This window comes from Pollicipes pollicipes, unplaced genomic scaffold (assembly GCF_011947565.3).
Source record: "Pollicipes pollicipes isolate AB1234 unplaced genomic scaffold, Ppol_2.1 Scaffold_4881;HRSCAF=5763_pilon_pilon_pilon, whole genome shotgun sequence".
Taxonomy (NCBI): domain Eukaryota; kingdom Metazoa; phylum Arthropoda; class Thecostraca; order Pollicipedomorpha; family Pollicipedidae; genus Pollicipes; species Pollicipes pollicipes.
This window is the reverse complement of record NW_023596576.1, coordinates 16924054-16995231: the sequence shown is the minus strand read 5'-3', so window position 1 is coordinate 16995231 and position 71178 is coordinate 16924054. Positions and strand designations below refer to the sequence as shown.

The 71178-nt window shown below is 50.7% G+C and overlaps 7 protein-coding genes across 7 annotated transcripts in view; all 7 read left to right on the top strand.

The window, feature by feature from the left end:
• The first annotated feature begins 6208 nt into the window (after positions 1-6208).
• Positions 6209-8353, top strand: LOC119101665 (acylcarnitine hydrolase-like). The gene has a single exon (XM_037225079.1). The coding sequence runs from the start codon at positions 6260-6262 to the stop codon at positions 8027-8029; it is 1770 nt and encodes a 589-aa protein (XP_037080974.1). The 5' UTR covers positions 6209-6259; the 3' UTR covers positions 8030-8353.
• Positions 8354-16427: 8074 nt separating this feature from the next.
• On the top strand, positions 16428-18491 carry LOC119101124 (cocaine esterase). Its single transcript, XM_037224399.1, has one exon. It carries the CDS (start codon positions 16487-16489, stop codon positions 18254-18256), a length of 1770 nt encoding a protein of 589 aa, XP_037080294.1. The 5' UTR covers positions 16428-16486; the 3' UTR covers positions 18257-18491.
• An 11228-nt stretch (positions 18492-29719) lies between these two features.
• On the top strand, positions 29720-31489 carry LOC119100052 (acylcarnitine hydrolase-like). The gene has a single exon (XM_037223167.1). It carries the CDS (start codon positions 29720-29722, stop codon positions 31487-31489), a length of 1770 nt encoding a protein of 589 aa, XP_037079062.1.
• Positions 31490-44059: 12570 nt separating this feature from the next.
• Positions 44060-45829, top strand: LOC119100051 (cocaine esterase). The gene is made up of 2 exons (XM_037223166.1): positions 44060-44798; positions 45318-45829. The coding sequence occupies exons 1-2, from the start codon at positions 44060-44062 to the stop codon at positions 45827-45829; spliced, it is 1251 nt and encodes a 416-aa protein (XP_037079061.1).
• Positions 45830-47109: 1280 nt separating this feature from the next.
• On the top strand, positions 47110-51108 carry LOC119100050 (venom carboxylesterase-6-like). Its single transcript, XM_037223165.1, has 2 exons — positions 47110-47158; positions 49403-51108. Exons 1-2 carry the CDS (start codon positions 47110-47112, stop codon positions 51106-51108), a joined length of 1755 nt encoding a protein of 584 aa, XP_037079060.1.
• A 7588-nt stretch (positions 51109-58696) lies between these two features.
• LOC119100049 (venom carboxylesterase-6-like) lies at positions 58697-60723 on the top strand. Its single transcript, XM_037223164.1, has one exon. It carries the CDS (start codon positions 58697-58699, stop codon positions 60464-60466), a length of 1770 nt encoding a protein of 589 aa, XP_037079059.1. The 3' UTR covers positions 60467-60723.
• Positions 60724-68893: 8170 nt separating this feature from the next.
• LOC119100048 (venom carboxylesterase-6-like) overlaps positions 68894-71178 on the top strand; it is an 18136-nt gene continuing 15851 nt past the window's right edge. The window contains exon 1 of the mRNA XM_037223163.1: positions 68894-69053. Coding sequence (XP_037079058.1) covers positions 68894-69053 — 160 coding nt within the window. The remainder of the gene's footprint in view (positions 69054-71178) is intronic.

Below are 71178 nucleotides of genomic sequence, written 5' to 3'. Positions count from 1 at the left end.
TGAAGTACGCCCCCGCGCGTTGCTGTCACCACAACCCCGAACGGTATGGTGTGCGTTAAAATCTCCCAAGATAACCAAAGGCGGAGGGAGCTCTGCAATCAACTGTCCGAGCTGCACCAATGGAAAACGGAGCCCCGGTGGCAAATACACTGAGCACAGGGTTACAAGACGATGATTAAAGTGTACACGTGCAGCAACAGCTTGGAGCGAGGTTTGTAGCCTCAGCTGCCGCGCAGGCACATTGTGGTGCACTGCCAACAGCACACCACCGTGCGCCACAGTGTCTGCTAGCACATCTTTTCTAAATACTGGGTAATCTTTGATGATGCAGTGAGAATCCGGCGACAGCTTCGTCTCCTGGAGGCAGACAGCAGCTGGACAACCGTGACTAAGCACAGCGTGTAAATCCTGGGCACTGGTTCGTAAGCCTCTACAATTCCATTGTAGAATGACCTGCACAAAACCTGGCTACAAAAAGAAGCTTAAAACTACGAGGCTTAGAAAAGACATGGGCTGCGTGAAAAGGTGACATAAAACTGTTACAGATTGTAAAAAAGACTAGGCTGACTAGAAGTGTTCCGTTGCACCAGACGAAGGGCCCAACTCCTTGAAGTGTATCCGGAGGTGCACACCTCCACTTCGGCGCAGTCTCCCGTCCGCAGAACTCGAACGACCCTCATTCGAGCTTGACTGAAACTTCAGCTGCGCCCGCGGACTTCCCTCGTCCGTCGGCGAGCCCCTCCACGGCAATGCGCGCTTAGCGGGGCGGCGCGGGGCAGTAGGAGGATCCACCCGCCTCGGCGACGGCGGCGGGGTCGCCGGAGGCGGTAGGGACCGAGCAGGCGTAGCGGAAAGTGGAGGCGGCGGCGGGGCACCCATTCGGGACAGAGCAAACAGCGGCGCGACGCGCCTCCCAAGCGTGGAAGCGCTCCCTCCCGAGAAGGACGGCACCCCATCAGCCGCTTCAGAGGAGAGTGCACCGCCAGCCACCGTCGGCACCGACGCCCCGGCAGGCCCCAAGGGAGCAGACTCCCCGCCTTTCCCCCCCCCCCCCCCCCCCCCCACTGGGGCAGCTGAGTCAGTAGCTCCCGGGGACCGCCTGGCTGCCCTCACCTGCTCGACCAGACGTGCTCGCCTGACCTCGCGTGCCCTCTCCTTCACCTCACCGCGCCGCAACGCCTCCATCACTCTCTCTCTCGCCGGGTGAAGTTAAGCTCGTAGTTGTTGAAGGAGACGCCGTGGTCGGCGCCTCTTTCCCGGAACGTGTCTGGTTTGCCTGGGGGGGGGGGGGGGGGAGGGCGCCCCTCCCGACCTCAACCAACCAGAGCCCACTCCTCGCCCTCCAGCGTCCCTCCAACCGGGAAGGCCGGCGACACGGGGGTCGCCGGCGCAGCAGTTACCGCCGGTGCGGCGGACGCCGCGGACGCAGAAGAAGCATTCGCACCCGCTGCCGGTCTGCAAGTCAACCCAAATGGCTGGAGAAGTGCAATAAACTGCGCCAGGTTCATACGGTCTGAGTTGATCTCATGATGAACCGCGTTTGAGTGGGAACGAGTCACTGCACTTGCGTAAGACACTCTGGGATGTGAGCTTTTGTATATCTCCCGTCGTCTCGAAAAGAGATGCGCAGGGAGCACTTGATGGAGATGATCTATTTCTCTCGAGAGTACGCCGGACAAGCACGGTCAAATGTCGTGTGCGGGATCTGGTTTCTGTCGCAATTCACACATTTCGGTCGCACAAAGCTGCAGTTCTCGCTAATGTGGTCAGTCACAGCACATTTCCCACAAGACGGTTTCCTACAGTAGTCTTATGTATGGCCGAAGCGAAGGTATCGAAAACAGCGAATAGGGTTGGGAATGTACGAGCGAACTTTCACTTTCATGTAACCGACGACTTTTTCTGAAGGAAGGCCCACACGGTTGAAAGTAAGGATAATATCATTTGTTGGTACCAGGTGCTCTCCTCTCCTGACCCTGATCCGACGAGCTTCCACGACACCGAAGCCACACAGGCCTCTCCTCATATATATATATATCCTCATCGCTGACACCCTCCATGCCAAAGCATTTCATAATCCCGCGAGAACAGTTTTTCGTTTTGTGAGCAGTCACCGTGATGGGTAAAGTAACGTCTCGCCTTCCATCTTTATCTCTGAACGTGTATGTGAATGACGTTGCTTTCAATGCCTCTTCCGCTTCCGCTCTATTCAAAAATTCCACCTCGATCGCTCCATTTCTGAGTTTGTCACAGCGCGTCACTTTGCCAAGCCGATCACATCCGTTACGCCGCTGAAAGGACGACAGATTAGGCAAATCTTTTTCGCTGCTGGAAAGCACGATAATCCGAAGGTAAGACTGAGCAGCCTGCCCGGCAGTCCCCGGTACTCCCACTCTCCCATCTCTAGTCCGCTCCAACGGGGTGGAGCGGGAATCAGTCCGTGGCAGTAGCATTTCAGCGACGCCAGAGGGACCGCTTCGTCCCTGCGCTGAAGCAGAGGGAAGGTCGTCCACCGTCGTTAGCTGTGCCGTCTGGGCCAAAGTGTCATTTCCGGTGGGGTTGGATGAATGAGAACCCATGCGAGTTTTTGGAAGCATTCGGCAACAGGGCTCCCCACCCACTACGGAGCCCAACTGGGGGGCGGTCCAACACTCCCTTGAGAGGTGGTCGCCGCCAGGGCTACCCCGGTGCTATACGGGGCGAACGACGCTTCCCACACGGCCAGGTGTAACCAGGGAGACCCCTCCCCGTCCTGACCGTGGTTCAGCGCCACCGCCCCTTGATCCCTTAAGCCGCTGCGCACGGCCTGCAGGCGCTCCAAGCGGAGACCCGCATGAAGCACCCAGCCGCAGCGCGTGCGACAAGCCGCTAGACCCTAATGGGCCCCACCGGCCCCCCGCGCCCCCGGATATCCTGGCCGAAGTGGAGTGTTGGGACGCGCCGCGACTGACCTGCAAAACGCGCCTCTCAGCCACCAGGATTCGATCAACCCGGGAACGCGGGCGAAGGGGCACGGTGACTCCGATAAAACGAAGATTAGGAGTGATGAGTCGGCCGGATGCGGGAAAGCGGGTAATGGGAATGGAGCAGGCACATTTTTTTTCATTTTTTAAGTCACATTTTTAGACTATCGAAGACGCTAGTCTACAAATTCATCTTCAGATTACAATACTCTAAGTGGTGCTGTGTTAATGAAATATCATTGGCGCTAAAAAAATGATAGTCATTTATTGAAGTTGACATCTGAGATCGCTAGGTCGCTTTCAACCTCCAGCCTAGTGTGTTTTTGCATAAATCATAAATCTCATCCTGTTATCATTCGGCATGGACCAGTGACCAAACTATAGTTCACTGAACAGTCGCTAGATAGCGGCACGAGGCCAGAACGTCTCGGGACGATATGTATTCTTGTAAGTACAAAAACGCCACTCCAGAAAAATGCGCTGCGATTCTACTAAATTAGGTGAGTTTTCTTACTATGTTCCAAGAAACCTAGCACTGTAAGCTAAAAAATTGCACGCATCATAAATTCGGAATAAAAGGGTGCCGGACAAAATGAAACATACATGCATGACCAGGGGCGGATCCAGGACTTCGCCAAGGGGTGGGGGGCCACGCAACATTGTGGGGCCCCCTGGAGTTTGGGACCCCCTCCAATTCTGAAAACGGGTATTCAAATCTTAAAAATCAACATTCAAATCTTTAAAAAGTAACATACTAAAACTCACCCATCATATGCTTGCAATACAAAATTTCAGGGTATCCTCAGCTCTACCTAACAACCCTTGCAGAGCACATAGTACAACTGTGAAATGCACACGATTAGGTTAGACGCGATGATTCGACGGCAAGCTTTACCATCAAGCCATTTCAACCTGTTGGAGAGATTTAGTTGCAGAAATCGGGCGATGGAAAACAATTAAAATAGTAAAAGTCGTGTTCTGAACCATGGTCCAAGGGAAATTCAAGCATTACAGGCAAAATAAGCGGCCAAACAGATGAGGAGTCCTCGAAGCACATTTTGGATCACTCGAACTTGCCCCCCAGCCAGAGGTAAACAACGTTCCATTTCATTCGAGGTGGAAGTATAATTTATCTTCGTTAAATCGCTGCCATTTTGAACCTGAACCCATTAATTTGAAGCACAAATAATCAAGCAGTGGCCCGCAAGCTGATCTGCAAGCCATCTTTCAACGCCATGGGTCATTGCTAAAGGTCATCATGCGCTGCGCAGACCGGCGAGCACTCACACCAGCTGGGTAGGTTGGGTTCACAAGCTGGGGGAATTGCGGGCGCGGGCAAACAGCACGTGTACAAGTCCTAAAAACTACAGGTGTCACCACGGGTCCTAGGGCAGCAGATGCTGATTGTATATTTGCCAGTAGTTAGGTTTTCAAAAAAGGTCAGCCAAATACAAAACTCCTGCATAGCACAAACAAAGCGATGTTTTCAGCATTCTCACAAATTAAATAGTAGCACTAGAATACCAACACCAATGTTTACGAATAGTCGACTGGGAACTGAGCGAACGTTGACACCGAACACACAACCCAGGCAAGACTTTCACTGGTGTTAAAATGCCATCGTAGCAACATATACGCTTAAGACATCACATGCAAACACGGCGAGGTATGCAATGCAAAATATAATGGCAAATATCGTGCTAAACAGAGCATTCCAGTCCAATGGCGACCACAAGCGCAACAGGAAAATACATTTACATAAGATACAACAGCTCTAAGTTGTTGTGCGAACAACTGCATTTGCATAATGATAATATACCCTGCATATACTGAAGCTGTGAAACATAGTGGACCTCAGTACACGACATGAATGCTTTACAGCGGTCCACTTAGGGAAGTCAAAGAATTACGTCGTAGATTTGGGCGTTATGTAAAAATGACATCGTCTAACAATCCCGATCCACTTACTGGTCTTGGTTCATAAGCCTGCTGGTTGCCGAACAACATTCAAAACAAGCACATGACCTAGAATAGGTAGCTCTGAAACAGTTTTTAAGCTTGTCAACTTTTCTTAAAATGGCGATACCGGTCCATGCTCCCCAAAATATCCAACGGATGCCTAAGGAGTCAGAAGACCACTCAGTGCAGCAATAAAGAAACGTTCAGTAAATAAAATGTGTCCGTTAGATCTTTTCCACTTTTAAACATCATTAACATTAATGGCGTTGCTGGTGAGAATCGCATTTCCTTTCGATACCGTATCATCCTAGTCTGCATGATTCAAATTCAAACGGCTCGCAAAACAGGGATGACATAAATCATGAAGATGAATTATTGAACAGAAGAAAAGATTTTGTCTGTCAGGCAAGCAGAGTATTCATTTTTACTTGAATCGCGTTTAGCTATCGCATCTTTTGACACGCTGATATCTGGGTTGTCTAAGCTAGAAGCTCTAAGCATATTTCACCATCTGACCATCCTGAAAAAGTCGGCACTGTGAAACGCACCACATAATCTTAAGATTGCTCTTTCAGCTGAAAACCCATAGAAATCTGGAAAAGCCTTGTAAGCATAAGTTGCAACGCTAAGACCGTTATCAAAGTATAAGTGATGCTCTTGCTCGCGTGCCCCTGTAGCCGATGAAATTAATAGGATCGCGTGCTCAGAAATGAAAACCGTAAAGCATGTGATGTTCTAAACACACTGCCCCTAATTAAGTTGTCAAGGTAGATACATGTGTGTGATGCAACTGTGGGCGTATACCGTTATCTCCTTAACACTTCGGCTTGTCTCGTAATTGAAGGTGGTCGTGCTTCTCTCTGATTGTGATTTTCCACTCTCTCGTACGCCTTTGGCAGTGCCAGACGCGTACATGTGCTAGACTGGCACATGTCCAGAAAAAATTGGTTCTCATGGTGACGGCGGCATATACAAGCAGAGGCGGATTAGGCATGGCGCATAGAAACCAACGTTGAGAGGTGGACTGCAGCGCACGCTCCAAAATGTTCTGCATTAACACCGAGCTCCTCCCACGAGAACAAATATAATATCGCGAGCGCATGCTCCATCCAGCTTGCAACTGAGCCACCAACATACACAGATGAGATCGTGGGATTTGTACGGCCCTGCGGCTCATGACGGACCTCAGTCCAGAGCTCGCGTGTTTATTGGTGTAGTTGTAGTTTATGCGCGGGCAGAGCTAGCTTAGGCCGGCCCTTGTCAGTGCTACGGCTCCGCTGAGAGTGAGCACACCCGTCGCTCTCCCGCTCGGCCCTGTCGTCCCCCACACAGCGACGATGGCCGTCCTGCTCCGGAGCGCGCCGGCGGTGCTGCTGAGTCTGACGCTGCTGCTGACCGCAGCGGCCGGCTACCCCGACGTGCAGTCCCGCCCGCTGGTCGCCACGCGAGAGGGCATCGTCAGGGGCGTGGCGCGGCGCAGCGCCGCCGGCGGCCTCTTCTTCGGCTTCAAGGGGATCCCGTACGCGCGCGCGCCGCTCGGGCCACTCCGCTTTCAGCCGCCGCAACGCCACCCGGGCTGGGCGGACGTGCTGGACGGCCTCAAGCACGGCCGCACGTGTCTGCAGTACAACGCCTTTAAGAACAACAGTCTGGAGGGCGACGAGGACTGCTTGTTCGCCAACGTGTACACGCCGCAGCTGCCGGCGCTGGAGAGAGCCGTTGGAGGTTTGCCAGTCATGGTCTTCATCCACGGCGGTGGCTTCACGATGGGCAGCGGAGACGAGGAGGTATACGGACCGAACTATTTCATGGACGAGACTGTGGTGCTGGTGACCTTCAACTACCGACTGGGACCGCTCGGCTTCTTCACGGCACACGATAAGAGCGCTCCCGGCAACTACGGTCTGCTGGACCAGGTGATGCTGCTGCAGTGGGTCCGGGACAATATCGCCAGATTCGGCGGAGACCCCGCTGCGGTGACCGTTTTCGGCGAGTCAGCGGGAGGGGCCAGTGTCTCGCTTTTGGTGCTGAGCCCCCTGGCGAAAGGCCTGTTTCACCACGCCATCAGCCAGTCAGGTACGGCATTGGCAATCTTTGCGGCAGGTGGAAAGGCGAAGGATTTCACTCAGAAGTTTGCAGAGCAGCTCAGTTGCTCTGTCGACGATGTTTCCATAATGGTGGAGTGCATAAGGAATGCCCCCTCCGAGGATCTCATGGAGGCTAAAAAGAAATTAGGCCTGCAAGAAATCCTTTTTCATCCACGGGTGGACAACGAATCGGAATCGCCGCTGCTGCCAAAGGATCCGCGTGATCTCATCAAGAATGGGGAATTCAACCTGGTTCCATGGATGAACGGCATTGCGGAAGAGGAAGGAGCACTGTTTGCTCCGTTTTTTCTCCAAAACAAATCAGTGGCGGAAGGTGTGTTTTCAGGAAATCCCATCACATGGGGCATCCTAACTGGCTTGATTAGCGAGTCCGGGGCCATTCCACTGGACTGTGGATCGGACTCAAACGTGGAGATCGCCAAAGTGATTGACTTCTACATCGGCAATGACACACTCAGCCATACCAACCCTCTGCCGTTCGTTCAAGCTGTAGGAGACCGACTGTTTGTTGCTCCCATGTCGGAGGAGGTGCGCCTCGCGTCACTCCACGCGCCGGTCTACAAATATGTGCTGGATTACAGAGGACCTGGTCGCCTCTCCGCTGCCGAGCTGCTTGGAATTGATGCACCGTACATGGGTCCCTCGCACGGTGATGACTTGGTGTACCTGTTCAGCAACGCAAAGCAGGCAGCGTACCCGGCCGACTCGCCGACCTACACCATGATCCGCTTCATGGTGAGCCTGTGGACGAGCTTCGCCCGCACCGGTCGGCCCAGCTCAACCGTCCTGCCGACGCCCGACTGGCCTGCCTTCACCGAGCAGAGCCAGCGCCACATGCGGCTCAATGCGGAACCCTCAGTCGGGGAGCGGCTGTTCGAGGAGCGCGTGCGCATCTGGCAGGGAGTCCGTATGAACGAGGCCTGGCGGCACGAGGTGCAGACCAGCTGCCTGCCGGCCGGGGCTGAGTACGGAGCACGCAGGCGGCGCTCGGCCCCTTGAGCCTTTGAGGGTTCAGTGGCTGGTGTACGACGCTGAGAGCCGAGCCGGGCTGCCGGCAGGTGTTTCAGAGCCTCTTCCAGTCGCGAGCGCTGACGTGACGGAGACCGGGAGCCCGGCACGCGCTGGTTTTGCCGCAATCTTTTAAGTGGGATGCGTGTGATTGCTTAGAAAGTACGTCTGCCACATATATGTGGAGCACACGTCGAACTGTCGATTGTGACACCACTGGAACAATGACTCGAAATAAAAGCTATGAATGGGTACGTTAGCATCTTACCTCGATTAGTTATTCTTAACGTAGATCGATCGCTGGCCCTGCCACAGCACGCTGAGGTGTGCCATCATCGGGATGTGCGACGTCCGTGACACCATGGGGTGGCTGCTACCACAGCACGCTGAGATGTGCCGTCATCGGGATGTGCGACGTCCGTGACACCATGGGGTGGCTGCTGCCACAGCACGCTGAGATGTGCCGTCATCGGGATGTGCGACGTCCGTGACACCATGGGGTGGCTGCTGCCACAGCACGCTGAGATGTGCCGTCACTGGGATGTGCGACGTCCGTGACACCATGGGATGGCTGCTGCCACAGCACGCTGAGATGTGCCGTCACTGGGATGTGCGACGTCCGTGACACCACGGGATGGCTGCTGCCACAGCACGCTGAGATGTGCCGTCACCGGGATGTGCGACGTCCGTGACACCATGGGATGGCTGCTGCCACAGCACGCTGAGATGTGCCGTCACCGGGATGTGCGACGTCCGTGACACCACGGGATGGCTGCTGCCACAGCACGCTGAGATGTGCCGTCACCGGGATGTGCGACGTCCGTGACACCATGGGATGGCTGCTGCCACAGCACGCTGAGATGTGCCGTCACCGGGATGTGCGACGTCCGTGACACCACGGGATGGCTGCTGCCACAGCACGCTGAGATGTGCCGTCACCGGGATGTGCGACGTCCGTGACACCATGGGGTGGCTGCTGCCACAGCACGCTGAGATGTGCCGTCACCGTGATGTGAGACTTACGTGGCATCATGGGATGACTGCATGTTTTTTTCGCGTGACCATTTCAGAGTTTCCAAAAGGTTCGTGGATTTATCTGGCGTGGCCCTGGAGATCCGATGAAGCAGGCTTTCTGCTGGTTTCTTGTTTTTGTCAAATTTTTGCCTCTATCAACAAAAACATTTTGGTAAGAGGATCGATTCTACCGTTGCTGACAATATTAATCTCAGAAGTACCCCGCCCGAGTGGGAGCACGGACTGAGAGAGGAGAGACAGACCTGATAACAAAGCGTTTGGTGGCGTGGCCGTACTAGTGAGAGAGTTACTGGAGGCGACTGTGGTGGACGGACCAGATCAGGTCACAGCAGGCCCCAAACTGGAGTCACTGTGGGTCCGGATCCGCGCTGTGTCTCGAAAAGTGATGGTGTGCTCACTGTACCGGCCCCCGACACAGACGCAGGCCCGAGTCACTGCGGACCTTGGTGAGCTGGAGCAGCAACACCAGAACATCCTCACCTGTCACAGTGGACCTGTCATCATATCTGCTGACGTCAACGTCAACACCTGCAGCAGCAACGAGAACACCGCGGCCAGCAGGTTCAGAGAGTTCCTCACAGCATACTCTCTGCAACAGCATATCAGCGGGCCCACGTTCCGGTCATCTAACTCCACCATCGATCGTATTTGTACAAACGGTGGTGTTGAGCGCGCCGGCACGCTGCACTGTGACTATAGTCTCCGACTGGTCACGTGCTCTGTTGCCGCTGCCGGACTACCGACCTGCGCAGTGCGCACTGACGGCCAGATGCTGGCGCGAAATGGACTTGACGGAGGCGAATCGACGTCTCCAAAATGTGGACTGGGGCCCAGTGAACGGCAGCGTCCATCCCGGAGATCAGTGAGACTAGTTCCTTGCAGTGACTCGTCCTATCGTTGATGCTTTAGCACCGACGAGACGTTTAAAAGTGCGCAATCCTACAGAACCACCTGGCACGAAAGCTACTAAAGACCTGATGGCCCGGCGGCGTGCTGCACTCCGTGATTATGACCGCGAGACGTATAAGTACCAAAACCGACAAGTCAGGTCGGCAGTGCGTCGTGACACACGGGAGGAGATTGACAGACGTGTACGAGAGGGCGGACCGAGCCCGATGTGGCGCAGTGTGCAGCTTGTCGTCTCATCTAAGCAGCCGACCAGGTCCAAACCTGATGCGGACGCGGACGACATTAACCGGTACTTCGTCAGCATTGGTACCGCGACCGCCCGCCAGGTGGACTCCTCGGGGCCGGAGCTGGCGGCACGCCTGCCGCGCGTGGCCACCGACCGGTTCCTGGTATCGCCCGTTACACTGGAGCAACTGCGACGCGTCATAGCCCGCATGCACAACAGTACATCGTACGGCGCAGACGGATTGTGTATCCGGTCTTTCAAACTGTGCATAGACGGTATCTGTCCCGTGATCGCCCATATTGTCAACTCCAGCCTGACAGCCCATGTAGTTCCCGATTCGTGGGAGCTGACAATAGTACATCCTATCCAAAAGACGCCAAAATCTACTGGTGTTTCTAATTACAGGCCCATCTCAATTTTACGGACTATCGCTCTGGTCACCGAACGTGTAGTTTACGAGCAGCTGTTTGCATATTTTACCTCTCATCACCTGTTCTCGTATAGTCAACATGGTTTTAGATCATATCACTCTACTGACACGGAGCTTCTCACGGTAACCGCAAAGTTTTTGAGGCCATGGATAAGAGGGAAATCACCTTGTTATGCCTACTGGACTCATCCAAATGCTTTGATGCTATCCCACATGATGGACTCCTTAGAAAGCTCCAGCCGTACAATGTTGATGTACGTTGGTTCGCGAACTACCTCCAAAACCACTTTCAGCAGGTTCTCGTCCAGAACCCAGGTGGCGCTTCCTCTCTGTCCGTGGCTTTGCACAACCCGATCGGAACCTACCAGGGCTCAGCGCTCGGCCTGCTGCTGTACAGCATTTATGCCAATCATGTGCCGCTGTATGCTCATGACGCATGTATTGTGCAGTACGCAGACGACACGCAGGTTTTAGTGAGTGGGAGGCCCGGTGACATTGGTACGCCGATCACATCCATGGAGCAACATCTTTCACACCTGTCCAAATGGTGTGGCAAAAACGGAATGCAAATTAACGCAAAAAACACAGCTCATAGTCCTCGGCACGCGTCAAAATATTCGGAACCTGCTGCCGGCTAGCATCAAATTTATGGGCGCTACTGTAGACAGCCCTACTTCCGTCCGAAACCTGGGTGTTGTCTTTGACCAGTGCATGACGTTCACTGCGCACACTGATGACGTCGTGCGGCGATGCACTGGGGTTCTTATCGGCCTCAGCCACAGCCGGCACAGTCTGCCTCAGGCCACATTCATTACTCTGGCCCAGGGTCTAGTCATCTCACCCACCCGTTACTGCATCTGTGTGTACGAAACATGTAATAGTACTCAAACATCACGACTGCAGAAGCTGCTGAACTTCGCCGCACTAGTCATCTCTGGGCGTCGGAAATATGATCATGTGAGCGAAGTTTTACGAGACCTCGAGTGGAGGTCTGCTGACAACATGTTCTTGTATCACACACTGACTTTTCGAAAACGTATCCTGCAAAGATCCCAGCCGGAGTCGCTATCTGATCACCTTATCCATAGACGCCATGTTCACCATCGTACAGCGAGGCAGGATGATGTGTTACATGTGCCGGTGATCAGATCCGAATCGGGAAGGCGGCATTTTGTTTACTCCACCGTGACCGCCTACAATGCACTACCGCAGAAAATTCGCGACCTGAGCCTTCCACAATTCAAACGCGAGTCGCTTAGTTATATCATGCAGCAGCGGATCAATAACGGATAGCGACGCCTACTTCAAATGACTTTAGCGAATGTGAGAGAGTGCGTTCTGCGTATGTATGCCTGTGTGTGTACGTGTTTGCGCGAGCCTCCCTGACCTACAGTGTTTTATTTCTATGGCACGGGCTCTGTAATATCCACATTCTGAGTGGAGTGAGCTTATGACGTGTAATAAATAAATAAATAGACTGTACTTTTGGCTGTCAGCTGTTTTTGGTAACGAATCAACTAAAACTTTGCCGTCACAATACAAACTGTAGCTGCCGCTTGAGCCTCCGATAGCATGCCCTGCCCATTAACCCAAATTCGACATTTCAGCCTTCCCTGCTACACCACAAAATTATATCGAAAAGCTTGCTTAGGCCCGTGGTTAGCACTCTTGCACTGTATGCACAAAACTGATAGATGAGACATTAATATTTTCCAATGCGACGGCGCTTTGAGCAGACTTGCGCGACGTATTGAAAACTAAAAGCCGCATAACGCTGTCAAAGACCCCCTTTGCACAATTTTGAGGGTGCTCTTACGCTATGCCAACTCTATGTCCGAAAAATGCGTCTTAAGTCCCTCAGTGTACTTCTAATGGACATCATTTGCCTTCCATTTTTCCGGCGGATGGATTCTTAAAATCTTGTTTCTAAAATGTTTGGTTCCTGAGTGCCGACAGGTTTCAGGAACACTGCACGGCGATCCACATGTGGCGGGAGGACGGAAGGCAAACGACGAATCCACCGAACGCTCGCAGCGGGCCGACACTGTTACATTAACGGAGGCCTACATCACACATATATGCTCAGAACACACAAACTACATAACCATGCGCTTATAATTAAAGAAGCAACACATGTGTGTGTGTGTGTGTGTGTGTGTGTGTGTGTGTGTGTGTGTGTGTGTGTGTGTGTGTGTGTGTGTGTGTGTGTGTGTGTGTGTGTGTGTGTGTGTGTATGTGTGTGTGTGTGTGTATGTGTGTGTGTATGTGCATGTGTGTGTTTCATGATAGGCACGTGACATGGGTCATAAATATTGCCATGCAAAACGGAAAATAGAGGGATATTTAGGAATAAGGGCTCTTTCCCTGGAACATCGTGGTGAATTAACATATACATGGCAACGTATATGCCATCTCCAATGGCGTTTTTGTTGCGTGATCTCGTTAAGACCATACTACTGGCTTTTTCGCGAAGAGCTAGAAACAGCCTGGAGTACAGATTGTTTGTAAGGCAGTTAGTAAAACTCAGGTCATAAAACATAGTTTGAAAACTTTGCTTTGAAATAACAAGGGAATGGTCGCGTAAGTCCCCCCACCCCCATACTTTCGGTCGGCGTTATGAAATAGGGCGAGTCAGTTTGTTGAGGAGTAAAGTACTTCCGCAATGGAACGATTTTTTTTCGTCTATTCTTACTGCTCAAACTTATGGCTTCTGATCACAGCAATGAGATGTACCCCGGACGAGACGAGCGCGAGTGCGATATGAGCCAGCTGCACCGGTGTTCACACGACGCCACGGATGTCACACTGGGAGACGAGCGCGAGTGCGATATGAGCCAGCTGCGCCGGTGTTCACACGACGCCCCGGATGTCACACTGGAGACGAGCGCGAGTGCGATATGAGCCAGCTGCACCGGTGGTCATACGACGCCACGGATGTCGCACTGCAGACGACATTTATCCGATCGGCATGCTTCGAAAAGATTCAAACATTTTCGTGTCTTGCAAAGCCCCGAATCCTGAAAACGGGGATTGAGATCTTGAAAATTAGGATTCGGATCTTAAAAAAAACCATAGGATGGATACTGAAGCCCGCCCATCGTAAGCTTGTAATCACAGATTTCAGAGTATTCTCAGCTGTAGCTTACAACCCTTGCATAGCACAAAGTAGAACTGTGAAATGCACACGATGAGATTAGACGCGACGGCAAGCGTTACAATTAAGCTATTTTAACCTTTTGAAGAGATGTAGTTGCATACATCGTGTGATGTCTTTGTCCAGCGGTACGGCTCAGCTCGGTCAGAAAGAGACGTGTAGTGACGCGGCGATCTGTAATGGACCGAGTCCAGTGGCGTACTGCCCCTGCTATACCAGGCAGGCACGACATGACATTTAGTTCAGGTGAGCTACCACTTATAAGTCAGCTTACACACACGCACCTATCATGCGTCCCGTACGGTCCGCCTCGGGACGGTGGTAAGCGCCCGCGGCGATATGTCGCATTCCACCGCGCGGCCGAGGCCGCGGCGCGACACGGCAGGGGCGGCATGCTGTGCCTTTGTGAAGGCTGGGCGTGCTCACAACACATCGGGCGATGGAAAACGATTAAAATATTAAAACTCCTGTTCTGAGCCACGGCTCAGAGGCAATTCAAGCATTACCGGCAAAATAAGCGGCCAAACAGATGAGTGTTCGAAGCACGTTTTGCATTACGCGAACTTGCCTCCCAGCCAGAGGTAAACAACGTTCCATTTCATTCGACGTGGTAGTATAATTTATATTCGTTAAAGCGCTGCCATTTTTTATGTTCATCCATTAACACTAGGCACAAATAATCGAGCAGTGGCCCGCAAGCTGATCTGCAAGCCGCCTTTCAACACCATGGGTCATTGCTAAAGGTCATCATGGGCTGCGCAGACCGGCGAGTACTCACACCAGCTGGGAAGGTTGGGTTCACAAGCTGGGAAAATTGCGGGCGCGGGCAAACGGCACGCATACAAGTCCTAAAATCTACGGGTGTCAACACGGAAAGCGATGTTTTCAGCATTCTCACATATAAATTAGTAGCACAAGAATACTAACACAAATTTTTACGAATAGTTGACTGGTAACTGAGCGAACGTTGACACCGGGCACACAACCCAGGCAAAACTTTCACTGATGTTAAAATGCCACCGCAGCAACATATACGCCAAAGACATCACATGTAAAAAAGGCGAGGTATGCAATATAAAATATAATGACAAATATCATGCCAGATAAAGCATTTCAGTCCAATCGCGACCACAATCGTAACAGCAAAATACGTTTACATAAGATACAGAAGCTCCAAGTTATTGTGCGAACAACTTCGTTTGCATAATGATAATATACCCTACATATCCTGAAACAGTAAAACATATTGGACTTCAGTACACCACATGAATGCTTTACCGCAGCCCACTTAGGGAAGTCAAAGAATCACGTCATAGATTTAGGCGTTATGTAAAAATGACATCGTCTAACAATCCCGATCCACACACTGGTCTTGGTTCATAAACCTGCTGGTTGCCGAACAACATTCAAAACAAGCACATGACCTAGAATAGGTAGTTTTGAAACAGTTTTTAAAGCTCGTTAACTCTTCTTAAAATAACGATACCGGTCCATGCTATCCAAATTATCCAACAGATAGTTAAGGAGTTAGAAGACAACTCAGTGCACCTTTCGGTAAATAAAATGTGTCCGTGAGATCTTTCCCACTTTTGAACATCATTAACATTAATGGCGTTGCTGGTGAGAATCGCATTTCCTTTTGATACCGTATCATTCTAGTCTGAACGATACAAACTCTAATGGCTCGCAAAACAGGGATGACATAAATCATGAACACGAATTCTTGAACAGAGGAAACGATTTTGTCTGTCAGGCAAGCAGAGTATTCATTTTTACTTGAATGGCATATAACTATGTCTTTTTACACCTTGGTATCTAGGTTGTCTAATCTAGAAGCATGTTATATCAGCATCTGACCATCCTGAAAAAGTCGGCACTGTGAAACGCACCACATAATCTTAAGATTGCTCTTTCAGCTGAAAACCCATACAAATCTGGAAAAAGCATTGTAAGCATAAGTTGCAACGCTAAGACCGTTATCAAAGTATAAGTGATGCTCTTGCTCGCGTGCCCCTGTAGCTGATGACGAAATTAATAGGATCGCGTGCTCAGAAATGAAAACCGTAAAGCATGTGATGTCCAAACATACTGCACCTAATTAAGGTGTCAAGGTATATAAATGTGTGTGATGCAACTGCAACTGTAGGCGTATACCGCTATATCCTGAACACTTCGGCTTGTCTCGTAATTGAAGGTGATCGTGCTTCTCTCTGATTGTGGTTTTCCACTCTCTCGTAAGCCTTTGGCAGTGCTAGACGCGTACATCTGCTAGACTGGCACATGCCCAAAAAAGGTCACTTGTCATGTCGGCGGCGGCGAATGCAAGCAGAGGCGGATGAAGCATGGCGCACGGAAACCATCGTTGGGAGGTGGACTGCAGCGCACGCTCCGAAATGTCCTACATTAACACCGAGCTCCTCCGATGAGAACAAATCTAATATCGCGAGCGCATGTTCCATCCATCTTGCAACTGAGCCGCCAACATACACAGATGAGGTCGTGCAATTTGCACGCCCCTGCGACCCATGGCGGACGTCAGTCCAGAGCTGGCGTGTTTATTGCCTTATTTGTAGTTAATCCGCCCACGGAGTTAATCCGAGACTTCGGCCGGCCCTCGTCAGTGCCACGGCTCCGCTGAGAGTGAGCACACCCGTCGCTCTCCCGCTCGGCACTGTCGTCCCCCACACAGCGACGATGGCCGTCCTGCTCCGGCGCGCGCCGGCGGTGCTGCTGAGTCTGACGCTGCTGCTGACCGCAGCGGCCGGCTACCCCGACGTACAGTCCCGCCCGCTGGTCGCCACGCGAGAGGGCATCGTCAGGGGCGTGGCGCGGCGCAGCGCCGCCGGCGGCCTCTTCTTCGGCTTCAAGGGGATCCCGTACGCGCGCGCGCCGCTCGGGCCACTCCGCTTTCAGCCGCCGCAACGCCACCCGGGCTGGGCGGACGTGCTGGACGGCCTCAAGCACGGCCGCACGTGTCTGCAGTACAACGCCTTTAAGAACAACAGTCTGGAGGGCGACGAGGACTGCTTGTTCGCCAACGTGTACACGCCGCAGCTGCCGGCGCTGGAGAGAGCCGTTGGAGGTTTGCCAGTCATGGTTTTCATCCACGGTGGTAGCCTCACGATGGGCAGCGGAGACGAGGAGATATACGGACCGAACTATTTCATGGACGAGGCTGTGGTGCTGGTGACCTTCAACTACCGACTGGGACTGTTCGGATTCTTCACGGCACACGATAAGAACGCTCCCGGCAACTACGGTCTGCTGGACCAGGTGATGCTGCTGCAGTGGGTCCGGGATAATATCGCCAGATTCGGCGGAGACCCCGCTGCGGTGACCGTTTTTGGCGAGTCAGCGGGAGGGGCCAGTGTCTCGCTTTTGGTGCTGAGCCCCCTGGCGAAAGGTCTGTTTCACCACGCCATCAGCCAGTCAGGTACGGCATTCGCAAACTTTGCAGCAGGTGGCAAGGCGAAGGATTTCACTCAGAAGTTTGCAGAGCAGCTCAATTGCTCTGCCGACGATGTTTCCATCATGGTTGAGTGCGTAAGGAACGCCCCCTCCGAGGATCTCATGGAGGCCAAAAAGAAAGTAAGCCTGCAGGAGGCGCTTTTTCATCCACGGGTGGACCACGAATCGGAATCGCCGCTGCTGCCAAAGGATCCGCGTGATCTCATCAAGAATGGGGAATTCAACCTGGTTCCATGGATGAACGGCATTGCGGAAGAGGAAGGAGCACTGCTTGCTCGGTTTTTTCTCCAAAACAAATCAGTGGCGGAAGGTGTGTTTTCAGGAAATCCCATCACATGGGGCATCCTAACTGGCTTGATTAGCGAGTCCGGGGCCATTCCCCTGGACTGTGGATCGGACTCAAACGTGGAGATCGCCAAAGTGATTGACTTCTACATCGGCAATGACACACTCAGCCATACCAACCCTCTGCCGTTCGTTCGAGCTGTAGGAGACCGAGTATTTCTTGCTCCCATGTCGGAGGAGGTGCGTCTCGCGTCACTCCACGCGCCGGTCTACAAATATGTGCTGGATTACAGAGGACCTGGTCGCCTCTCCGCCGCCGAGCTGTTTGGAATTGATGCACCGATCATGGATCCCTCGCACGGCGATGACTTGGTGTACCTGTTCAGCAACGCAAAGCAGGCAGCGTACCCAGCCGACTCGCCGACCTACACCATGATCCGCTTCATGGTGAGCCTGTGGACGAGCTTCGCTCGCACCGGTCGGCCCAGCTCAACCGTCCTGCCGACGCCCGACTGGCCTGTCTTCACCGAGCAGAGCCAGCGCCACATGCGGCTCAATGCGGAGCCCTCGGTCGGGGAGCGGCTGTTCGATGAGCGCGTGCGCTTCTGGCAGGGCGTCCGCATGAACGAGGCCTGGCGGCACGAGGTGCAGACCAGCTGCCTGCCGGCCGGGGCTGAGTACGGAGCGCGCAGGCGGCGCTCGGCCCCTTGAGCCTTTGAGGGTTCAGTGGCTGGTGTACGACTCTGAGAGCCGAGCCGGGATGCCGGCAGGTGTTTTAGAGCCGCTTCCAGTCGCGAGCGCTGACGTGACGGAGACCAGGAGCCCGGCACGCGCTGGTTTTGCCGCGATCTTTTAAGTGAGAGGCGTTAAGTGATTGCTTAGAAAGTACGTCTGCCACATATATGTAGAGCCCACCTCGAACTGTCGATTGTGACACGAATGGAAAACCACATAGATCGATCGCTGGCTGCTGCCACAGCACGCTGAAATGTGCCGTCACCGGGATGTGCGCCGTCCGTGACACCATGGGGTGGCTGCTGCCACAGCACGCTGAGGGGTGCCGTCACCGGGATGTGGGATGTCCGTGACACCATGGGGTGGCTGCTGACACAGCACGCTGAGATGTGCCGTCACCGGGATGTGCGACGTCCGTGACACCACGGGATGGCTGCTGCCACAGCACGCTGAAATGTGCCGTCCCCGGGATGTGCGCCGTCCGTGACACCATGGGATGGCTGCCGCCACAGCACGCTGAGGTGCGCCGTCACCGGGATGTGAGACTTCCGTGGCATCATGGGATGACTGCGTGTTTTTTCCGTGTGACCATTTCAGAGCTTCCAAAAAGTTTGTGGATTTATCTAGCGTGGTCCTGGAGGTCCGATGAAGCAGGCTTTCTGCTGATTTCTTGTTTTTGTCAAATTTATGCCTTTATCGACCGAAACATTTTGGTAAGAAGATCGATTCTGCCGTTGCTGACATTATTAATCTCAGAAGTACCCCGCCCGAGTGGGAGCACGGACTGAGAGAGGAGGGACAGACCTGATAACAAAGCGTTTGGTGGCGTGGCCGTACTAGTGAGAGAGTCACTGGAGGCGACTGTGGTGAACGGACCTGATCAGGTCATAGCAGGCCCCAAACTGGAGTCACTGTGGGTCCAAATCCGCGTTGGGTCTCGAAAAGTTATGGTGTGCTCACTGTACCGGCCCACCAGAGACAGGTGCAGGCACGAGTCACTGCGGACCTCGGTGAGCTGGAGCAGCAACTCCAGAACATCCTCACACGTCATAGTGGACCCGTCATCATATCTGGTGACATCAACATCAACATCTGCAGCAGCAACGAGAACACCGCGGCCAGCAGGTTCAGAGAGTTCCTCACTGCATACTCTCTGCAGTAGCATATCAGCGGGCTCACGTTCCGGCCATCTGACTCCACCATCAATTGTATTTGTACGAACGGTGGCGTTGAGCGCGCCGGCACGCTGCGCTGTGACTATAGTCTCCATGACTGGTCACGTGCTCTAGTGCCGCTACCGGACTACCGACCTGCGTAGTGCGCACTGACGGCCAGATGCTGGCGCGAAATGGACTTGACGGAGGCGAATCGACGTCTCCAAAATGTGGACTGGGGCCCAGTGTACGGCAGTGTTGACCCCGGAGAGCAGTGGGACTAGTTCCTTGCTGTGACTCGTCCCATCATTGATTCTTTAGCACCGATGAGACGTTTACAAGTGCGCAATCCTACAGCACCACCTGTCACGGAAGCCAGTAATGACCTGATGGCCCGGCGGCGTGCCGCACTCCTTGATTATGACCGCGAAACGTATAAGTACCAAAGCCGGCAGGTCAGGTAGGCAGTGTGTCGTGACACAAGGGAGGAGATTGATAGACGCGTACGAGAGGGTGGACCGAGCTCGATGTGGCGCAGTGTGCAGCCTGTGGTCTCATCTAAGGATCCAACCAGGTTCACACCCGATGCGAGCGCGGACGACATTAACCGGTACTTCGCAAGCATTGGTACCGCGACCGCCCACCAGGTGGACTCTTCGGGGCCGGAGCGGGCGGTACGCCTGCCACCCGTGGCCACCGGCCGGTTCCAGGTATCGCCCGTTACACCGGAGCAACTGCGACGCGTCATAGCCCGCATGTGTACCGCACATCGTGCGGTGCAGACGGATTGTGTATCCGGTCTTTCAAACTGTGCATAGACGCTGTTTGTCCCGTGATCGCCCATATTGTCAACTCCAGCCTGACAGCCCATGTAGCTCCCGACTCGTGGAAGCTGACAATAGTACATCCTATCCAAAAGACGTCAAAATCTACTGATGTTTCTAACTACAGGCCTGTCTCAATTTTGCCGACTATCGCTAAGGTTACCGAACGTGAAGTTTACGAGCAGCTGTTTGCATATTTTACCTCTCATCACCTGTTCTCGTCTAGTCAACAGGGTTTTAGATCATATCACTTCACTGACAGGGCGCTTCTCACGGTAACCGACAAAGTTTTCGAGACCGTGGATCAAAGGGAAATCACCCTGTTATGCCTACTGGACTCATCCAAATGCTTTGATGCTATCCCACATGATGGACTCCGTAGGAAACTCCAGCTGTACAATGTTGATGTACGTTGGTTTGCGAGCTACCTCCAAAACCACTTTCAGCAGGTCCTCGTCCAGAACCCGGGTGGCGCTTCCTCTCTGACCGTGGCTTTGCACAACCCGATCGGAACCTACCAGGGCTCAGCGCTCGGCCTGCTGCTGTACAGCATTTATGCTAATCATATGCCGCTGTATCCTCGTGAGGCATGTATTGTGCAGTACGCGGACGACACGCAGGTTTTAGTGAGTGGGAGGCCCGGTGGCTTTGGTACGCTGATCACATCCATGCAGCAACATCTTTTACACCTTTTCAAATGGTTTGGCAAGAATGGAATGAAAATTAACGCGCAAAAACACAGCTCAAAGTCCTCGGCACGCGCCAAATTCTTGGGAACCTGCCACCGACTAGGATCAGATTTAGGGGCGTCACTGTAGCCAGCTCTCCTTCCGTTCGAAACCTGGGTGTTGTATTTGACCAGTGCATCACGTTCACTGCGCACACTGATGACGTTGTGCGGCGACGCACTGGCTTTCTTATCGGCCTCAGCCACAGCCGGCACAGTCTGCCTCAGGCCACACTCATTATCCTAGTCCAGGGTCTAGTCATCTCACCCATCCGTTATTGCATCTGTGTGTACGGAACATGTAATGCTACTCAAACATTACGACTGCAGAAGTTGCTGAAGTTTGCAGCACGAGGTATCTCTGGGCATCGGGAATATGATCATGTCAGTGATGTTTTACGAGATCCCGAGTGGAGGTCTGCTGACAACATGTTCTTGTATCATACACTGACAATTCTAAAACGTATCCTGCAAAGATCCCAGCCGGAGTCGCTATCTGATCACCTTATCCATAGACGCCATGTTCACCATCGCACAACGGGGCAGGATGATATGTTACATGGACGGTGATCAGATCCGAATGGGGAAGGCGGCGTTTTGTTCTCACCACCGTGACCGCGTACAGCGCACTACCACAAAATATTCGCGACCTGAGCCTTCCACAATTCAAACGCGAGTTGCATAGTTATATCCTGCAGTGGCTGATCAATGACGGATAGCGACGCCTACTTCAAATGACTTGAGCGAATGTCAGGGAGTGCGTTCTGCGTATGTGTGCCTGTGTGTGTACGTGTTTGCGCGAGCCTCCCTGACCTACAGTGTTTTATTTCCATCGCACGGGCTATGTAATATCCACATTCTGAGTGGAGTGAGTTTATGACGTGTAATAAATAAATAAATAGAGCGTACTTTTGGCTGTCAGCTGCTTTTCGTAACGAATCAATTAAAACCTTGCCGTCACAACACAAACTGTAGCTGCCGCTTGCGCCTCCGAAAGCATGCCCTGCCCATTAACCCCAATTAAACATTTTAGCCTACCCTGCTACACGACAAAATTCCATTGAAAAGCTTGCTTAGGCCCGTGGTTAGCACTCTTGCACTGTATGCACAAAACTAATAGTTGAGGTATTAACATTTTCCAATGCGACGGCGCTTCAAGCACACTTACGCGCGACGCATTGAGAACTAAACACTGGGTAACGCAGTTAAAGACACCCTTTAAACAATTTTGAGCGCGATCTTGCGCTATGTTAACTCTATGTCCAAAAAAATGCGTCCTAAGTCTCTCAGTGTACTTCTAATGAGCATCATTTGTCTTCCATTTTTCTGGCGGATGGATTCTCAAAATCTAAGCGTGAAATTTTATATAACTTATGCACCTGCGTCGTAGTAAAATACGCATGATCACTTGCTATGGTTTAGGCGCGTGTATTCGTGTGTGCATCTGCGTGTGTGCATAATAATAGACTATGCGACGTGCGTTCTACCAAGGACAAACTGAACAACCATGTTTCAGGCTAGAAATATGTATCTCCGCATAATACATGGGAGGCTCTACTTTCTTGCGTGACAGAAATGCTTTGCTTAAGTATATGATCCTGATCTAAATGGGTTAAATCTGTCGCCACAGGAAAAGGCTGAAAACTCAGCTCATTGGAATGTTCGGTGGCAAGAACAACCATAGGGGACAAGAAAACTGATACGTGAAAGCAGAGGTGAGCATCGACCCATTAAGCCGTTAATACCTTTATTGACCTATCTTTTTTGCTAAGTGAATAATCTGCAAAAATAGGTATCATTTTCCGTTACAGTTTCAATTTTTACAAATTTTCGATTGAGTTCCGAGCGTTAAGCTTTGCGGGGGCGGTTTGGTTCTAGGCGTATTGGCGATTAGAGGGTTCAGGGATACTTACCTATGCTCTTTGGTCGGTATGCGTCTTTTTTCCTTACCTCTGTCTCATAGAGTGAGGGTAGATGCTACCCTGTATGGTTTTCCGAGGATTTCTCTTCAGTGTATCTTGTAATAATGCCTCATTTTTCCGTGGCCCACAGATAGCTCGTTGTACTTGTTTTGACAACAAAATCGTTTTTTCTGGCATGTTTGGCTTCTGAGTGCCGACAGGTTTCAGGAACACTGCACGGCGATCCACATGTGGCGGGAGGACGGAAGGCAAACGACGAATCCACCGAACGCTCGCGGCGGGCCGACACTGTTACATTAACGGAGGCCTACATCACACATATATGCTCAGAACGCACAACTACATAACCATGCGCTCATAATTAAAGAAGCAACACATATGTGTGTGTGTGTGTGTGTGTGTGTGTGTGTGTGTGTGTGTGTGTGTGTGTGTGTGTGTGTGTGTGTGTGTATGTGTGTGCGTGTGTGTGTGCATGTGTGTGTTTCATGATAGCCACGTGACATGGGTTCATAAATATTGCCATGCAAAATGGAAAATAGCGGGATATTTAGGAATAAGGGCTCTTTCCCTGGAATACCGTGGTGAATTAACATATACATGGCAACGTAAATGCCATCTCCAATGGCGTATTTGTTGCGTGATCTCGTTAAGACCATACTACTGGCTTTTTTCGTGAAGAGCTAGAAACAGCCTGGAGTACAGATTGTTTGTAAGGCAGTTAGTAAAACTCAGGTCATAAAACATAGTTTGAAAACTTTGCTTTGAAATAACAAGGGAATGGTCGCGTAAGTCCCCCATACTTCCGGTCGGCGTTATGAAAAACGGCGAGTCAGTTTGTTAAGAAGCCAAGTACTTCCGCAATGGAACGCATTTTTTTCGTCTATCCTTACTGCTCAAACTTATGGCTTCTGATCACAGCAATGAGATGTACCCCGAACGAGACGAGCGCGAGCGAGGTGTGAGCCAGCTGCACCGGTGTTCACACGACGCCCCGGATGTCACACTGGGAGACGAGCGCGAGTGCGATATGAGCCAGCTGCACCGGTGGTCATACGACGCCACGGATGCCACACTGGAGATGATATTTATCCGATCGGCATGTTTCGAAAATATTAAAACATTTTCGGATCTTGCGAAGCCCCGAATCCTGAAAACGGGGATTGAGATCTTGAAAATTAGGATTCAGATCTCAAAAAACCATAGGATGGATACTGAAGCCCGCCCATCGTAAGCTTGTTATCACAAATTTCAAAGTATCCTCCTCTCTAGCTTGCAAGACTTGCATAGCACATAGTAGAACTGTGAAATGCACACGATTGGATTAGGCGCGATGATTAGACGGCAAGCGTTACAATTAAGCTATGTCAACCTTCTGGAGCGATGTAGTTGCATACACCGTGTGATGTCTTCGTCCAGCGGTACGGCTCAGCTCGGTCAGAAAGAGACGTGTAGCGACGCGGCCATCTGTAATGGACCCAGTCCAGTGGCGTACTGCCCCTGCTATACCAGGCAGGCATGACATAACATTTAGTTCAGGTGAGCTACCACTTATAAGTCAGCTTGCATACACGCACCTATCATGCGTCCCGTACGCCAAAGCTGTTGCACATTCGGCGAGTTCGGCGGGGTTGAACTCAAGGATTAGGGGAAGTGGGAGGAAAGGTAAAAAGAAGGAGAGGAGAAAGGAAAAAAGGTGGCGTGGGCGACAGGGCAACTCCCAGACACCAAACTGATATATGTTCCAGTCCACGAAGTCATCTGCATCACCTTGGTTTTGTTGTTTGAAATCGCGTGTTTGACTGGCAGGTATCGGACCCTGTCGCGCCCGGCGGTTTCAACTGAGTTCCCCGGCACAGGCTACTAACTGAATTCGAGTTTGTAGGGGCGGGCTTTGCAGTTGCTGACGGCGGCAGGCATGTGACACTGCGCCGGAAACAGAGAAACTCTACCGCAGGGCGAGTCTTCGGCGACACAGTCCTATGCGAGACGATGCTGGCCATCCCGCCCTTCGACAATTGCAATGAACGCTCTTCCCGTTGCAGGAGCTGCTTATACGACCACGCATCAACCCTGCACATGATTCATTTACAGGCAAGGCATTTAGCCATAGCTCCCAAAGCAGTTGTAACTGAAGTCGACCTGGCGTTATGGCATGACTTTGGTCTATACTGACCTTAGTGACCGGACAAAATCTGTATATTACGCTTAAACTGTTATGTAGAAGGCATGTCGCCATCATTATCGACATGATGGCAGCGCTTCGCAAATTGTAAAGTGCATTTTTGAGGAACATTATGCGTATAGATAAAACAACATTAATCACTTTATTTCTCAAAGAAGAAAGAGGAAAATGGAAAGATAAATGTGATATTTCGGCTACATGCGTTTATCGAAAAGAATGACAAATTCAAATTTCTCTGCCGATTTTTCTCGACGTTTCAGTTCTTTCCTAAAAAAAAACAGCTAGCCACAGTTTTTACAGACCACCAACATGCAGGGGATTAAACAAGGAGCAATTGCCAGTCATTTCTGCGATACAGTGGACATCTAACTGATAATTCATATGCGCGAAAAATACCTGTATATGCAAGTGAATTCAAGTTAACAGGCGTCACGCATAACACATCATTTACTTCTGCAAGCGATTTCAAGTTAACAGGCACGTCGCAGCACGCATCACTTTTACACGCAAATGATTTCAGTTAAACAGACGTCGTGTATCAAGCGTCAGACAACACTGATACACGAAGGCGATTTTAAGCCAGCATGCATACCACATCAAGACACTAGTCACATTCAAATAATCGTTCATGACGAGTCCTGTACACTGAAGTCTGGTCGCCAACTTCTTATAAAAATAGATTCACCATTTTTCCTGTCTGGATGGTCCCGTACTTTGAAGATACCTTTGAGCTCTAAAGGGAAGTGGTCCGTACTTCCTCGGATTTTAAACTTAGCGTGTTCTGTCAAAAAGATGGTCGCCGAAGAGTTCTTTTTATTATCTGTTTTGTTTTGAGCACCTCGCAGGTGTTTATCACAAATGAAACGAGTAGGACGCATGGACTTCTCAACATAGCCCATGTACTTCCCATGTTTTTCGCGCAGTTTACGCTTGAATTCATAAACCATGTTTCTTCACGTGCAAACCCCTTAAAACCCAGGCATGCATATATGACACCCATCGCACCCCGGGCACTTATGCTTCGAGACAATATATTTAACTAGATAGTTATTTAGCTCCTTATCGAGTGTGCCCGAGGAGGTAACAGATGGGGGGGGGGGGGGGCGACATGAGCGCGTGGCCAGGTCCCGAGCAGGTTATTACATCGGGCCCCCGTCAAGAGCCCAGGGACCTCCATTCAAATAGAAAGTCCTCAAGACCCAATAAAGAGGGGCCCCGAAAGACAAAGTGTGTCCGAGCGTCTTAACAGATAGGGCTTCTAACAAGAGCGTAGGACCCTCCATTCAAATAAGAACCACTCAATACCCAATGTAGATGGCCCCCGAACGATCAAATGCACCTCAGCAGCTTATCAGAAGAGGCCCGAAAAGAGCGTTAGGCCCTCCACTCAAATAAGAAGTATCCAAACCCTGTGCAGAGGGCCCCCGAAATACGGAGTGTACCCTAGCAGATTACCAGACGGCCCCGGACAGGAGTGCAGCGCCCTAAATTCAAACGTGGTGAACAGATGGGGCCGCCGACAAGAGTGTAGGGCCATCCATTCAAATGTGAAATACCCACGGCATGATGTAGAGGGCTCCGAATGATCGAGGGTGCCCCAGAATGCCAACAGATAGGGCCCCGTGAAGACCTCCACTCAAAAAGCAAGTACCCAAGACCCGACGTAGAGGTCACCCAACAATCGGACGCAGCGGAGCAGCTTATCAGAAGGGGCCGCAACAAGAGCATAGAGCGTAGGTCCCTCCATTGAAGTAACAAGTGCCCAAAACCCAGTGCGGAGGGCCCCCGAAAGATGGAGTGTACCCGAGCAGGTTATCAGATGGCCCCCATATGAGCGCAGGGCCCTAAATTCAAACGCCAAGACTCAATGTGCAGGGCTCCCGGACAATCCACTTTGGCCAAAGAAATTAACAGAGGGGACCCCAGACAAGTGCGCAGGGCCTCCATTCAAATAGGGCTTCCGCAAGGCCCAATGTGGAGGGCCCCGAAAGATCGATTGTACCCGAGCAGGCTTTCAGATGGCATTGACAAGAGCGTAGGTCCCCACATTAAAATACTCAATGTGCCGGGCCCCTAAACAATTCAGTGTGCTGGAGCAGGTTAACAGATGGGGCCCCGACAAGTGTGCAGGGCCCTCCATTCAAATGGAAAGTACCCTGGACCCAGTTTCGAGGGGCCCGACCGACAGAGTGTGCATGAGCAGGTTAACATATGAGCCCCCGACAAGAGCATAGGGCCCTAAGCAAGTGACATAAAATTGGAAGCGCCCTAGACCAATGCAGAGGGCCCATCAGCATATCGCAAGTGTGTCGGTAGGTGAACCGAAACCAACGTAAAGGGCCCCCGAGCCACCGAGACTACCCGAGTAAGTTAACATGGGGATCCCCTGCTATAGCCCACAGAGCCATTCTGGCGACTGGAAAAAATCCGTGGAAGGCCTCTGATTGACAAGAGCGCTCGGGCACGCTGGCAGGAAGAGCACAGAAACCGTGCAGGTCCCTCCGAGCAAACGCAAAGCAGTCAGGGCTAACGCGGAAGGCTCCTTAACGATCGAAATGATCTTGCAAATGGGCATATAGGTCCCCGGAAACAGGATAGGACTCTGGACAGCGTGATAAGGCTTATAATTTCCAATAAACAACTTGTTCCATTATTGAAGATTTTTATCTTTTCTCGTAGGCCATTCACTTTCGTTTGCAACTCTTCTCGGTGGCTTGGAAATCCAAATAATTTGTTTGTTTTGTGTTTTAAAAAAACTGTACCTGTTTGGCCACCTACGGGCCCCTTCGGCGCCTATGGGCCACTTCGGGGTACCACGATGGGTCATGGGCCCCGTGACCACTCTCCCTGGATCCGCCCCTGACTCAATCAGTGGTGGAGGTTGGTGCGGGGGAGGGGAGGCCACAGCGGTCACGTGCCAACAATTAGAGGACCAGGCGGAGATAACAATGCCGCTGACTTGTATTGGTGGAGATATGTGGCATGCACTATCATATAAATGCCGGTAGAATTGCGTTCTCTATTTCAGTTACACCTTGAGGCACATACAGGTAAAACGAAGAACACCACGCCATCCGAAACAAGGTGGTTGAAGTCCGGTTATTTTTGTTTCGAGGTAGGCTCTTCTACGCGACGTGGTTCACATCACATCCGGACAATTCGTAGATACCGGCTGAGCTTCGGCCCCGGCTAAATACAAGTAGCGTATGTCCAGAGCCGGCGATATTGACGGAATGGCCGAATGCCCGCGTGAGTTCTCATCATGACCGGCACCTGACCGCATAATGAAATTGATAATGGCTGAGCTTTGCGCAGCATGAACATCTCATAACTTTACTTAAATGCCTATGAACTGCTCTAGAAAATCCGACGCAAGCGTGCAAAGTGGGCACAAACGAAAGTCTGCCGCCGTCCCGGGAATCGAACCCGCCACCCATCCCTTTCGGACCTAGCAACATCCCGCGGAACTACGCATCCTCATCCTATTGAAACTGTAAAACATAGTGGACCTCAGTACACCACATCAATGCTTTACAACAGTCCACTTAGGGAAGTCAAAGAATCACGTCATAGATTTAGGCGTTATGTAAAAATGGCATCGTCTAACAATCCCGATCCACTTACTAGTCTTAGTTCATAAGCCTGCTGGTTGCCGAACAACATTCAAAACAAGCACATGACCTAGAATAGGTAGCTTTGAAAGTTTTTAAAGCTTGCTAACTTTTCTTAAAATCACGATACCGGTCCATGCTATCCAAAATATCCAACAAATAGTTAAGGAGTTAGAAGACCACTCAGTGCACCTTTCAGTAAATAAAATGTGTCCGTTGGATTTTTTCCACTTTTGAACACCATTGACATTAATGGCGTTGCTGGTGAGAATCGCACTTCCTTTTGATACCGCATCATCCTAGTCTGCATGATTCAAACTCTAATGGCTCGCAAAACAAGGATGACATAAATCATGAACATGAATTATTGAACAGAGGAAACGATTTTGTCTGTCAGGTAAGCAGAGCATTCATTTTTATTTGAATCGCATATGGCTATGGCATCTTTTGACACGCTGATATCTAGGTTGTCTAAGCTAGAAACATATTATATCACCATCTGACCATCCTGAAAAAGTCGACATTGTGAAGCGCACCACATAACTTCAAGATTGCTATTTCAGTTGAAAACCCATACCAATCTGGAACAAGCCTTGTAAGCATAAGTTGCAACGCAAAGACCGTTATCAAAGTATAAGTGAAGCTCTTGCTCGCGTGCCCTTGTAGCTGATGACGAAATTAATAGGATCGCGTGCCCAGAAATAACAACCGTAAATAACTCCGAAATGTCCTACATTAACACCGAGCTCCTCCCATGAGAACAAATCTAATATCGCGAGCGCATGTTCCATCCATCTTGCAACTGAGTCGCCGACATACACAGATGAGGTCGTGGGATTTGTACGGCCCTGCGGCTCACGACGGACCTCAGTCCAGAGCTCGTGTGTTTATTGCTGTAGTTGAAGTTTATGCGCCGACGGAGCTAGCTTCGGCCGGCCCTTCTCAGTGCCACGGCCCCGCTGGGAGTGAGCACACCCGTCTCTCTCCCGCTCGGCACTGTCGTCCCCCACACAGCGACGATGGCCGACCAGCTCCGGCGCGCGCCGGCGGTGCTGCTGAGTCTGACGCTGCTGCTGACCGCAGCGGCCGGCTACCCCGACGTGCAGTCCCGCCCGCTGGTCGCCACGCGAGAGGGCATCGTCAGGGGCGTGGCGCGGCGCAGCGCCGCCGGCGGCCTCTTCTTCGGCTTCAAGGGGATCCCGTACGCGCGCGCGCCGCTCGGGCCACTCCGCTTTCAGCCGCCGCAACGCCACCCGGGCTGGGCGGACGTGCTGGACGGCCTCAAGCACGGCCGCACGTGTCTGCAGTACAACGCCTTTAAGAACAACAGTCTGGAGGGCGACGAGGACTGCTTGTTCGCCAACGTGTACACGCCGCAGCTGCCGGCGCTGGAGAGAGCCGTTGGCGGTTTGCCAGTCATGGTCTTCATCCACGGCGGTGGCTTCACGATGGGCAGCGGAGACGAGGAGATATACGGACCGAACTATTTCATGGACGAGGCTGTGGTGCTGGTGACCTTCAACTACCGACTGGGACTGTTCGGATTCTTCACGGCACACGATAAGAGCGCTCCCGGCAACTACGGTCTGCTGGACCAGGTGATGCTGCTGCAGTGGGTCCGGGATAATATCGCCAGATTCGGCGGAGACCCTGCTGTGGTGACCGTTTTCGGCGAGTCAGCGGGAGGGGCCAGCGTCTCGCTTTTGGTGCTGAGCCCCCTGGCGAAAGGCCTGTTCCACCACGCCATCAGCCAGTCAGGTACGGCATTGGCAAACTTTGCAGCAGGTGGCAAGGCGAAGGATTTCACTCAGAAGTTTGCAGAGCTGCTCAACTGCTCTGCCGACGATGTTTCCATCATGGTTGAATGCGTAAGGAACGCCCCCTCCGAGGATCTCATGGAGGCCAAAAAGAAAGTAAGCCTGCAGGAGGCGCTTTTTCATCCACGGGTGGACAACGAATCGGAATCGCCGCTGCTGCCGAAGGATCCGCGTTATATCATCAAGAATGGGGAATTCAACCTGGTTCCATGGATGAACGGCATTGCGGAAGAGGAAGGAGCACTGTATGCTCCGTTTTTTCTCCAAAACAAATCAGTGGCGGAAGGTGTGTTTTCAGGAAATCCCATTACATGGGGCATCCTAACTGGCTTGATCAGCGAGTCCGGAGCCATTCCCCTGGACTGTGGATCGGACTCAAACGTGGAGATCGCCAAAGTGATTGACTTCTACGTCGGCAATGACACACTCAGCCATTCCAACCATCTGCCGTTCGGTCGAGCTATAGGAGACCGAATGTTTGTTGCTCCCATGTCGGAGGAGGTGCGTCTCGCGTCACTCCACGCGCCGGTCTACAAATACGTGCTGGATTACAGAGGACCTGGTCGCCTCTCCGCCGCCGAGCTGTTTGGAATTGATGCACCGTACATGGGTCCTTCGCACATCGATGACTTGGTGTATCTGTTCAGCAACGCAAAGCAGGCAGCGTACCCGGCCGACTCGCCGACCTACACCATGATCCGCTTCATGGTGAGCCTGTGGACGAGCTTCGCTCGCACCGGTCGGCCCAGCTCAACCGTCCTGCCGACGCCCGACTGGCCCGTCTTCACCGAGCACAGCCAGCGCCATATGCGGCTCAATGCGGAGCCCTCAGTCGAGGAGCGGCTGTTCGAGGAGCGCGTGCGCCTCTGGCAGGGCGTCCGCATGAACGAGGCCTGGCGGCACGAAGTGCAGACCAGCTGTCCGCTGGCCGGGGCTGAGTACGGAGCGCGCAGGCGGCGCTCGGCCCCCTGAGCCTCTGATCGTTCAGTGGCTGGTGCACGACGCTGAGAACGGAACCGGGCTGGCGGCAGGTGTTTCAGAGCCGCTTCCAGTCGCGAGCGCTGACGTGACGGAGACCAGGAGCTCGACACGCGCTGGTTTTGCCGCGATCTTTTAAGTGGGAGACGTTAAGTGATTGCTTAGAAAGTACGTCTGCCACATATATGTGGAGCACACGTCGAACTGTCGATTGTGGCACCATTGGAACAATGACTCGGAATAAAAACTATGAATGGGTACGTTAGCATCTTACCCCGATTAGTTATTCATAATGTAGATCGATCGCTGGCCCTGCCACAGCACGCTGAGGTGTGCCGTCACCGGGATGTGGGACGTCCGTGACACCATGGGGTGGCTGCTGCCACAGCACGCTGAGGTGTGCCGTCACCGGGATGTGCGACGTCCGTGACACCATGGGGTGGCTGCTGACACAGCACGCTGAGTGGTGCCGTCACCGGGATGTGGGAATTACGTGGCATCATGGGATGACTGCATGTTTTTTTTTCCACGTGACCATGTCAGAGTTTCCAAAAGGTTCGTGGATTTATCTAGCGTGGCTTTGGAGATCCGATGAAGCAGGCGTTCTGGTGGTTTCTTGTTTTTGTCAAATGTATGTCTTAATCGATCAAAAAATTTTGGTAAGAAGATTGATCCTGCCGTTCCTGACAATATTAATCTCAGAAGTACCCCGCCCGACTGGGGGCACGGGCTGAAAGATGAGAGACAGACCTGATAACAAAGGGTTTGATGGCGTGGCTGCACTAGTGAGAGAGTCACTGGAGGCGACTGTGGTGAACGGACCTGATCAGGTCACAGCAGACCCCAAACTGGAGTCATTGTGGGTCCAGATCCGCGCTGTGTCTCAAAAAGTTATGGTGTGCTCACTGTACCGGCCCCCGAGACAGACACAGGCCCGAGTCACTGCGGACCTCGGTGAGCTGGAGCAGCAACTCCAGAACATCCTCACCTGTCACAGTGGACCCGTCATCATATCTGGTGACATCAACATCAACACCTGCAGCAGACATCAACACCTGCAGCAGCAACGAGAGCACCGTGGCCAGCAGGTTCAGAGAGTTCCTCACAGCATACTCTCTACAACAGCATATCAGCGGGCCCACGTTCCGGTCATCTAACTCCACCATCGATTGTATATGTACAAACGGTGGCGTTGAGCGCGCCGGCACGCTGCACTGTGACTATAGTCTCCGACTGGTCACGTGCTCTAGTGCCGCAACCGGAGCACCGACCTGCGCAGTGCGCACTGACGGCAAGATGCTGGCGCGAAATGGACTTGACGGAGGCGAATCGACGTCTCCAAAGTGTGGACTGGGGCCCAGTGTACCGCAGCGTCGATCCCGGAGAGCAGTGGGACTAGTTCCCTACAGTGACTCGTCCTATCGTTGATGCTTTAGCACCGATGAGACGTTTAAAAGTGCGCAATCCTACAGCACCACCAGGCACGGAAGCTACTAAAGACCTGATGGCCCGGCGGCGTGCCGCACTCCGTGATTATGACCGCGAGACGTATAAGGACCAAAACCGGCAAGTCAGGTCGGCAGTGCGTTGTGACACATGGGAGGAGATTGACACGCGTGTACGAGAGGGTGGACCGAGCCCGATGTGGCGCAGTGTGCACCTTGTCGTCTCATCTAAGCAGCCGACCAGGTCCACACCTAATGCGGACGCGGATGACATTAACCGGTACTTCGCCAGCATTGGTATCGCGACCGCCCGCCAGGTGGACTCCTCGGGGCCGGAGCTGGCGGTACGCCTGCGACGTGTGGCCACCGGCCGGTTCCAGGTATCACCCGTTACACCGGAGCAACTGCGACGCGTCATAGCCCGCATGCACAACAGTATATCGTGCGGTGCAGACAAATTGTGTATCCGGTCTTTCAAACTGTGCATAGACGCTATTTGTCCCGTGATCGCCCATATTGTCAACTCCAGCCTGACAGCCCATGTAGTTCCCGATTCGTGGGAGCTGACAATAGTGCATCTTATCCAAAAGACGCCAAAATCTACTGGTGTTTCTAATTACAGGCCTATGTCAATTTTACCGACTATCGCTAAGGTTACCGAACGTGTAGTTTACGAGCAGCTGTTTGCATATTTTACCTCTCATCACCCGTTCTCCTCTAGTCAACAGGGTATTAGATCATCTCACTCCACTGACACGGAGCTTCTCACGGTTACCGACAAAGTTTTTGAGACCGTGGATCAAAGGGAAATCACCTTGTTATGCCTACTGGACTCATCCAAATGCTTTGATGCTATCCCACATGATGGACTCCGTAGGAAACTCCAGCTGTACAATGTTGATGTACGTTGGTTCGCGAACTACATCCAAAACCACGTTCACCAGGTTCTCGTCCAGAACCCTTGGCGCTTCCTCTCTGTCCGTGGCTTTGCACAACCCGATCGGAACCTACCAGGGCTCAGCGCTCGGCCTGCTGCTGTACAGCATTTGTGCTAATCATATGCCGCTGTATGCTCATGACGCATGTATTGTGCAGTACGCAGACGACATGCAGGTTTTAGTGAGTGGGAGGCCCGGTGACATTGGTACGCTGATCACATCCACGGAGGAACATCTTTCACACCTGTCCAAATGGTGTGGCAAAAACGGAATAAAAATTAATGCACAAAAACACAGCTCATAGTCCTCGGCACGCGTCAAAATCTTCGGAACCTGCCACCGGCTAGCAGCAAATTTATGGGCGCCACTGTAGCCAGCTCTACTTCCGTTCGAAACCTGGGTGTTGTATTTGACTAGTGCATGACGTTCACTGCGCACAATGATGACGTCGTGCAGCGATGCACCGGCGCTCTTATCGGCCTCAGCCACAGCCGGCACAGTCTGCCTCAGGCCACACTCATTACTCTGGTCCAGGGTCTCGTCATCTCACACACCCGTTACTGCATCTGTGTGTACGAAACATGTAATGCTACTCAAACATCACGACTGCAGAAGCTGCTGAACTTCGCAGCACTAGTCATCTCTGGGCGTCGGAAATATGATCATGTGAGCGATGTTTTACGAGATCTCGAGTGGATGTCTGCTGACAACATGCTCTTGTATCACACACTGACTTTTCGAAAACGTATCCTGCAAAAATCCCAGCCGGAGTCGCTATCTGATCACCTTATCCATAGACACCATGTTCACCATCCTACAGCGAGGCAGGATGATGCGTTACATGTGCCGGTGATCAGATCTGAATCGGGAAGGCGGCGTTTTGTTTACTCCACCGTGACCGCCTACAATGCACTACCGCAGAAAATTCACGACCTGAGCCTTTCACAATTCAAACGCGAGTCGCGTAGTTATATCATGCAGCAGCGGATCAATAACAGATAGCGACGCCTACTTCAAATGACTAGCGAATGTGAGAGTGTGTTTTGCGTATGTATGCCTGTGTGTGTACGTGTTTGCGCGAGCCTCCCTGACCTACAGTGTTTTATTTCCATCGCACGGGCTCTGTAATATCCACATTCTGAGTGGAGTGAGCTTATGACGTGTAATAAATAAATAAATAGACTGTACTTTTGGCTGTCAGTTGTTTTTGGTAACATGAATCAACTAAAACTTTGCCGTCACAACACCAACTGTAGCTGCCGCTTGAGCCTCCGATAGCATGCCCTGCCCATTAACCCAAATTCGACATTTCAACCTTTCCTGCTACACAACAAAATTACATTGAAAAGCTTGCTTAGGCCCGTGGTTAGCACTTTTACACTGTATGCACAAAACTAATAGTTGAGACAATAATATTGTCCAATGCGACGGCGCTTTGAGCAGACTTTTGCGCGACGTATTGAAAACTAAAAGCTGGATAACGCTGTTAAAGACACCCTTTGCACAATTTTGAGGGTGCTCTTACGCTATGCCAGTTCTATGTCCGAAAAATGCGTCTTAAGTCTCTCAGTGTACTTCTAATGAGCATCATTTGCCTTCCATTTTTCCGGCGGGTGGATTCTGAATATCTCAGCGTGAAATTTTACGTAAATTGTGCATCTGCGCTGTAATAAAATATGCATGAGTGCTGTTTATGATTTAAACGCGTGTATTCGTGTGTGTATCTACATGTGTGCATGATAATACATTATGTGACGTGCGTTCTACCAAGGAATAACTGAACAACCATATTTCAGGCCAGCGATATGTATCTCTGCATAATGCACGGGAGTCTCTAATTTATGGCGCGACAGAAATGCTTTGCTTAAGTGTATGGCCTTGATCTAAATGGGTTAAATTTGTCGCCACGGGAAAAGGCTGAAAGCTCAGCACAGTGTAATGCACGGTGACAAGAACAACCAGACGGGACTTGAGAACTGATGCGTGAAAGCAGAGGTGAACATGAACCCATTAAGCGGTTAATACGTTAATTGACTTACCTTTTTGCTAACTGAATAAACTATAAAATTGTTAATATTTTCCGTTGGAGTTTTAATTCTTACGAATTTTCAATTGACTTCGGAGCGTTAAGCTTTGTGGGGTTGGTTTGGTTCTAGGCGTTTTGGCGATTAGAGGGTTCAGGGATGCTTACCTATGCGCTTTGGTGGGTATGCGTCCTTTTTCCTTACCCTTGTCTCATACAGTGAGGGGGTAGATGCTACCCTGTAAGGTTTTCCGAGGATTTCTCTCCAGTGTATCTTGCAATAATGCCTCAATTTTTCGTAGCTTATGGTTAGCTCGCTATACTTGTTTTGACAACCAAAAACGATTTTCTGGCATGTTTGGTTTCCGAGTGCCGACAGTTTTCAGGAACACTGCACGGCGATCCACATGTGGCGAGAGGACGGGAGGCAAACGACGAATCCACCGAACGCTCGCGGTAGGCCGACATTGTCAGGGAGCTAGAATCGCTTTTGAACTAGGGTGGGAGTGAAAAATTCCATCGCAAAAAGACCGTGCGGCAGCGAAAAATCCATTCACAAAAGACGGAACTTATGAGCTCGTGACGGATGCTTCAGCGAACAAAGACATCTATTTCACGTTGGCATGGACGTAATGTCAGGAACCTGACAAAACTATTTCGTTTTTAACATCTTAGGCCATTAAAGTGAAACAGAATACATTAACACGCTATCGGGTGGGGGGGAGGGGGGGGGGGCAAATTGACCCTTCCCCGAGGACTTTTACCGAATGGTTTTTGAACAGCGCGGCGTAGACGCGCCACATTTTGCATAGCTGTAGAAAATTGCATAGCAGATCGTTTAACATACCAATTTTAGATGTACCTTGTAACGTCGCTGACCTATGACAGGTCAAAGTCATTCCATGGTTTCAGCGAAGGCAATTTCTAGGGAATCGTTCAATCTGATACAACAACGGAGTGTTTGACGAAAACATAAACATCCGAGATGCTTTCATAGGCACCGCAAATATTGAATGAGCAAATTGCGTTGACCTAAGGTCAGGTGTGATGGTCAGACCAAGGTCAAAACCAACCTGATTTATTACTCTAGGGCTTGCTGTATGGGATAGTTTCTGGTGCTCATTTCGAATTTATTGACAGCAGGAACCGCATCATACATTTTCAATTGACTTCTTAGAGGTCAGAATAGGCCATTGACCTCAGACGACCCGGGTCCAACGTTTTGTTTTAGGAACATACTGCCTAGCGTAATCTTTGTCGCCTATTCAAATGAAACCGCAGAGCAGTCTTGGATCATTTTGGTCACTATGACCTTCAAACGGTCAAACAAGGTCGATGACCACAAATGGGCTTGTGACCTTTTGCTTAAAGACAGTTGCCTAGGTTCTGGGGGCGCTTTGGAGACCAACCTGGAATTTGACATTGTTGGACCTTATTTGACCTGAGGGTTATGACCTAGGAAGCTGGAACCCTAACCTAAGTGAGTTCACATATAGGTCAAGACACCCTGTAAATTTGGTGTCTCCAGCTTTCTTAGTTCCCGAGATCGCAGAGGGGGGTTCAAATTACACCACCCCCCCCCCCCCCACACACACACCCGAGCGAAGGGTACCTAGCTGGTCAACCGGGCGCGTGTGAAAGCATAGTAATTTCATTACAGTATTATGAGCATAACAAATTATTAACACTAATAATTTGATGCTGCACTTTTCAGTTACCTTCCACAGTACTTTTAAAACAAAACAAAGCAAAGCAAAGCAAATTCAATAACACTATAACAACAGAAAATTCAACAAGCGCAAAACACTCGATCAAAAAAACAAAGGACTCCTACACATCAGCCCAGCACCAAGTCAAACACAATAGATATACTTCTGGCTTCTCTTAACGTGGCGTCAGGGAACACTAACATTTTGTCACTGTTTCTTATAAAATACCAACACTTATTTCCGTGAAAATAGCCTATGCCTAACCTAAAGAGGCAGCTTACATCATCTCATCCTGTATAACCTGTTTGTATCACAGCAGCAGTTGTGTGTTACTGATTCTTGCACAAATCCTATTACCACTTGCCATGCACTTGACCAACTTAACCCAACTTAGAGTAGCCCAAGTGGTGAACATCATCTCAACTCACCTATCTGTTGACAGCAGCACTTGTAATAAAAACATGATATTTAAAGCTAGTTTTTGGCTGGTTTCAACTTGCATTTTAATTCAGTTAATTTTTGCATGCTTGTTGACATCAGACAAAGCTGACAACATGCAAATTAAAACACTTTAAATCACTTTGAACAACTTATTTTGATTGTCATGGTTACCCTGTGTCACAGGCAATAATGGGTATGCTCCACAAAACAATTTCTCTTCCCCAAAAACAACATAACTTCTAGATGACCATGCCAGCATTGCTGCTTGCTTTTTCAGCTGCAGCAAATGCATCCATTTGGGCTTGTTTATTCATATTTAATTACGGAGTTTGAGATGATGGCTTCACATTTTAAATGTGGTGGTTTGACTATTTGTTACATAGCAATACTTAACTCATATTATAATTGCTATGCAGCTTAGAGTATCCTTGTGTTAAAAATAAAGTGAATATATACAGTACAGTCATTTACCAGTCAGCAAACCATGGCAACTATAGAAAACATCTGGTTAAAGCAGCCATGAGGGACGACTTTAAGAAATTTGGGGCAGATAACCAAGAATGTGTAACAAAATAAGCCAAGTGCATGTCTTGAGGCACCATAATTTGTCTTATGTCAAAACGCGATGCATAAAAACAGAAAATGGCTAACTCTCGTTACCAATCATGTGTTGAAAGCAGGTAAGCAATTACCTGGTCCACAGGAGACTTACCGGCTTCCTCCTGCCCCCCCCCCCCAAAAAAAAATATTCTGTACCTTTTGCATGGTCTGCTGGCAGAGGGCCTTGGACTCACCCCTAAATATAAATATTAATCGTGATCACCAACCTTCGAGATTAAAACGCGAAACAAGCAAGAGGTGCGCATGATAAACATATCCACAGGGCAGAATTTCGCCGTCAAACACTTCTGTATTAGCTGCGTCAGGTCTGTCCCAGGGCTCAACATGGCAGCATATTCTAATGCTGCCATACAGGCGCATTAGGCAAGGCTGTTGTAAGCCTTTCCAGATAGCATGGTAAGTCAGAAACTCGAAAAGCTTGGATTTATCCTTATTGAGCACCGCCATTAACCAAAAAAAAAACAGTTAAACGAAGGTTTAAGAGGGCAAAAATGGCGTTAAAAATAAGTTCCGTGCTTCAAATTGTCTCATTCATTCCCTGTGAATTGTTCAGGCTTGGGCGTATATCAAACATGTTTGGGCGGCTGGCGAATTAATCCAATTGATGTATGAAATACGTACAAGCTTGCAATTGGAGCTTCTTGCGGAGAAATTTAACAACATTTTAAGCAGAAGATGGTACCTCTAAAGGCAATCGAAAAGGAAGGAAGAACAAAGTGGCATCACACTGGTATGATACCAAGAAAAACAAAAGTAGCTAAATGAATATAAAGACTGGTACTTTTATCGCAAGATATTGTAATCGGCTGACTTGACTTAAAATCTGTTAATGTAAGTGCTCAAATGGTGATATTAATTTTGTAAGTTTAGATTAAAAGACATTTCTTGAACTTTTCTCTCCTGCATTTCGGGAGTGATGCAATTTAGTAGTCAAGTTTTGTCGGGAAAAAAGAAGTACGTGGAGTAAAATTCTCTACTAAGCCTTGCTGATATTTGCACCAGCCTCTGCTTTCGTGGTGTGGTGATGAGACCAAAAAATAGGGGATGGGTGGAAACCTTGCCTTTGGCGCACAGCTGCAGATTGTGATGCATTTTGTGAACAAACCAAACTTAATGTATGCAAGCGGCTGGGGTCGCTCGGGTTCTTGGGCTTGGAGGTACCTGGCGCCCTTGCTCTGTGGATACACAGACATGATTCATATGTAGGTGAGGTAGGACATAGCCATCGGTGTCCAGGTTCTGCGGAGCCTCGTTTATGCTTGATGGTTTCAAGTGAGCTCTAATTTGGATCACGTCTGAAAACCTCAAAACGTTCCATAGGGGTTTGGCATGTGCGATTAGACGATGTCAGGCAGGAGTGAAAAATTCACATAAAATATGGGAAAAAGAGTGAAAAATTCCTTTTCATAGGGTGTTGCTTTACACCCAAAGTCGGCAATTCTAGGACACTGGACATTGTTACATCAACGGAGGCCTACATCACACAGTATGCCCAGAACACACAAAACTACTTAACCATACGCTCACAATTAAAGAAGCAACACGCGCGTGTGTGTGTGTGTGTGTGTGTGTGTGTGTGTGTGTGTGTGTGTGTGTGTGTGTGTGTGTGTGTGTGTGTGTGTGTGTGTGTGTGTGTGTGTGTGTGTGTGTGTGTGTGTGTGTGTGTGTGTGTGTGTGTGTGTGTGTGTGTGTGTGTGTGTGTGTGTGTGTGTGTGTGTGTGTGTGTGTGTGCATGTGTGTGATTCATGATAGCCACGTGACATGGGTTCATAAATATTGCCATGCAAAACGGAAAATGGAGGGATATTTAGGAACAAGTGCTCTTTCCCTGGAATATCGTGGTGAATTAACATATACTTGGCAACGTATATGCTATCTCCAATGGCGTTTTTGTAGCGTGATCTCGTTAAGACCATACTACTAGCTTTTTTCGCGAAAAGCTAGAAACAGGCTGGAGTACAACTTGTTTGTAAGGCAGTTAGTAAAACTCAGGACATAGAACTTAGTTTGAAAACTTTGTTTTGAATTAACAATGGAATGGTCGCGTAAGTCCCCCCACCCCCATACTTTCGGTCGGCGTTATGAAATAGGGCGAGTCAGTTTGTTAAGGAGCCAAGTACTTCCGCAATGGAACGCATTTTTTCGTCTATTCTTACTGCTCAAACTTATGGCTTCTGATCACAGCAATGAGATGTACCCCGAACGAGACGAGCGCGAGTGCGATATGAGCCAGCTGCACCGGTGTTCACACGACGCCACGGATGTCTCACTGGGAGACGAGCGCGAGTGCGATATGAGCCAGCTGCGCCGGTGTTCACACGACGCCCCGGATGTCACACTGGGAGACGAGCGCGAGTGCGAATATGAGCCAGCTGCACCGGTGTTCACACGACACCCCAGATGTCACACTGGGAGACGAGCGCGAGTGCGAATATGAGCCAGCTGCATCGGTGTTCACACGACGCCACGGATGTCACACTGGAGATGATATTTATCCGATCGGCATGTTTCGAAAAGATTCAAACATTTTCGTGTCTTGCAAAGCCCCGAATCCTGAAAACGGGGATTGAGATCTTGAAAATTAGGATTCGGATCTTAAAAAAACATAGGATGGATACTGAAGCCCGCCCATCGTAAGCTTGTAATCACAAATTTCAGAGTATTCTCAGCTCTAGATTACAACCCTTGCATAGCACAAAGTAGAACTGTGAAATGCACACGATGAGATTAGACGCGACGGCAAGCGTTACAATTAAGCTATTTTAACCTTTTGGAGAGATGTAGTCGCATACATCGTGTGATGTCTTCGTCCAGCGGTACGGCTCAGCTCGGTTAGAAAGAGACGTGTAGTGACGCGGCGATCTGTAATGGACTGAGTCCAGTGGCGTACTGCCCCTGCTATACCAGGCAGGCACGACATAACATTTAGTTCAGGTGAGCTACCACTTATGAGTCAGCTTACACACACGCACCTATTATGCGTCCCGTACGGTCCGCCACCGGACGGTGGTCAGCGCCCGCGGCGATATGTCGCATTCCACCGCGCGGCCGAGGCCGCGGCGCGACACGGCAGGGGCGGCATGCTGTGCCTTTGTGAAGGCTGGGCGTGCTCACAACACATCGGGCAATGGAAAACGATTAAAATATTAAAACTCCTGTTCTGAGCCACGGCTCAGAGGGAATTCAAGCATTACCGGCAAAATAAGCGGCCAAACAGATGAGTGTTCGAATCACAATTTGCATCACGCGAACTCGCCTCCCAGCCAGAGGTAAACAACGTTCCATTTCATTCGACGTGGAAGCATAATTTATCTTCGTTAAAGCACTGCCATTTTGAATGTTCACCCATTAACATTAAGCACAAATAATCGAGCAGTGGCCCGCAAGCTGATCTGCAAGCCGCCTTTCAACACCATGGGTCATTGCTAAAGGTCATCTGGGCTGCGCAGACCGGCGAGTACTCACACCAGCTGGGAAGGTTGGGTTTACAAGCTGGGGAAATTGCGGGCGCGGGCAAACGGCACGTGTACAAGTCCTAAAAACTACGGGTGTCACCACGGGTCGTAGGACATATAAATTAGTAGCACAAGAAGACGAACACAAATTTTTACGAACAGTTGACTGGGAACTGAGCGAACGTTGACACCGGGCACACAACCCAGGCAAAACTTTCACTGATGTTAAAATGCCAGCGCAGCAACATGTACGCTAAAGACATCACATGTAAAAGAGGCGAGGAATGCAATACAAAATATAATGACAAATAACATGTAAGATGAAGCATTTCAGTCCAATCGCGACCACAAACGTAACAGCAAAATACATTTACATGAGATACAGAAGCTCTAAGTTATTGTGCGAACAACTGCGTTTGCATAATGATAACATACCTTACATGTACTGAAACTGCAAAACATAGTGAACTTCAGTACATCACATGAATGCTTTACAGCAGCCCACTTAGGGAAGTCAAAGAATCACGTCATAGATTTAGGTGTTATGTAAAAATGACATCGTATAACAATCCCGATCCACTTACTAGTCTTGGTTCATAAGCCTGCTGGTTGCCGAACAACATTCAAAACAAGCACATGACCTAGAATAGGTAGCTTTGAAACAGTTTTTAAAGCTTGTTAACTTTTCTTAAAATCACGATACCGGTCCATGCTATCCCAAATATCCAACAAACAGTTAAGGAGCTAGAAGACCACTCAGTGCACCTTTCAGTACATAAAATGTGTCCGTTGGATTTTTTCCACTTTTGAACATCATTAACATTAGTGGCGTTGCTGGTGAGAATCGCATTTCCTTTTGATACCGTATCATCCTAGTCTGCATAACTCAAACTCCAATGGCTCGCATAAAAGGGATGACACAAATCATGAACATGAGCTCTTGAACGGAGGAAACGATTTTGTCTGTCAGGCAAGCTAAGTATTCATTTATACTTGAATCGATATAGCTATGACAATTTTTTACACCTTGATATCTGGGTTGTCTAAGCTAGAAACATATTATATCACCATCTGACCATACTGAAAAAGTCGGCACTGTGAAGCGCACCACATAATCTTAAGATTGCTCTTTCAGCTGAAAACCCATACAAATCTGGAAAAAGCCTTGTAAGCATAAGTTGCAACGCTAAGACTGTTGTCAAAGTATAAGTGATGCTCTTGCTCGCTTGCTGTAGCTGATGAAATTAATAGGATCGCGTGCTCAGAAATGACGACCGTAAAGCATGTGATGTTCAAACATACTGCACCTAATTAAGGTGTCAAGGCAGATACATGTGTGTGATGCCACTGCAACTGTAAGTGCATACGGTTATCTCCTTAAGACTTCGGATTATCTCATAGTTGAAGGTGATCGTGCTTCTCTCTGATTGTGGCTTTTCACTCTCTCGTAAGCCTTTGTCTAAGCTGTGCTAGACAAAGGCTTTGTCTTGGCAGTGCTAGACGCGTACATCTGCAAAACTGGCACATGTCCAGAAAAAGTCCATAGTCATGTTGGCGGCGGCGAATGCAAGCAGAGGCGGATGAAGCATGGCGCACGGACACCAACATTGGGTGGTGGACTGCAGCGCACGCTCCGAAGTGTCCTACATTAACACCGATCTCCTCCCATGAGATAACATCGCGAGCGCATATTCCATCCATCTTGCAACTGAGCCGCCAACATACACAGATGAGGTCGCGCAATTTGCACGCCCCTGCGGCTCATGGCAGACCTCAGTCCAGAGCTTGCATATCTATTGCCTTATTTGTAGTTACTCCGCCCACGGAGTTAATCCGAGACTTCGGCCGGCCCTTGTCAGTGCCACGGACCCGCTGGGAGTGAGCACACCCGTCGCTCTCCCGCTCGGCAATGTTGTCCCTCGCACAGCGAAGATGGCCGACCAGCTCCGGCGCGCGCCGGCGGTGCTGCTGAGTCTGACGCTGCTGCTGACCGCAGCGGCCGGCTACCCCGACGTGCAGTCCCGCCCGCTGGTCGCCACGCGAGAGGGCATCGTCAGGGGCGTGGCGCGGCGCAGCGCCGCCGGCGGCCTCTTCTTCGGCTTCAAGGGGATCCCGTACGCGCGCGCGCCGCTCGGGCCACTCCGCTTTCAGCCGCCGCAACGCCACCCGGGCTGGGCGGACGTGCTGGACGGCCTCAAGCACGGCCGCACGTGTCTGCAGTACAACGCCTTTAAGAGCAACAGTCTGGAGGGCGACGAGGACTGTTTGTTCGCCAACGTGTACACGCCGCAGCTGCCGGCGCTGGAGAGAGCCGTTGGAGGTTTGCCAGTCATGGTTTTCATACACGCCGGTGGCTTCACGATGGGCAGCGGAGACGAGGAGATATACGGACCGAACTACTTCATGGACGAGGCTGTGGTGCTGGTGACCTTCAACTACCGACTTGGATCGTTCGGATTCTTCACGACACGCGATAAGAACGCTCCCGGCAACTACGGTTTGCTAGACCAGGTGATGCTGCTGCAGGGGGTCCGGGATAATATCGCCAGATTTGGCGGAGACCCTGCTACGGTGACCGTTTTCGGCACGTCAGCGGGAGGGGCCAGTGTCTCGCTTTTGGTGCTGAGCCCCCTGGCGAAAGGTCTGTTTCACCACGCCATCAGCCAGTCAGGTACGGCATTGGCAAACTTTGCGGCAGGTGGAAAGGCGAAGAATTTGGCTCAGAAGTTTGCAGAGCAGCTAAATTGCTCTGCCGACGATGTCTCCATCATAATTGAGTGCGTAAGGAACGCCCCCTCCGAGGATCTCATGGAGGCCAGAAAGAAAGTAAGGCTGCAGGAGGCGCTTTTTCATCCGCGGGTGGACCACGAATCGGAATCGCCGTTTCTGCCAAAAGATCCGCGATATCTCATCAAGAATGGGGAATTCAACCTGGTTCCATGGATGAATGGCATTGCGGAAGAGGAAGGAGCACTGTATGCTCGTTTTTTTCTCCAAAACAAATCAGTGGCGGAAGGTGTGTCTTCAGGAAATCCCATCACATGGGGCATCCTAACTGGCTTGATTAGCGAGTCCGGGGCCATTCCACTGGACTGTGGATCGGACTCAAACGTGGAGATCGCCAAAGTGATTGACTTCTACGTCGGCAATGACACACTCAGCCATACTAACACTCTGCCGTTCGTTCGAGCTATAGGAGACCGAGTATTTGTTGTTCCCATGTCGGAGGAGGTGCGCCTCGCGTCACTCCACGCGCCGGTCTACAAATACGTGCTGGATTACAGAGGACCTGGTCGCCTCTCCCCCGCCGAGCTGTTTGGAATTGATGCACCTATCATTGATCCCTCGCACGGCGATGACTTGGTGTACCTGTTCAGCAACGCAAAGCAGGCAGCGTACCCGGCCGACTCGCCGACGTACACCATGATCCGCTTCATGGTGAGCCTGTGGACGAGCTTCGCTCGCACCGGTCGGCCCAGCTCAACCGTCCTGCCGACGCCCGACTGGCCTGTCTTCACCGAGCACAGCCAGCGCCACATGCGACTCAATGCGGAGCCCTCAGTCGGGGAGCGGCTGTTCGATGAGCGCGTGCGCTTCTGGCAGAGCGTCCGCATAAACGAGGCCTGGCGGCACGAGGTGCAGACCAGCTGCCTGCCGAACGGGGCTGAGTACGGAGCGCGCAGGCGGCGCTCGGCCCCTTGAGCCTTTGATGATTCAGTGGCTGGTGTACGACGCTGAGAGCCGAACCGGGCTTCCGGCAGGTGTTTCAGAGCCGCTTCCAGTCGCGAGCGCTGACGTGACGGAGACCAGGAGCCCGGCGCGCGCTGGTTTCGCCGCGATCTTTTAAGTGGGAGGCGTGAAGTGATTGTTAGAAAGTACGTCTGCCACGTATATGTGGAGCACACGTCGAACTGTCGATTGTTGCACCATTGGAACAATGACTCGGAATGAAAGCTATGAATGGGTACATAAGCATCTTACTCCGATTAGTTATTTATAATGCAGATCAATCGCTGGCCCTGCCACAGCACGCTGATGGGTGCCGTCGCTGGGATGTGCGACGTCCGTGACACCATGGGATGGCTGCTGCCACAGCACGCTAGGGTTCGCCGTCACCGGGATGTGGGATGTCCGTGACACCACGGGATGGCTGCTCCCACAGCACGCTGAGGGGTGCCGTCACCGGGGTGTGGGACGTCCGTGACACCATGGGGTGGCTGCTGCCACAGCACGCTGAGGTGCGCCGTCACCGGGGTGTGGGACGTCCGTGACATCATGGGATGACTGCATGCTTTTTTCCGCGTGACCATTTCAGAATTTCCAAAAAGTTCGTGGATTTACCTAGCGTGGCTTTGGAGATCCGATGAAGCAGGCTTTCTGGTGGTTTCTTGTTTCTGTCAAATGTATGCCTTTATCGATCAAAAAATTTTGGTAAGAAGATTGATCCTGCCGTTCCTGACAACATTAATCTCAGAAGTACCCCGCCCGACTGGGGGCACGGGCTGAGAGATGAGAGACAGACCTGATAACAAAGGGTTTGGTGGCGTGGCTGTACTAGTGAGAGAGTCACTGGAGGCGACTGTGGTGAACGGACCTGATCAGGTCACAGCAGGCTCCGAACTGGAGTCGCTGTGGGTCCAGATCCACGCTGGCTCTCGAAAAGTGATGGTGTGCTCACTGTACCGGCCCCCGACACGGACGCAGGCCCGAGTCACTGCGGACCTCGGTGAGCTGGAGCAGCAACTCCAGAACATCCTCACCTGTCACAGTGGACCCGTCATCATATCCGGTGACATCAACATCAACATCTGCAGCAGCAACGAGAACACCGCGGCCAGCAAGTTCAGATCTCCTTACAGCATACTCTCTGCAGCAGCATATCAGCGGGCACACGTTCTTGTCATCTAACTCCACCATCGATTGTATTTGTGCAAACGGTGGTGTTGAGCGCGCCGGCACGCCGTACTGTCACTATAGTCCCCATGACTGGTCACGTGCTCTGTTGCCGCTACCGGACTACCGACCTGCACAGTGCGCACTGACGGTAGATGCTTGCGCAAACTGGGCTTGACGGAGGCGAATCGACGTCTCCAAAGTGTGGACTGGGGTCCAGTGTACGGCAGTGTCGATCCAGGAGACCAGTGCGACTATTTCCTTACAATGACTCGTCCTATCGTTGATGCTTTAGCACCGCTGAGTCGTTCAAAAGTGCGCAATCCTACAGCACCACCTCCACGGAAGCTACTAAAGACCTGATGGCCCGGCGGCGTGCCGCACTCCCTGATTATGACCGCGAGACGCATAAGGACCAGAAGTTGATGAAGTTTCCAGCACGAGGTATCTCTGGGCGTCGGAAATATGATCATGTGAGTGATGTTTTACGAGATCTCGAGTGGATGTCTGCTGACAACATGTTCTTATATCATACACTGACAATTCTAAAACGTATCCTGCAAAGATCCCAGCCGGAGTCGCTATCTGATCACCTTATCCATAGACGCCATGTTCGCCATCGCACAACGAGGCAGGGTGATATGTTACATGGACGGTGATCAGATCCGAATGGGGAAGGCGGCGTTTTGTTCTCACCACCGTGACCGCCCACAGCGCACTACCACCAAATATTCGCGACCTGAGCCTTCCACAATTCAAACGCGAGTTGCATAGTTATATCCTGCAGCGGCGGATCAATAACGGATAGCGACGCCTACTTCAACTGACTTTAGCGAATGTCAGGGAGTGCGTTCTGCGTATGTGTGCCTGTGTGTGTACGTGTTTGCTCGAGCCTCCCTGACCTACAGTGTTTTATTTCCATGCCACGGGCTCTGTAACAGCCACAGTCTCAGTGGAGTGAGCTTATGACGTGTAATACATAAATAAATGAATGGACTGTACTTTGGCTGTCAGTTATTTTGGTAACATGAATCAATTAAAAACTTTGCCGTCACAATACAAACTGTAGCTGCCGCTTGAGCCTCCGATAGCATGCCCTGCCCATTAACCCAAATTTGACATTTCAGCCTTCCCTGCTACACAACAAAATTATATCGAAAAGCTTGCTTAGGCCCGTGGTTAGCACTTTTACACTGCATGCACAAAACTAATTGTTGAGGTATTAACATTTTCCAATGCGACGGCGCTTCAAGCAGACTTATGCGCGACGCATTGAGAACAAAAACTGGGTCACGCTATTAAAGACACCCTTTAAACAATTTTGAAGGCGCTCTTACGCTATGTCAACTCTATGTCCGAAAAATGCGTATTAAGTCTTTCAGAGTACTTCTAATGAACATCATTTGCCTTCCATATTTCTTGCGGATGGATTCTCAAAATCTAAGCATGAAATTTGATATAACTTATGCACCTGTGTCGTAGTAAAATACGCATGATTACTTGCTATGGTTTATGTGCGTGTATTCGTGTGTGCATCTGCGTGTGTGCATAATAATAGACCATGGGACGTGCGTTCTACCAAGGAATAACTGAACAACCATGCTTCAGACTAGAAATTTGTATCTCCGCATTATACATGGGAGTCTCTAATTCCTTGCGTGACAGAAATGCTTTGCTTAAGTGTATGATCCTGATCTAAATGGGTTAAATCTGTCGCCACGGGAAAAGGCTAAAAACTGTGAACTGTGTGTGATGCCACTGCAACTGTAGGTGCATACGGTTATCTCCTTGAGACTTCGGCTTGTCTCGTAATTGAAGGTGATCGTGCTTCTCTCTGAATGTGGTTTTCCACTCTCTCGTAAGCCTTTGGCAGTGCTAGACGCGTAAATCTGCAAGACTGGCACATGTCCAGAAAAAGTCCCTTGCCATGTTGGCGGCGGCGAATGCAAGGAGAGGCGGATGAGGCATGGCGCCCGGAAACCAACGTTGGGAGGTGGGCTGCAGCGCACGCTCCGAAATGTCCTACATTAACACCGAGCTCCTCCCATGAGAACAAATATAATATCGCGAGCGCATGTTCCATCCATCTTGCAACTGAGCCACCAACATGTACAGATGAGGTCGTGCCATTTGTACGCCCCTGCGGCTCATGGCGGACCTCAGTCCAGAGCTTGCATGTCTATTGCCTTCTTTGTAGTTAATCCGCCCACGGAGTTAATCCGAGACTTCGGCCGGCCCTTGTCAGTGCCACTGACCCGCTGAGAGCGAGCACACACGTCCCTCTCCCGCTCGGCACTGTCGTCACTCGCACAGCGACGATGGCCGTCCTGCTCCGGAGCGCGCCGGCGGTGCTTCTGAGTCTGACGCTGCTGCTGACCGCAGCGGCCGGCTACCCCGACGTGCAGTCCCGCCCGCTGGTCGCCACGCGAGAGGGCATCGTCAGGGGCGTGGCGCGGCGCAGCGCCGCCGGCGGCCTCTTCTTCGGCTTCAAGGGGATCCCGTACGCGCGCGCGCCGCTCGGGCCACTCCGCTTTCAACCACCGCAACGCCACCCGGGCTGGGCGGACGTGCTGGACGGCCTCAAGCACGGCCGCACGTGTCTGCAGTACAATTCGCTGAAGAACTACAGTCTGGAGGGCGAAGAAGACTGCTTGTTCGCCAATGTGTACACGCCGCAGCTGCCGGCGCTGGAGAGAGCCGTTGGAGGTTTGCCAGTCATGGTCTTCATCCACGGCGGGGGCTTCATGATGGGCAGCGGAGACGAGGAGATATACGGACCGAACTACTTCATGGACGAGGCTGTGGTGCTGGTGACCTTCAACTACCGACTGGGACCGTTCGGATTCTTCACGGCACACGATAAGAGCGCTCCCGGCAACTACGGTCTGCTGGACCAGGTGATGCTGCTGCAGTGGGTCCGGGACAATATCGCCAGATTCGGCGGAGACCCTGCTGCGGTGACCGTTTTCGGCGAGTCAGCGGGAGGGGCCAGTGTCTCGCTCTTGGTGCTGAGCCCCCTGGCGAAAGGCCTGTTCCACCACGCCATCAGCCAGTCAGGTACGGCATTGGCAGACTTTGCGGCAGGTGGAAAGGAGAAGGATTTCACTCAGAAGTTTGCAGAACAGCTCAATTGCTCTGCCGACGATGTTTCCATCATGGTCGAGTGCATAAGGAATGCCCCCTCCGAGGATCTCATGGAGGCTAAAAAGAAAATAGGCCTGCAAGAATTTTTTTTTCATCCGCGGGTGGACCACGAATCGGAATCGCCGCTGCTGCCAAATGATCCGCGTTATCTCATCAAGAATGGGGAATTCAACCTGGTTCCATGGATGAATGGCATTGCGGAAGAGGAAGGAGCACTGTATGCTCGTTTTTTTCTCCAAAACAAATCAGTGGCGGAAGGTGTGTCTTCAGGAAATCCCATCACATGGGGCATCCTAACTGGCTTGATTAGCGAGTCCGGGGCCATTCCACTGGACTGTGGATCGGACTCAAACGTGGAGATCGCCAAAGTGATTGACTTCTACGTCGGCAATGACACACTCAGCCATACTAACACTCTGCCGTTCGTTCGAGCTATAGGAGACCGAGTATTTGTTGTTCCCATGTCGGAGGAGGTGCGCCTCGCGTCACTCCACGCGCCGGTCTACAAATACGTGCTGGATTACAGAGGACCTGGTCGCCTCTCCCCCGCCGAGCTGTTTGGAATTGATGCATCGATCATGGATCCCTCGCACGGCGATGACTTGGTGTACCTGTTCAGCAACGCAAAGCAGGCAGCGTACCCGGCCGACTCGCCGACGTACACCATGATCCGCTTCATGGTGAGCCTGTGGACGAGCTTCGCTCGCACCGGTCGGCCCAGCTCAACCGTCCTGCCGACGCCCGACTGGCCTGTCTTCACCGAGCACAGCCAGCGCCACATGCGGCTCAATGCGGAGCCCTCAGTCGAGGAGCGGCTGTTCGAGGAGCGCGTGCGCTTCTGGCAGAGCATCCGCATGAACGAGGCCTGGCGGCACGAGGTGCAGACCAGCTGTCCGCCAGACGGGGCTGAGTACGGAGCGCGCAGGCGTCGCTCGGCCCCTTGAGCCTTTGATGATTCAGTGGCTGGTGTACGACGCTGAGAGCCGAGCCGGGCTACCGGCAGGTGTTTCAGAGCCTCTTCCAGTCGCAGCGCTGACGTGACGGAGATCAGGAGCCCGGCACGCGCTGGTTTTGCCGCGATCTTTTAAGTGGGAGGCGTTAAGTGATTGCTTAGAAAGTACGTCTGCCACATATATGTGGAGCACACGTCAAACTGTCGATTGTGGCACCATTGGAACAATGATTCGGAATAAAAGCTATGAATGGGTACGTTAGAATCTTACCCCGATTAGTCATTTATAATGTAGATCGATCGCTGGCCCTGCCACAGCACGCTGAGGTGCACCGTCACTGGGATGTGCGACGTACGTGACACCATGGGGTGGCTGCTGCCACAGTACGCTGAGAGGTGCCGTCACTGGGATGTGCGACGTCCGTGACACCATGGGGTGGCTGCTGCCACAGCACGCTGAGGTGCGCTGTCACCAGGGTGTGGGACGTCCGTGACATCATGGGATGACTGCATGCTTTTTTCCGCGTGACCATTTCAGAATTTCCAAAAAGTTCGTGGATTTACCTAGCGTGGCTTTGGAGATCCGATGAAGCAGGCTTTCTGGTGGTTTCTTGTTTCTGTCAAATGTATGCCTTTATCGATCAAAAAATTTTGGTAAGAAGATTGATCCTGCCGTTCCTGACAATATTAATCTCAGAAGTACCCCGCCCGACTGGGGGCACGGGCTGAAAGATGAGAGACAGACCTGATAACAAAGGGTTTGATGGCGTGGCTGCACTAGTGAGAGAGTCACTGGAGGCGACTGTGGTGAACGGACCTGATCAGGTCACAGCAGGCTCCGAACTGGAGTCGCTGTGGGTCCAGATCCACGCTGGCTCTCGAAAAGTGATGGTGTGCTCACTGTACCGGCCCCCGACACGGACGCAGGCCCGAGTCACTGCGGACCTCGGTGAGCTGGAGCAGCAACTCCAGAACATCCTCACCTGTCACAGTGGACCCGTCATCATATCTGGTGACATCAACATCAACACCTGCAGCAGCAACGAGAGCACCGCGGCCAGCAGGTTCAGAGAGTTCCTCACAGCATACTCTCTGCAGCAGCATATCAGCGGGCACACGTTCTGGTCATCTAACTCCACCATCGATTGTATTTGTGCAAACGGTGGTGTTGAGCGCGCCGGCACGCCGCACTGTGACTATAGTCCCCATGACTGGTCACGTGCTCTGTTGCCGCTGCCGGACTACCGACCTGCGCAGTGCGCACTGACGGTAGATGCTGGCGCAAACTTGACTTGACGGAGGCGAATCGACGTCTCCAAAGTGTGGACTGGGGTCCAGTGTACGGCAGTGTCGATCCAGGAGACCAGTGCGACTATTTCCTTGCAGTGACTCGTCCTATCGTTGATGCTTTAGCACCGACGAGACGTTTAAAAGTGCGCAATCGTACAGCACCACCTGGCACGGAAGCTACTAAAGACCTGATGACCCGGCGGCGTGCTGCACTCCGTGATTATGACCGCGAGACGTATAAGGACCAAAACCGGCAAGTCAGGTCGGCAGTGCGTCGTGACGCACGAGAGGAGATTGACAGGCGTGTACGAGAGGGTGGACCGAGCTCGATGTGGCGCAGTGTGCAGCCTGTCGTCTCATCTAAGCAGCCGACCAGGTCCAAACCTGATGCGGACGCGGACGACATTAACCGGTGCTAACGGTGTAACCGGTAGGTAACCGGTAATTTGTAACTCGACCGCCCGCCAGGTGGACTCCTTGGGGCCGGAGCTGGCGGCACGCCTGCCGCGCGTGGCCAACGGCCGGTTCCAGGTATCGCCCGTTACACGAGCGATACCTGGAACGCGTCTGGAAAGCAACTGCGACGCGTCATAGCCCGCATGCATAACAGTACATCGTGCGGTGCAGACGGATTGTGTATCCGGTTTTTCAAACTGTGTATATACGTTATTTGTCCCGTGATCGCCCATATTGTAAATTCCAGCCTGACAGCACATGTAGCTCCCGACTCGTGGAAGCTGACAATAGTACATCCCATCCAAAAGACGTCAAAATCTACTGATGTTTCTACTTACACTATCTCAATTTTACCGACTATCGCAAAGGTAAACGAACGTGAAGTTTACGAACACCTGTTTGCATATTATACCTCTCACCACCTGTTCTCGTCTAGTCAACATGGTTATAGATCATATCACTCCACTGACACAGCGCTTCTCACCGTAACCGACAAAGTTTATGAGGCCCTGGATCAAAGGGAAATCACCTTGTTATGCCCACTGGACTCATCCAAATGCTTTGATGCTATCCCACATGATGGACTCACTAGAAACTCCCGCTGCACAATGTTGATGTACGTTGGTTTGCGAGCTACCTCCAAAACCACTTTCAGCAGGTCCTCGTCCAGAACCCAGGTGGCGCTTCCTCTCTGTCCGTGGCTTTGCGCAACCCGATCGGAACCTACCAGGGCTCAGCGCTCGGCCTGCTGCTGTACAGCATTTATCCTAATGATATGCCCCTGTATGTTCACGACGCATGTATTGTGCAGAGCGCGGACGACACGCAGGTTTTAGTGAGTGGGAGGCCCGGTGACATTGGTACGCTGATCACATCCATGGAGCAACATCTTTCACACCTGTCCAAATGGTTTGGCAATAACGAAATGAAAATTAACACACACAAAAAAGCACAGTCCATAGTCCTCGGCACGCGTCAAAGTCTTCGGAACCTGCCACCGGCTGGCCGCAAATTTATGGGCGCCACTGTAGACAGCTGTACTTCAGTTCGAAACCTGGGTGTTGCATTTTACTAGCGGATGGCGTTCACTGCGCACACTGATGACGTCGTGCGGCGACGCACTGGCGTTCTTATCGGCCTAAGCCACACCCGGCACAGTTTGCCTCAGCCCACACTCATTACAGCTGCTAAACTTCGCAGCACTAGTCATCTCTGGGCGTCGGAAATATGATCATGTGAGTGATGTATTACGAGATCCCGAGTGGATGTCTGCTGACAACATGTTCTTGTATCATACACTGACACTTCTGAAACGCATCCTGGAAAGGTCCCAGCCGGAGTCACTATCTAATCACCTTATCCATAGACGCCATGTTCACCATCTCACAAAGAGGCAGGATGATGTGTTACATGTGCCGGTGATCAGATCCGAATGGGGAAGGCGGCGTTTTGTTCTCACCACCGTGACCGCCTACAACGCACTACCGCAGAGCAATCGCGACCTGAGCCTTCCACAATTCAAACGCGAGTTGCGTGGTTATATCATGCAGCAGGGGATCAATAACAGATAGCGACGCCTACTTCAAACGACTAGCGAATGTGAGAGAGTGTGTTTTGCGTATGTATGCCTGCGTGTGTACGCGTTTGCGCGAGCCTCCCTGACCTACAGTGTTTTATTTCCATCGCACGGGCTCTAAAATAACCACATTCTGAGCGGAGTGAGCTTATGAGGCGTATTAAATAAATAAGTAGACTGTACTTTTGCCTGTCAGATGTTTTTGGTAACATGAATCAATTAAAATATTTACCGTCACAATACAAACTGTAGCTGCCGCTTGCGCCTCCGAAAGCATGCCCTGCCCATTAACCCAAATTTGACATTTCAGCCTATCCTGCTACACAACAAAATTACATTGAAAAGCTTGCTTAGGCCCGTGGTTAGCACTTTTACACTGTATGCACAAAACTAGTAGTTGAGGTATTAACATTTTCCAATGCGACGGCGCTTCAAGGAGACTTGTGCGCGACGCATTGAGAACTAAAAACTGGGTAACGCTATTAAAGACACCCTTTAAAACAATTTTGAAGGCGCTCTTACGCTATCCCAATTCTATGTCCGGAAAATGCGTCTTAAGTCTCTCAGTGTACTTCTAATGAGCATCATTTCCCTTCCATTTTTCCGACGGGTGGATTTTCAATATCTTAGCGTGAAATTTTACGTAAATAGCGCATCTCCGTTGTAGTAAAATATGCATGATTACTGTTTATGATTTAAGCGTGTGTATTCGTGTGTGTATCTGCATGTGTGCATGCTAATAGATTATGTGACGTGCGTTCTACCGAGGAAAACTGAACAACCATATTTCAGGCCAGCGATATGTATCTCTGCATAATGCACGGGAGTCTCTGATTTCTGGCGTGACAGAAGTGCTTTGCTTAAGTGTATGGCCTTGATCTAAATGGGTTAAATTTGTCGCCATGGGAAAAGGCTGAAAGCTCAGCTCAGTGTAATGCCAGGTAGCAAGAACAACCAGACGGGACTTGAGAACTGATGCGTGAAAGCAGAGGTGAACATGAACCCATTAAGCGGTTGATACGTTGATTGACTTATCTTTTTCGCTAACTGAATAACTACAACAATAGTTATTATTTTCCGTTGGAGTTTTAGTTCTTACCAATTTTTCATTGACTTCGGAGCGTTAAGCTTGGTGGGGGTGGTTTGGTTCTAGGCGTTTTGGCGATTAGACGGTTCAGGGATACTTATCTATGCGCTTTGGTGGGTATGCGTCCTTTTTCCTTAATCCTTGTCTCATACAGTGAGGGGGTAGATGCTACCCAGTAAGGTTTTCCGAGGATTTCTCTCCAGTGTATCTTGCAATAACGCCTCAATTTTTCGTAGTCCATGGATATCTCGTTATACTTGTTTTGACACCCAAAAACGATTTTCTGGCATGTTTGGTTTCCGAGTGCCGACAGTTTCAGGAACACTGCACGGCGATCCACATGTGGCGAGAGGACGGGAGGCAAACGACGAATCCACCGAACGCTCGCGGTGGGCCGATATGGTTACATTAACGGAGGCCTACATAACACATATATGCTCAGAACACACAAAACTACCTAACCATACGCTCATAATTAAAGAAGCAACACAAGTGCGTGTTTGTGTGTGTGTGTGTGTGTGTGTGTGTGTGTGTGTGTGTGTGTGTGTGTGTGTGTGTGTGTGTGTGTGTGTGTGTGTGTGTGTGTGTGTGTGTGTGTGTGTGCGTGTGTGTCTGTGTGTGTGTTTGTGTTTGTGTGTGTGTGTATGTGTGTGTGTGTGTGTGTGTGTGTGTGTGTGTGTGTGTGTGTGTGTGTGTGTGTGTGTGTGTTGTGGTGTGTGTTGTGTGTGTGTGTGTGTGTGTGTGTGTTGTGTGTTGTGTGTGTGTGTGTTGTGTGTGTGTGTGTGTGTGTGTGTGTGTGTGTGTGTGTGTGTGTGTGTGTGTGTGTGTGTGTTGTGTGTGTGTGTGTGTGTGTGTGTGTGTGTGTGTGTGTGTGTGTGTGTATGTTTCATGATGCCACGTGACATGGGTTCATAAATATGGGCATGCACAGTGGAAAAATAGTGGGATATTTAGGAATCAGTTCTCTTTCCCTGGAATATCGCAGTGAATTAATATATACCTGGCAACATATACGCTATCTCCAACGGCGTTTTAGTAGCGTGATCTTGTTGAGATCATATTACTAGCTTTTTCGCCGAGCGCTAGAACCAGCCTGGAATACAAATTGTTTATGAGGCAGTTAGTAAAAACTCAGGTCATAAAACTTAGTTTGAAAGCTTTGTTTTGAAATCGCAAGGGAATTGTCGAATAAGTCCCCCATACTTTCGGTCGGCGTTATGAAAAAGGGCGAGTCAGTTTGTTAAGGAGCCAGGTACTTCCGTAATGGCACGCATGTATTTTTTTACCCTATTCTTACTGCTCAAACTTATGGCTTCTAATCACAGCAATGAGATGCACCTCGAACGAGACGAGCGCGAGTGCAATATGAGCGAGCTGCACCGGTGTTCACACGACGCCACGGATGTCACACTGGGAGACGAGCGCGAGTGCGATATGAGCCAGCTGCACCGGTGTTCACTTGACGCCTCGGAAGTCACACTGGAGACGAGCGCGAGTGCGATATGAGCCAGCTGCGCCGGTGTTCATACGAAGCCCCGGATGTCACACTGGAGACGGTATTTATCTGATGGGCATGTTTTGAAAAGATTCAAACATCTTCGGACCTTGCAAAGCCCGAATTCTGAAAACGGGGATTGAAATCTTGAAAATTAGGATTTAGATCTTAAAAAAACATAGGATACTGAAGTCACTCATCGTAAGCTTGTTATCACAAATTTCAGGGTATCATCAGCTCCAGCTTACAACCCTTGCATAGCACATAGTAAAACTGTGAAATGCACACTTTAGATTAGACGCGATGATTAGACGGCAAGCGTTACGATTAAGCTATTTCAACCTTTTGGACAGATTTAGCTGCATACATCGTGTGATGTCTTCGTCCAGCGGTACGACTCAGCTCGGTCAGAAAGAGACGGCTAACGACGCGGCGATCTGTAATGGACCGAGTCCAGTGGCGTACTGCCCCTGCTATACCAGGCAGGCACGACATAACATTTAGTTCAGGTGAGCTACCACTTATAAGTCAGCTTACACACACGCACCTATCATGCGTCCCGTACGGTCCGCCTCGCGACGGTGGTAAGCGCCCGCGGCGATATGTCGCATTACACCGCGCGGCCGAGGCCGCGGCGCGACACGGCAGGGGCGGCATGCTGTGCCTCTGTGAAGGCTGGGCGTGCTCACAACACATCAGGCAATGGAAAACGATTAAAATATTAAAACCCCGTTTCTGAGCCACGGCTCAGAGGCAATTCAAGCATTACCGGCAAAATAAGCGGCCAAACAGATGAGTGTTCGAAGCACATTTTGCATCACGCGAACTTGCCTCCCAGCCACAGGTAAACAACGTTCCATTTCATTCGACGTGGAAGCATAATTCATCTTCGTTAAAGTGCTGCCATTTTGGATGTTCATCCATTAACATTAAGCACAAATAATCGAGCAGTGGCCCGCAAGCTGATCTGCAAGCTGCCTTTCAACAATCAACACTAGCTGATGACGAAATTAATAGGATCGCGTGCTCAAAAATGACAACCGTAAAGCACGCGATGTTCTAAACATACTGCACCTAACTAAGGTGCCAAGGTAGATACATGTGTGTGATGCCACTGCAACTGTAGGTGCATACGGTTATCTCCTTGAGACTTCGGCTTGTCTCGTAATTGAAGGTGATCGTGCTTCTCTCTGATTGTGGTTTTCCACTCTCTCGTAAGTCTTTGGCAGTGCTAGACGCGTACATCTGCAAGACTGGCACATGTCCAGAAAAAGTCCTTGCCATGTTGGCGGCGGCGAATGCAAGGAGAGGCGGATGAAGCATGGCGCCCGGAAACCAACGTTGGGAGGTGGACTGCAGCGCACGCTCCGAAATGTCCTACATTAACACCGAGCTCCTCCGATGAGAACAAATATAGTATCGCGAGCGCATGTTCCATCCATCTTGCAACTGAGCCACCAACATGCACAGATGAGGTCGTGCCATTTGTACGCCCCTGCGGCTCATGGCGGACCTCAGTCCAGAGCTTGCATGTCTCTTGCCTTCTTTGTAGTTAATCCGCCCACGGAGTTAATCCGAGACTTCGGCCGGCCCTTGTCAGTGCCACGGACCCGCTGAGAGTGAGCACACCCGTCGCTCTCCCCCGCTCGGCACTTGTCGTCCCCCGCACAGCGACGATGGCCGTCCTGCTACGGAGCGCGCCGGCGGTGCTGCTGAGTCTGACGCTGCTGCTGACCGCAGCGGCCGGCTACCCCGACGTGCAGTCCCGCCCGCTGGTCGCCACGCGAGAGGGCATCGTCAGGGGCGTGGCGCGGCGCAGCGCCGCCGGCGGCCTCTTCTTCGGCTTCAAGGGCATCCCGTACGCGCGCGCGCCGCTCGGGCCACTCCGCTTTCAACCGCCGCAACGCCACCCGGGCTGGGCGGACGTGCTGGACGGCCTCAAGCACGGCCGCACGTGTCTGCAGTACAACGCCTTTAAGAACAACAGTCTGGAGGGCGACGAGGACTGCTTGTTCGCCAACGTGTACACGCCGCAGCTACCGGCGCTGGAGAGAGCCGTTGGAGGTTTGCCAGTCATGGTCTTCATCCACGGCGGTGGCTTCACGATGGGCAGCGGAGACGAGGAGGTATACGGACCGAACTACTTCATGGACGAGGCTGTGGTGCTGGTGACCTTCAACTACCGACTGGGACCGTTCGGATTCTTCACGGCACACGATAAGAACGCTCCCGGCAACTACGGTCTGCTGGACCAGGTGATGCTGCTGCAGTGGGTCCGGGATAATATCGCCAGATTCGGCGGAGACCCCGCTACGGTGACCGTTTTCGGCGAGTCAGCGGGAGGGGCCAGTGTCTCGCTTTTGGTGCTGAGCCCCCTGGCGAAAGGCCTGTTCCACCACGCCATCAGCCAGTCAGGTACGGCATTCGCAAACTTTGCGGCAGGTGGAAAGGCGAAGGATTTCACCCAGAAGTTTGCAGAGCAGCTCAGTTGCTCTGTCGACGATGTTTCCATCATGGTCAAGTGCATAAGGAATGCCCCCTCCGAGGATCTCATGGAGGCTAAAAAGAAATTAGGCCTGCAAGAAATGCTTTTTCATCCACGGGTGGACAACGAATCGGAATCGCCGCTGCTGCCAAAGGATCCGCGTTATCTCATCAATAATGGGGAATTCAACCTGGTTCCATGGATGAACGGCATTGCGGAAGAGGAAGGAGCACTGTTTGCTCCGTTTTTTCTCCGAAACAAATCAGTGGCGGAAGGTGTGTTTTCAGGAAATCCCATTACATGGGGCATCCTAACTGGCTTGATTAGCGAGTTCGGGGCCATTCCGCTGGACTGTGGATCGGACTCAAACGTGGAGATCGCCAAAGTGATTGACTTCTACGTCGGCAATGCCACACTCAGCCATACCAACCCTCTGCCGTTCCTTCGAGCTGTGGGAGACCGACTGTTTGTTGCTCCCATGTCGGAGGAGGTGCGCCTCGCGTCACTCCACGCGCCGGTCTACAAATACGTGCTGGATTACAGAGGACCTGGTCGCCTCTCCGCTGCCGAGCTGCTTGGAATTGATGCACCGTACATGGGTCCCTCGCACGGTGATGACTTGGTGTACCTGTTCAGCAACGCAAAGCAGGCAGCGTACCCGGCCGACTCGCCGACCTACACCATGATCCGCTTCATGGTGAGCCTGTGGACGAGCTTCGCTCGCACCGGTCGGCCCAGCTCAACCGTCCTGCCGACGCCCGACTGGCCTGTCTTCACCGAACAGAGCCAGCGCCACATGCGGCTCAATGCGGAACCCTCAGTCGGGGAGCGGCTGTTCGAGGAGCGCGTGCGCATCTGGCAGAGCGTCCGTATGAACGAGGCCTGGCGGCACGAGGTGCAAACCAGCTGCCTGCCGGCCGGGGCTGAGTACGGAGCGCGCAGGCGGCGCTCGGCCCCTTAAGCCTTTGATGATTCAGTGGCTGGTGTACGACGCTGAGAACCGAGCCAGGCTGCCGGCAGGTGTTTCAGAGCCGCTTCCAGTCGCGAGCGCTGACGTGACGGAGACCAGGAGCCCGGCACGCGCTGGTTTTGCCGCAATCTTTTAAGTGGGATGCGTTAAGTGATTGTTAGAAAGTACGTCTGCCACGTATATGTGGAGCACACGTCGAACTGTCGATTGTGACACCACTGGAACAATGACTCGAAATAAAAGCTATGAATGGGTACGTTAGCATCTTACCTCGATTAGTTATTCTTAACGTAGGTCGATCGCTGGCCTTGCCACAGCACGCTGAGATGTGCCGTCACCGGGATGTGCGACGTCCGTGACACCATGGGGTGGCTGCTGCCACAGCACGCTGAGTGGTGCCGTCACCGGGATGTGCGACGTCCGTGACACCACGGGATGGCTGCTGCCACAGCACGCTGAGTGGTGCCGTCACCGGGATGTGCGACGTCCGTGACACCACGGGGTGGCTGCTGCCACAGCACGCTGAGTGGTGCCGTCACCGGGATGTGCGACGTCCGTGACACCATGGGGTGGCTGCTGACACAGCACGCTGAGTGGTGCCGTCACCGGGGTGTGGGACATCCGCGACATCATGGGATGGCTGCATGTTTTTTTTCCGCGTGACCATTTCAGAGTTTCCAAAAAGTTCGTGGATTTATCTAGCGTGGCTTTGGAGATCCGATGAAGCAGGCTTTCTGGTGGTTTCTTGTCTTTGTCAAATGTATGTCTTAATCGATCGAAAAATTTTGGTAAGAAGATTGATCCTGCCGTTCCTGACAATATTAATCTCGGAAGTACCCCGCCCGACTGGGGGCACGGGCTGAGAGATGAGATACAGACCTGATAACAAAGGGTTTGGTGGCGTGGCTGTACTAGTGAGAGAGTCACTGGAGGCGACTGTGGTGAACGGACCTGATCAGGTCACAGCAGGCCCCAAACTGGAGTCATTGTGGGTCCAGATCCGCGCTGTGTCTCAAAAAGTTATGGTGTGCTCACTGTGCCGGCCCCCGAGACAGACGCAGGCCCGAGTCACTGCGGACCTCGGTGAGCTGGAGCAGCAACACCAGAACATACTCGCCTGTCACAGTGGACCCGTCATCATATCTGGTGACATCAACATCAACACCTGCAGCAGCAACGAGAGCACCGCGGCCAGCAGGTTCAGAGAGTTCCTCACAGCATACTCTCTGCAGCAGCATATCAGCGGGCCCACGTTCCGGTCATCTAACTCCACCATCGATTGTATATGTACAAACGGTGGCGTTGAGCGCGCCGGCACGCTGCACTGTGACTATAGTCTCCATGACTGGTCACGTGCTCTAGTGCCGCTAGCGGACCACCGACCTGCGCAGTGCGCGCTAACGGCGAGATGCTGGCGTGAAATGGACTTGACTGAGGCGAATCGACGTCTCCAAAATGTGGACTGGGGTCCAGTGTACGGCAGTGTCGATCCAGGAGACCAGTGCGACTATTTCCTTGCAGTGACTCGTCCTATCGTTGATGCTTTAGCACCGACGAGACGTTTAAAAGTGCGCAATCCTACAGCACCACCTGGCACGGAAGCTACTAAAGACCTGATGGCCCGGCGGCGTGCTGCACTCCGTGATTATCACCGCGAGACGTATAAGGGCCAAAACCGGCAAGTCAGGTCGGCAGTGCGTCGTGACACACGGGGGGAGATTGACACGTGTGTACGGGAGGGTGAACCGGGCCCGATGTGGCGCAGTGTGCAGCTTGTCGTCTTATCTAAGCAGCCGACCAGGTCCACACCTAATGCGGACGCGGATGACATTAACTGGTACTTCGCCAGCATTGGTACAGCGACCGCCCGCCAGGTGGACTCCTCGGGGCCGGAGCTGGCGGTACGCCTGCCGCGTGTGGCCACCGGCCGGTTCCAGGTATCGCCCGTTACACCGGAGCAACTGCGACGCGTCATAGCCCGCATGCACAACACTACATCGTGCGGTGCAGACGAGTGGTGTATCCGGTCTTTCAAACTGTGCATAGACGCTATTTGTCCCGTGATCGCCCAGATTGTCAATTCCAGCCTGACAGCCCAGGTAGTTCCCGATTCGTGGGAGCTGACAATAGTACATCTTATCCAAAAGACGCCAAAATCTACTGGTGTTTCTAATTAAAGGCCTATCTCAATTTTACCGACTATCGCTAAGGTTACCAAACGTGTAGTTTACGAGCAGCTGTTTGAATATTTTACCTCTCATCACCTGTTCTCGTATAGTCAACATGGTTTTAGATCACATCACTCCATTGACACGGAGCTTTTCACGGTAACCGCAAAGTTTTTGAGGCCGTGGATAAAAGGGAAATCACCTTGATATGCCTACTGGACTCATCCAAATGCTTTGATGATATCCCACATGATGGACTCCTTAGACTTAGAAAGCTCCAGCCGTACAATGTTGATGTACGTTGGTTCGCGAACTACCTCCAAAACCACGTTCACCAGGTTCTCGTCCAGAACCCCCTGGCGCTTCCTCTCTGTCCGTGGCTTTGCACAACCCGATCGGAACCTACCAGGGCTCAGCGCTCGGCCTGCAGCTGTACAGCATTTATGCCAATCATGTGCCGCTGTATGCTCATGACGCATGCATTGTGCAGTACGCAGACGACACGCAGGTTTTAGTGAGTGGGAGGCCCGGTGACATTGGTACGCTGATCACATCCACGGAGCAACATCTTTCACACCTGTCCAAATGGTTTGGCAAAAACGGAATGCAAATTAACGCACAAAAACACAGCTCATAGTCCTCGGCACGCGTCAAAATCTTCGGAACCTGCCACCGGCTAGCAGCAAATTTATGGGCGCCACTGTAGCCAGCTCTACTTCCGCTCGAAACCTGGGTGTTGTCTTTGACTAGTGCATGACGTTCACTGCGCACAATGATGACGTCGTGCAGCGATGCACCGGCGCTCTTATCGGCCTCAGCCACAGCCGGCACAGTCTGCCTCAGGCCACACTCATTACTCTCGTCCAGGGTCTAGTCATCTCACCCACCCGTTACTGCATCTGTGTGTACGAAACATGTAATGCTACTCAAACATCACGACTGCAGAAGCTGCTGAACTTCGCAGCACTAGTCATCTCTGGGCGTCGGAAATATGATCATGTGAGCGATGTTTTACGAGATCTCGAGTGGATGTCTGCTGACAACATGCTCTTGTATCACACACTGACTTTTCGAAAACGTATCCTGCAAAGATCCCAGCCGGAGTCGCTATCTGATCACCTTATCCATAGACACCATGTTCACCATCGTACAGCGAGGCAGGATGATGTGTTACATGTGCCGGTGATCAGATCCGAATCGGGAGGGCGGCGTTTTGTTTACTCCACCGTGACCGCCTACAATGCACTACCGCAGAAAATTCACGACCTGAGCCTTCCACAATTCAAACGCGAGTCGCGTAGTTATATCATACAGCAGCGGATCAATAACAGATAGCGACGCCTACTTCAAATGACTAGCGAATGTGAGAGTGTGTTTTGCGTATGTTTGCCTGTGTGTGTACGTGTTTGCGCGAGCCTCCCTGACCTACAGTGTTTTATTTCCATCGCACGGGTTCTGTAATATCCACATTCTGAGTGGAGTGAGCTTATGACGTGTAATAAATAAATAAATAGACTGTACTTTTGGCTGTCAGTTGTTTTTGGTAACATGAATCAACTAAAACTTTGCCGTCACAACACAAACTGTAGCTGCCGCTTGAGCCTCCGATAGCATGCCCTGCCCATTAACCCAAATTCGACATTTCAGCCTATCCTGCTACACAACAAAATTACATTGAAAAGCTTGCTTAGGCCCGTGGATAGCACTTTTACACTGCATGCACAAAACTAATAGTTGAGACAATCATATTGTCAAATGCGACGGCGCTTTGAGCAGACTTTTGCGCGACGTATTGAAAACTAAAAGCTGGATAACGCTGTTAAAGACACCCTTTGCACAATTTTGAAGGCGCTCTTACGCTATGCCAGCTCTATGTCCGAAAAATGCGTCTTAAGTCCCTCAGTGTACTTCTAATGAGCATCATTTCCCTTCCATTTTTCCGGCGGGTGGATTCTGAATATCTCAGCGTGAAATTGTACGTAAATTGTGCATCTGCGCTGTAATAAAAAATGCATGAGTGCTGTTTATGATTTAAGCGCGTGTATTCGTGTGTGTATCTACATGTGCGCATGTTAATACATTATGTGACGTGCGTTCTACCAAGGAATAACTGAACAACCATATTTCAGGCCAGCGATATGTATCTCTGCATAATGCACGGGAGTCTCTACTTTATGGCGCGACAGAAATGCTTTGCTTAAGTGTATGGCCTTGATCTAAATGGGTTAAATTTGTCGCCATGGGAAGAGGCTGAAAGCTCAGCACAGTGTAATGCCCGGTGACAAGAACAACCAGACGGGACTTGAGAACTGATGCGTGAAAGCAGAGGTGAGCATGAACCCATTAAGCGGTTAATACGTTAATTGACTTACCTTTTTTGCTAACTGAATAAACTATAAAATTCTTAATATTTTCCGTTGGAGTTTAAATTCTTACGAATTTTCCATTGACTTCGGAGCGTTAAGCTTTGTGGGGTTGGTTTGGTTCTAGGCGTTTTGGCGATTAGACGGTTCAGGGATACTTATCTATGCGCTTTGGTGGGTATGCGTCTTTTTTCCTTACCCTTGTCTCATACAGTGAGGGGGTAGATGCTACCCTGTAAGGTTTTCCGAGGATTTCTCTCCAGTGTATCTTGTAATAATGCCTCAATTTTTCGTAGCTTATGGTTAGCTCGTTATACTTGTTTTCACAACCAAAACGATCTTCTGGCATGTTTGGTTTCCGAGTGCCGACAGTTTTCAGGAACACTGCTAGGCGATCCACATGTGGCGAGAGGACGGGAGGCAAACGACGAATCCACCGAACGCTCGCGGTAGGCCGACATTGTCATGGAGCTAGAATCGCTTTTGAACTAGGGTGGGAGTGAAAAATTCCATCGCAAAAAGACCGTGCGGCAGCGAAAAATCCATTCACAAAAGACGGAGCTTATGAGCTCGTGACGGATGCTTCAGCGAACAAAGACATCTATTTCACGTTGGCATGGTCGTTATGTCAGGAACCTGACAAAACTATTTCGTTTTTAACATCTTAGACCATTAAAGTGAAACAGAATACATTAACACGCTATCGGGTGGGGGGAGGGGGGGGGGGGCAAATTGACCCTTCCCCGAGGACTTTTACCGAATGGTTTTTGAACAGCGCGGCGTAGACGCGCCACATTTTGCATAGCTGTAGAAAATTGCATAGCAGATCGTTTAACATACCAATTTTAGATGTACCTTGCAACGTCACTGACCTATGACAGGTCAAAGTCATTCCATGGTTTCAGCGAAGGCAATTTCTAGGGAATCGTTCAATCTGATACAACAACGGAGTGTTTGACGAAAACATAAACATCCGAGATGCTTTCATAGGCACCGCAAATATTGAATGAGCAAATTGCGTTGACCTAAGGTCAGGTGTGATGGTCAGACCAAGGTCAAAACCAACCTGATTTATTACTCTAGGGCTTGCTGTATGGGATAGTTTCTGGTGCTCATTTCGAATTTATTGACAGCAGGAACCGCATCATACATTTTCAATTGACTTCTTAGAGGTCAGAATAGGCCATTGACCTCAGACGACCCGGGTCCAACGTTTTGTTTTAGGAACATACTGCCTAGCGTAATCTTTGTCGCCTATTCAAATGAAACCGCAGAGCAGTCTTGGATCATTTTGGTCACTATGACCTTCAAACAGTCAAACAAGGTCGATGACCACAAATGGGCTTGTGACCTTTTGCTTAAAGACAGTTGCCTAGGTTCTGGGGGCGCTTTGGAGACCAACCTGGAATTTGACATTGTTGGACCTTATTTGACCTGAGGGTCATGACCTAGGAAGCTGGAACCCTAACCTAAGTGAGTTCACATATAGGTCAAGACACCCTGTAAATTTGGTGTCTCTAGCTTTCTTAGTTCCCGAGATCGCAGAGGGGGGTTCAAATTACCCCCCCCCCCCCCCACACACACCCCCGAGCGAAGGGTACCTAGCTGGCCAACCGGGCGCGTGTTAAAGCATAGTAATTTCATTACAGTATTATGAGCATAACAAATTATTAACACTAATAATTTGATGCTGCACTTTTCAGTTACCTTCCACAGCACTTTTAAAACAAAACAAAGCAAAGCAAAGCAAATTCAATAACACTATAACAACAGAAAATTCAACAAGCACAAAACACTCAATCAAAAAAACATTGGACTTCTACACATCAGCCCAGCACCAAGTCAAACACAATAGATATACTTCTGGCTTCTGTTAAGGTGGCGTCAGGGAAAACTAACACTTTGTCACTGTTTCTTACAAAATATCAACACTTATTTCCATGAAAGTAGCCTATGCCTAACTTAAAGAGGCAGCTTACATCATCTCATCCTGTATAACCTGTTTGTATCACAGCAGCAGTTGTGTGTTACTGATGCTTGCACAAATCCTATTACCACTTGCCATGCACTTGACCAACTTAACCCAACTTAGAGTAGCCCAAGTGATGAACATCATCTCAACTCACCTATCTGTTGACAGCAGCACTTGTAATAAAAACATGATACTTAAAGCTAGTTTTTGGCTGGTTTCAACTTACATTTTAATTCAGTTCATTTTTGCATGCTTGTTGACATCAGACAATGTTGACAACATGCAAATTAAAACACTTAAAATCACTTTGAACAACTTATTTTGATTGTCATGGTTAGCCTGTGTCACAGGCAATAATGGGTATGCTCCACAAAACAATTTCTCTTCCCCAAAAATAACATAACTTCTAGATGACCATGCCAGCATTGCTGCTTGCTTTTTCAGCTGCAGCAAATGCATCCATTTGGGCTTGTTTATTCATATTTAATTACAGAGTTTGAGATGATGGCTTCACATTTTAAATATGGTGGTTTGACTATTTGTTACATAGCAATACTTAACTCATATTATAATTGCTATGCAGCTTGGAGTATCCTTGTGTTAAAAATATAGTGAATATATACAGTACAGTCATTTGCCAGTCAGCAAACCATGGCAACTATAGAAAACATCTGGTTAAAGCAGCCATGAGGGACCACTCTAAGAAATTTGGGGCAGATAACCAAGAATATGTAACAAAATAAGCCAAGTTCATGTCTTGAGGCATCATAATTTGTCTTGTCAAAACTCGATGCATTAAAACAGAAAATGGCTAACTCTCGTTACCAATCATGTGTTGAAAGCAGGTAAGCAATTACCTGGTCCACAGGAGACTTACCGGCTTCTTCCTGCCCCCCCCCCAAAAAAAAACAAAAAAATATTCAGTGCCTTTTGCATGGTCTGCTGGCAGAGGGCCTTGGACTCACCCCTAAATATAAATATTAATCGTGATCACCAACCTTCGAGATTAAAATGCGAAACAAGTAAGAGGTGGAATGATGCTCGGCTTTGGATCACGTCTGAAAGCCTCAAAACGTTGCATAGGGGTCTGGCATGTGCGATTAGACGATGTCAGGCAGGAGTGAAAAATTCACATCAAATATGGGGAAAAAGAGTGAAAAATTCCTTTTCATAGGGTGTTGCTTTACACCAAAAGTCGGCAATTCTAGGACACTGGACATTGTTACATTAACGGGGCCTACATCACACATATATGCCCAGACCACACAAAACTACTTAACCATACGCTCACAATTAAAGAGGCAACACGTGTGTGTGTGTGTGTGTGTGTGTGTGTGTGTGTGTGTGTGTGTGTGTGTGTGTGTGTTGTGTGTGTGTGTGTGTGTGTGTGTGTGTGTGTGTGTGTGTGTGTGTGTGTGTGTGTGTGTGTGTGTGTGTATGTGTGTGTGCATGTGCATGTGTGCGTTTCATGATAGCCACGTGGCATGGGTTAATAAATATTGCCATACAAAACGTAAAATAGAGGGATATTTGGGAATAAGGGCTCTTTCCATGGAATATCGTGGTGAATTATCACATACATGACAACGTATATGCCATCTCCAATGGCGTTTTTGTAGCGTGATCTCGTTAAGACCATACTACTAGCTTTTTTCGCGAAAAGCTAGAAACAGGCTGGAGTACAAATTGTTTGTAAGGCAGTTAGTAAAACTCAGAACATAGAACTTAGTTTGAAAACTTTGTTTTGAATTAACAATGGAATGGTCGCGTAAGTCCCCCCACCCCCATACTTTCGGTCGGCGTTATGAAATAGGGCGAGTCAGTTTGTTAAGGAGCCAAGTACTTCCGCAATGGAACGCATTTTTTTCGTCTATTCTTACTGCTCAAACTTATGGCTTCTGATCACAGCAATGAGATGTACCCCGAACGAGACGAGCGCGAGTGCGATATGAGCCAGCTGCGCCGGTGTTCACACGACGCCACGGATGTCACACTGGGAGACGACCGCGAGTGCGATATGAGCCAGCTGCGCCGGTGTTCACACGACGCCCCGGATGTCACACTGGGAGACGAGCGCGAGTGCGATATGAGCCAGCTGCAAGGGTGTTCACTCGACGCCACGGATGTCGCACTGCAGACGACATTTATCCGATCGGCATGTTTCGAAAAGATTCAAACATTTTCGTGTCTTGCAAAGCCCCGAATCCTGAAAACGGGGATTGAGATCTTGAAAATTAGGATTCGGATCTTAAACAAAAACCATAGGATGGATACTGAAGCCCGCCCATCGTAAGCTTGTAATCACAGATTTCAGAGTATTCTCAGCTGTAGCTTACAACCCTTGCATAGCACAAAGTAGAACTGTGAAATGCACACGATGAGATTAGACGCGACGGCAAGCGTTACAATTAAGCTATTTTAACCTTTTGAAGAGATGTAGTTGCATACATCGTGTGATGTCTTCGTCCAGCGGTACGGCTCAGCTCGGTCAGAAAGAGACGTGTAGTGACGCGGCGATCTGTAATGGACCGAGTCCAGTGGCGTACTGCCCCTGCTATACCAGGCAGGCACGACATAACATTTAGTTCAGGTGAGCTACCACTTATAAGTCAGCTTACACACACGCACCTATCATGCGTCCCGTACGGTCCGCCTCGCGACGGTGGTAAGCGCCCGCGGCGATATGTCGCGTTCCACCGCGCGGCCGAGGCCGCGGCGCGACACGGCAGGGGCGGCATGCTGTGCCTTTGTGAAGGCTGGGCGTGCTCACAACACATCGGGCAATGGAAAACGATTAAAATATTAAAACTCCTGTTCTGAGCCAGGCTCAGAGGCAATTCAAGCATTACCGGCAAAATAAGCGGCCAAACAGATGAGTGTTCGAAGCACATTTTGCATTACGCGAACTTGCCTCCCAGCCAGAGGTAAACAACGTTCCATTTCATTCGACGTGGAAGTACAATTCATCTTCGTTAAAGCACTGCCATTTTCAATGTTCACCCATTAACATTAAGCACAAATAATCGAGCAGTGGCCCGCAAGCTGATCTGCAAGCCGCCTTTCAACACCATGGGTCATTGCTAAAGGTCATCATGGGCTGCGCAGACCGGCGAGTACTCATACCAGCTGGGAAGGTTGGGTTTACAAGCTGGGGAAATTGCGGGCGCGGGCAAACGGCACGTGTACAAGTCCTAAAAACTACGGGTGTCACCACGGGTCCCAGGACAGCAGATGCTGATTGTACGTTTGCCAGTAGCCAGGTTTTCAAGGAAAGGTCAGCACAGCACAAAACCCCTGCATAGCACAAACAAAGCGATGTTTTCAGCATTCTCACATATAAATTAGTAGCACAAGAAGACTAACACAAATTTTTACGAATAGTTGACTGGGAACTGAGCGAACGTTGACACCGGGCACACAACCCAGGCAAAACTTTCACTGATGTTAAAATGCCGGCGCAGCAACATGTACGCTAAAGACATCACATGTAAAAGAGGCGAGGAATGCAATACAAAATATAATGACAAATATCATGCTAGATAAAGCATTTCAGTCCAATCGCGACCACAAACGTAACAGCAAAATACATTTACATGAGATACAGAAGCTCTAAGTTATTGTGCGAACAACTGCGTTTGCATAATGATAACATACCTTACATGCACTGAAACTGTAAAACATAGTGAACGTCAGTACATCACATGAATGCTTTACAGCAGCCCACTTAGGGAAGTCAAAGAATCACGTCATAGATTTAAGTGTTATGTAAAAATGACATCGTACAACAATCCCGATCCACTTACTAGTCTTGGTTCATGAGCCTGCTGGTTGCCGAACAACATTCAAAACAAGCACATGACCTAAAATAGGTAGCTTTGAAACAGTTTTTAAAGCTTGTTAACTTTTCTTAAAATCACGATACCGGTCCATGCTGTCCAAAATATCCAACAAACAGTTAAGGAGTTAGAAGACCACTCAGTGCATCTTTCAGAAAATGAAATGTGTCCGTTGGATTTTTTCCACTTTTGAACATCATTAACATTAGTGGCGTTGCTGGTGAGAATCGCAGATACTTTTGATACCGTATCATCCTAGTCTGCATAATTTAAACTCCAATGGCTCGCATAAAAGGGGTGACACAAATCATGAACATGAGCTCTTGAACAGAGGAAGCGATTTTGTCTGTGAGGCAAGCAGAGT

Excerpts from the sequence above, each read along its gene's own strand:
- LOC119101665 (XM_037225079.1), top strand. The coding sequence starts at position 6,260 with ATGGCCGTCCTGCTCCGGAGCGCGCCGGCGGTGCTGCTGAGTCTGACG.
- LOC119101124 (XM_037224399.1), top strand. The coding sequence starts at position 16,487 with ATGGCCGTCCTGCTCCGGCGCGCGCCGGCGGTGCTGCTGAGTCTGACG.
- LOC119100052 (XM_037223167.1), top strand. The coding sequence starts at position 29,720 with ATGGCCGACCAGCTCCGGCGCGCGCCGGCGGTGCTGCTGAGTCTGACG.
- LOC119100051 (XM_037223166.1), top strand. The coding sequence starts at position 44,060 with ATGGCCGACCAGCTCCGGCGCGCGCCGGCGGTGCTGCTGAGTCTGACG. Across the intron at positions 44,799-45,317 it reads CCACGCCATCAGCCAGTCAG|CTATAGGAGACCGAGTATTT; the intron begins GTACGGCATTGG and ends CGTTCGTTCGAG.
- LOC119100050 (XM_037223165.1), top strand. The coding sequence starts at position 47,110 with ATGACTGGTCACGTGCTCTGTTGCCGCTACCGGACTACCGACCTGCAC. Across the intron at positions 47,159-49,402 it reads CCGGACTACCGACCTGCACA|CGGCCGGCTACCCCGACGTG; the intron begins GTGCGCACTGAC and ends TGCTGACCGCAG.
- LOC119100049 (XM_037223164.1), top strand. The coding sequence starts at position 58,697 with ATGGCCGTCCTGCTACGGAGCGCGCCGGCGGTGCTGCTGAGTCTGACG.